Consider the following 72,089-nt stretch of genomic DNA (forward strand, 5'->3'; position numbering starts at 1 on the left):
CTCTCTTGCCACATTCTATCACAAACTTGTCCATACAGGGGCTGGTCACAAAGTATAGGACAGTGTAGTATTGACAAGCCACCTGATCACAATATAACATGACCACCACCAGGTGACAGCAGTGGTTGAAGGATGGCTCTCCCCTTGACATCACTTACATCATCATTTCTGCTCAGCATGAATTGGCTCTGATCATTGAACATCACTGAGGCCCACTGGTCCCTGGTAGAAGGTCCCTGGCCCATGCTAGAAGGTGACACCTGTGTCAGGCATTGTGGTCAGGACCCTCACAGGTCCTCTGGCACGCAGACCACAATGATGTAAACAGTTACGATTGGTCTGATGTGATACTTGGTTCCTCTCCCCTTCCATAAAGAGAACGTGTCTCAGCAATTTGGGACACTGAATAAACTACAGATCCTTGTGGACCTGTGGGTTAGTATCTCAAGTCGCCTACTTGCAACTTGTTCCGTGGCCACTATGAAAGAAATAAATGTTTATCCTTACCTAAAGATGAGTCCGATAAGGCACATTGGTGCTCCTGTGCCGTGATTTAGTTAAGTCTGTAGTCTGTGTGGTGAACTTGGGGTGTTCTACAGCAGCTTCAGTGCACAGGGATGAGAGCTCTAGAACAAGGGAAGTATAAAAGTTAGAATTTTTTGTTTAGGGCACAGAGGGATAAACTAAAGGTGATCTGGGACATTTAACCATCTCCCCATAAGAACCCGTGGGTGGTTTATTTTCCCAAATTACCTCCTGACAGGTTTCGTTTAATGTTCTTTGTGTCTTCAAGGGGTCTTCAAGGTCACAGGGTGTGGTGTACCGACCGCGGTCGCCATTGAGACCGGGCCCATCGGATGGGGGGGGGGGGCGGTCCAGGGCTATCACTAATGCCTCTCTCTGTCGGGTGATATTATACTGTCAGTGACTGTGATGTTTTTTAAGAGCCAGCCCTTTAGTGCAGTCATTTTTTGGGGCTGTATAGTAATGTGCAGTTTTTTCGAAGTTGGTATACATTTATGTATATGTGATATATTAATTACTGCAATATTATTAGTATTGTACAGGTGTGTATATATATAACTGAATTTCAATGTTCCTATGGTGTGTGTATTTATATGTGTAGCGTAATTATAGCGTGTGTAGAGTATATATGGGGCAGTGTTAATATGTGTTTATGTGTATTATGCATTTATAGTGTACGTGTGCAAGTATAATGTGCGGGATAGGGCAGGCAGGGAGTGTTTACGTATCTGGGGGCCCTGATTCTGAGTTCGCACCGGGGCCCACTGGGGTCTTGTTCCGCCACTGGTCACAGGGTGTTCACTTCTATGCCTTTCTGTGGCTCTTCCTGTCTCCCTGCATCTCTATGGGGTTGTAACAGAGATGGCGAAGTTATGTTGATCAGTTTTTAGTCGTCATGTCAAGATATCAAAATGTGAACAGCATGATGAGGAGGACTGTGTAACCCCTTATCTCCTCACTTACTTTCCAAGTTAATAGCCGGACTATTTTTAAATTATTTTTTTTCAATGCTTCCTATATGCTTCCAGTCACCGTAGCTGCGTGGCATCTTGTTTGCTTGGGGTGTAATGCAGTTTATTATAGCACAATTTTAATTTTAGGAATTGTTTATTTTAATCAACATTTTCGGCATTTATTGTGGGACCTAAATAATCTTTTCTACCACATTTATAGGTTTTTTTTAAAATGACTTTTAGCATATTGAATTTTTTTCGGGGAAAATAAAAAGCATTTTCCATCAATGCTAGTATGGGTGTGGAAGTACAAAATATGTGTGATTTTATGTTGTTGTTTTTTTTGTTTTTTTTAAAGGAACAGATTTTTTTCTGTTTTTTTTGATTCATAAACTTTTTTTATAACTTTTTTTTAATACTTTGCTCCACAAGGGGGCACTGACAGGAGGTCCCTTGTTCTTTATCATAATGCAGTGCACAACTTATGCAGTTACTGACAGGCCATACATCTGGCATTGCCTAGTAACAAGCAACTACAGGCAGCCCATCAGGTCCTTCAGAAGAGCCCCGTGATCGCTGCTGCTATATGTCTTAATTGGTTAAACACCTGGATTAGAGGTTTTCAGTTCCTGGATTTTGGTGCCAGGACTGGGCTGTGCTCTTATCTTTTTCTGATGCGGCGCCAGTGAAAGGCGTTTCATCAGAGGAGGTAGCCTTAAAGGAAATCAACCATTTCAAATTAACTAATTTATACTAAACATAGATACCTGTGGGCGTCTTCTCAACGATTCCGGCATGTATCTTCAATGCTTAACTGCTGGTGAGGTCCATCAGACCCATCGACGTTGCTCTCAACGCCAGATCAAAGTTTCATTGGAAGCCGTCGTAGTACAACATCTTCATTGCGCGTGAGTTGTGTCTGCAGTACATGCGCAGTAATGTACCACACAAGCGCCAAACGCTCTGGACATTGGTAAGTATAAACATTTTTTATTGTGGGCACAGATAGAAATAATAGAGGGTTATTTAGGACATTAAAGAGAATCTATCATTTGATTTGATGCATTATGAAGCAAACATACCTTGAGAATGCTGTAGCTACACTGATGCAGAAACATATCTTGTTTAATCCCTGATCCGAGTGGTTTTGCTCAAAAAACAATAATAAAATACAGGACCTTGGGAAAGCTGAGTGCAAACTGTCTTCCGTGCATAAAAGAGCCTGGCAGGACTAATCCACCTGAGCCGGGTGACTGCAGCAGATGAGGGATGGTGCAACAATTGAATACTTCTACCTGTCAGGGACAACAAATTGATGGCATATTATCGGCTTATGCTGGACGGGACAAGGCTGGAGCAGTGCATAATTAGGGTAAGAGGAGAAGCGCCGGGGCAGCCACAGGAGCGAGAGAGCCTCATTATCATAATTTTATAATTGTTTTTTCATCAAAACCACTCAATTCCCGGATTAAGCAAGATATGTTTCTGCATCAGTGTCACTACAGCATTCTCAAGGTATGTTTGCTTCATAATGCAAAAAAGCAAGCTATAGATTTTCTTTAAACCAATGGTCTATAAGAAATCTATGGGTAGTTTGGTTTTCCAAATCAACCTGCTCAGGTTCCCTTTAAATGGCTTGGCCACTGTTCAATGAATCCCTTCCATTAGTCATTTTTCTGTATATATATCTACCTGTGTCTGTCTCCTTTGAGATCTTCAGCCTTTCCCTATTCTCCCCATTCTCCCCATGCTGCTCTCTGCACATATACACAACTTCCTCTCTCTCACTGTTCTAGAGCATCCTGTGTCTCTTTTTCACTGTTTGTTCTCACTGACAGAGAAATGTAGAGGGGAGGGAGCAGGATGAGTCATAATCTCCTGCTACAGCTCCTCCTATTCAGCAGAGCTCAATCATTTTCAGTACTTACTTTACTGTTACGATATATATGTTACTTCTCATTCGAGACTGTTCAACCTGAAGGATTCTACCTACTTTTGTCTATGTCTTACCCTGAAAACTTTGTACGAAGGTCTGAAGGTTCTAGAAAGAATTCATTGCATGAAAATACATTCTATAAATTGAATTGCTGTACTTATTCAGAAATGATATGTTCTCCGAGTCCGGCACATGTCTCTTGTGTCTAGGGCTGAATATTTCTGAGTGCATTTCCACTTCTATAATGGAGCAATTTGAAATTTTATTACATCTGTAATAATAATAATTTAAAAAAAATTGACAATAAAAGTTTTCACTATTGAAACGCACGAGTTGTCGATAGTTCAGGAACAGCAGCTTTCTCTCAGGATGCGAGTATACAGGGATGTGAAGAAAAAATCTCTGTGCACTTTCAAAAACACTTAAAGTTCTGCAACTGTTAAAATGATTTTCAGGAAAAGTAAAAGCCAAAAAAGCAATTTTTCGTATTAATTTACAGCAGTGTACACAGAAAACTCAGTTTGAATAAATCACCAAAATTCAAATGTAGGTTTTGCGTAAAACAAGTCTTTGTGAGGGCAGAGAGGAATTATGTTCTCAGCGAAACTATTCCAGATGAGGGTCCCGAGCCAAGAGGGATACGATTCTGCATTTTAATGGAAATGTGCACTTTGCACTCGGTTACAAGAGCCGAAAGAGAGGTTATATTTTTCACCAAAAAATAAAAAATATATATATATAATGTAAATATGGAAAAAGTAAACATAAAATAGTGGGGGTTTTGTTTGGGATTCTAGCCGGTTTAGAAAAAATGGAGAACTACAATGTAATCTCACTGCAGCAGAGAAGTGCTCCTGCAAAGAGGGGCTCTGGTAACATCCCCATTCTCATTTGCATAATGTAAAAAGTTGATTTAATTTTGATGGTAGATTCCCTTTAAAGGAAATCTACCATTTGTTCTTATGTATTGTGAACCAAGCATACCTTGAGAATGCTGTAGCTACACTGATGCAGAAACATATCTTGTTTAATCCCTGATCTCAGTGGTTTTGCTCAAAAAACTATTATAAGATTCAGGACCTTGGGAAAGCTGGGTGCATAGCTGCGTCCATACTGGCTAACACATTACACAGAGCTTCCTGAACTGTCCAGACAGACTGAGCTGGATAACTCATACACAGCAACTGGGGATGGTGCAGCGATTGATTACTTTTGCCTGTCAGGGACAACATAGTGATTACATCATTCTCTGGAGCAGTGCATAATTAGGGTAAGAGGAGAAGGGCTAAGCAGCCACAGGAGCAACAGAGCCTCATTAGCATAATTTTATGATTGTTTTTTCAGCAAAACCACTTGGAGCAGGGATTAAACAAGATATGTTTCTTGCTGATCGGTGGGTGTCCCAGTGGTGGTCCCCATGGATCATGAGATCCCTGTTGCACTCCTAAAGAATGGAGCAGAAAGTTGAAATGTCTATGGAGCTGATGGAGCCAATTACAGTGCTCAACTATCTCCATCCGTGCCATAGAGATGAATAGAGCAGCAGGACCGCATGTGGGACTGGGTGATCTGTTCATTCGGGGGTACAATGGACCCTTCTCACCAATAAGAAACCTGCCGATCAGCAGGTCAGCCATTATCCTGTGGATAGGTGCCAACTTTGTTGTGACTTGACAACCCCTTTAGGTCGAGCCCCTCTCTGTATTGAGCCATCCATATAAATTTGAATAAAAAGTGCTAAAAAGCCTTCCGAAATGCCATCGATAAAAAGCTGCGTCAGAATATTTGGAGAAATTTTATTTAATTCTTTTTTTTAAGCTAAATTTCAAAACTTTATGAAAACATCATAAAAACGATATAAATTGGATATGTCCATGACTGTACTGACCCAAAGAATGAGGGTGGTGTCACACTTTAGCGTTTTGAACCCGTTTTTAGTACGTTTTTAAGCATGAGTTTTTAATTAAGATAATTGAGAAAAATGGACAAAAACGGATGCATGCTAAAAAAAAACAGGCCAAAAACTGGGTTCAAAACGCTAACGTGTGACACCACCCTAAAGTGTATGTATACGTTGGGACTGCACAGTGAAAGGCATAAAATTCAAGCCCTTGGTTTTTTTGTCAATTTTAGTGATTTTTTTTTTTCGGTTCCCGCTACATTGCATGTAATATGAAATGCTGCCCCTGGAAAGTACAATATGTCCTACAGATAACAAGCCCTGGTACAGCTCTGGAGAAGCAGGACCCCCTCCTCGCGACCCCATCATTACATTTCCCATTGGAAGTCGTCTCCGTATGAAGGAACGTGACTTCCTATGTTAGTGCTGGAGGAGCCGGGGGCTATTGACATAGCTGAGAGCACTTGGTGTCCACTATTATTATACGCGGAGTGTCTGTACAGATCATGTTATGTGCCTCCTCAATCTCCTGGAAAGAAAACAAATCGAGCTGCTAATATCCATTTATTAGAAATTCTGACGAGGAAAGGTGTCATTATTGTAATGTACAATGTGTAATACAGCGAGAGGGGAAGATCCGGCTGTTTATATTAGGAAATGTCTGTAATGGGGAATTTACAGAGGTCACGAGCAGCTCTGAACCACACGGCCCGTAGCCCTAAGGGTGATTGTGTCAATTGTAACATCAAACTTTCATAGACAAATTGTTATACTTAAAGGGAATCTCCACTTTGAAAAAAACCTGTGTGTTTTTCTTCTTTCCCAAGTAGGATTCCCCTCATAGTCGTTTGTATGAGGATAGGTTCTTAAAGGGAGCCTACCACCACGATTCTACCTATAAAGGTAGATCGGGTGGTAGGTGGATGTAAGGGACGTGAGAATAGCCCTTTTTAGAGCTAATCCTCACGTCCCCGCTAACTTTTACTAAACTTTATTCCATTAATATGTAAATTTACTTATGCGGCTACTGGGGTGTGGAGTAGCCAGGCACGAGGCTATACGGCGCGGCTACTCCACGCCCCAGTAGCCACGTTACTCCTCCTACCCTGTGTGTGGGTGCCGCGCAGCATCCGACAAGCCGGAGTTCTGCGCATGCGCAGTAGCTCCGGCCTCGGAGCTGTGGCTGCCCTCGCCTCACGCCAGCATGTCGGGCGAGGGCGCGCAGCTACAAGGAGCTGCGTGCCAAACACACAGGGTAGGAGGAGTAACGTGGCTACTAGGGCGTGGAGTAGCCGCGCTGTGTAGCCTCGTGCCCGGCTACTCCACGCCCCAGTAGCCGCATAAGTAAATTTACATATTAAGGGAATAAAGTTTATTAAAAGTTAGCGGGGACATGAGGATTAGCTCTAAAAAGAGCTATCCTCACATCCCTTACATCCACCTACCACCCGATCTACCTTTATAGGTAGAATCGTGGTGGTAGGTGCCCTTTAAGTTGAATTTGTATGGAAGTCGGAACTGTATATTTTATAATTATAACCCCAGACACATTTTTGTTGGTCTCTATGACAATTGGATTTTAAAAATGTTGGATTGTCATAAGAACAACCCCACTGATCAGCAAGTTAGTGCTATCCTGTGGGTAGGCCCGATATACATTCACATAGATGCCTATGGCGACCCTATGGCACCATACCGTACTGTAGACAGGAAAAATTTATACAAGTGTTTGCGGCCGTGCAACGCTATTTCCTATGGAGAGGGGAGGGGTGAGCAGCGTTCATCCCTCCTCCTATCCAGGGCGCCGACGTGTGCATCGCCGGGCGAACTCAAGTTAATGTGAATGTAGCCTAAGTTGTAGAGTACGACGTAGCAATAAAATACAGAATCATTATAAACTTACAGGAACAATATACAATATAAAGTCTACGGGGGAGATTTATCAGAAGTCTCTTAGAGCACAACTATTCTAGTTGCCCATGGTAACCAATCAGAGCGCAGCTTTCATTTCCCCACAGCTGTTTATAAAATGAAAGCTGAGGCCTGATTGGTTTCCATGGGCAACTAGAACAGTTTTACCTCAGAAACTTGATGATAAATCTCCCCCCTATATATATTTGTTAAATTTTAGAGAGGTTTCGGCCTTCCCGCCAGTGAGTGGCTTAGAACTAATTTGTCATCGTCTTATATCTGATCTCCTGTGGTTTTCCTGGGAGGTGATTGGGCCTCTCACTATACCACACGATGCAATGACAGATTGAGTCTTGGGAGACGGTGACCTCCACCAAGGGCTGGATTTTCACAGGCTTTTCCTGGGGTGTTAAGGAGATTTTCACCTACAAGTGCTCTCCTCTTCTGATGGGCCTGAACAAGCCTCTCCATTTTCCATAAAGATTAATTTAGACTTTCTATTTTCAGGAATCCGTCTTTGCATCGTGTGATCCAACGCTCCTTTTGAAAAACCTTGGTAAAACCAGCAAAGAGGCATCTGTGTCCTCCGCAGTTGTGAACAGAGGCTTTTCAGATGAGACGAGAATGACTAATCTGTCCGGCAAACACTGTTAGTGGAGACGGGTAATCAGTCTGCGGGTCCGTCCGCTGAATGAATGTGTCAATTTACCTCAGGCCGGCCATTCATTTCGGGGGAAAAAAAAAATGTGAAAAAAAAAACTGGCAAAGGTGACATTTCTCACAACCCGCTCACACATGCCCTTTGCCTTCCTGATGTTTTCACATTTAAATTTGCTTTATATGGAATATCCCAGCGAGAAAACAACAAACCGGTGTGGAAAGCAATGTGATACATAGAGTGATGTCATCGAACGTGACACCAGTACTAGGCCAAAAACATTCCTAACAAGTAATAATAATAATAATTCTTTATTTATATAGCGCACACAGATTATGCAGCGCTGCACAAAGCATGTCAAATCGGTCCCTGTCCCAAAAGGGGCTCATTATCTAAACAACCTACCAGTATGCTTTGGAGTGTGGGAGGAAACCGGTGGACCCGGAGGAAACCCACGCAAACACTGAGAGAACATATAAACTCTTTGCAGATGTTGACCTGGGCGGGATTTGAATCCAGGACTACAGCGCTGCTAGGTTGTAGTGCTAACCACTGAGCCACAGTGCTGCCCAAAACCTTACTTAGAGGCCACCATGTCATATGCCCCCTTCCTGTGGCACACTACCATTGTTTAATTGACTTAGGACCCTTACAAACGATCGTATGCTACGGCTCCATAGGGAGCTGTGCCGTACGTACGGAGAGCATGCTCTCTGTCTGTCGGCGACGCCATGGTATGGAGACACACATGTATCTGCTCACCGCGCCAAGCACAATGCACTGCTATGGCGGCCGTATGCTAACTGCCGATTGTACGGCCATAAACGGTCATTTGTATGGTGCCTTACAAAAAACATCGGAGATGCCCTGTAAAATACAGCTCATTAACAAGACCCCAAATAATATAATCCTGCTTTGGGCCCACATACAGTGTAATGTGCCCTTCCTGTTAATTGCCTCTTTTTGGTTAGTCCTCCACCTCCATGTTTTATGCTCTCTTGTGTCCTACCAAGAAAACAGACACAACTTTCCCTTTAAGAGTGATTTCTCACAAACACAGATCTAACCCCAACCAACCCAACCAAGCGAATATCCTTCATTCTACTAAATAGCCAGACTCTTAATCTTCTGGAAAAATCGGCCGGGGCCGGAACAATCTCTAACAATTTCACAATCAAATGTATATAAATAATATAATTCATAAGACAGAGAGAATGAGTTGGAAACACAAAGGCATTCAAACATTTGCTACATTATAACTTTACTTCCATTTCTTCGTCTCCATTTGCCCCAAAACAATAATGAACCCGGGCTGGAGGCGGCACTTCTGGGACCTTCTACCATCCCCGGGGGCTCAGCCCACCAGGCTTCAAAAACCCCCTGGGGGATTGTCCCATGGAAACACTTTCCCGGAGTGCCCCTCCGTCCCCTGCCACAACAGCCTGTGCGATGACCTCACACCCGGCCATTCCTCCGGACCCCTATTGCCATTTTAATGCCCTTCCTTATGTCCAACAGCCGCAACATCCCGAAGCATTGTCTTAAATCTAGAAATCTGGAGCCACCACTTCAAAATCCAGGTGCCTGCTGTTCCTCCATTACGATTCACAAATTTGCCAATACTCTTGTTGACCTTTGCCCTGACCTTATTGTCACCATCAACAGACTGGGCACGCCTCCAGCATGTCTGAGCCATGACATCAGACCACCCCTCAATACTGTCAGGGTAAAGGAACCACAAATGCAGGATATCCGTTTTGATGTCCCTCATAAGCGACAAGGATGCCCGAATCGCAAGGCCCTTACCCCTGGTGTGGATAACCACTACGTCCGGAGTGCGGTCCAGTTCCCTATAGTATTTAAAATCTGGAAGGAAATGTGGCCATGTTAAACCCCAAGCAATGTCCTTGCGCATGCGTGACAAGAAAACTGAGCCGCCGTCCTGATGTTCTAGGCCTAGTGGACGTAATAATAGCCAATTACAGGCAGTCCCCGGGTTACATACCAGATGGGGTCTGTAGGTTTGTTCTTAAGTTGAGTTTGTATGTAAGTCGGAACCGTATACTTTATTATTGTAACCCCAGCCAAATTTTTTTGTCTCTGTGACAATTGGATTTAAAAAATGTTGGATTGTCATAAGAACCAAGATTAACAATGAAGCTTTATTACAGACACCTGTGATAACTGTTATAGCTGATTATTGTAGCCTAAGACTAAAGTACAGTAAATTACCAATATCCAGAGGTCCGTCTGTAACTAGGGGTCGTCTGTAAGTCAGGTGTTCTTAAGTAGGGGACCGCCTGTATCCAAATGAGACACAGAGTGGAACCTAACATAAACCTGGTGCTCCAGTCTCGCTAGGTTTATAAGTGATGAGCCGACCATTAGCTGTCCCCGTTCTGCTAAAATACTGCCCCTATTGGCAAAAATGTGGAACTATTCTAAATTTGAAAAACATCTTTCAGTTTTCAATTTTTTTTCATTTCATTCTTCTAATATGTTTCCCAATAGAGTAAATGCGACCATGTTACAGAATGTAGACGCGTAGATTAATGTGGAATCGGTGTGTAATATAATATTTGGAATATATTTTTAATTGAATGAATATAAAGGAGGGGATAATCTCTTATCATTGAAGCTTTTGGCCGCGCTTCAGTATTTCTTACCCTCCAGCAATATTTGCATTGCTGAGTCAGCAACAAAATAAATCTTAATGGACATTTAATGCCTTTTGTATAAGTTATCCCGTCAAACAATGAGACTCTGAGGAACCTCCTCCCTGTCTCCCAGTGGATTGTAAAGCGTCGTCTCCTCAGCCTCTCCCAATATTCCCATAGAAGATGGTGTCCTGCTCAGACATGACAGATGCGGCCTGAATAGTACGGCTACTGGGTGCCAGCTTCTCCCTATGTATATACATTGGGTGACTAACAACAAATGCAAGGGGTCTTCCAGCTCAATGATGGAGAAGAATTATCCATAGCATAGGAAAATATCAGGTTAGTGGGGGTCCTACACCCAGCACCCCCACAGATCAGTAACTGATAATCAGGAGAAAGGGTTAGGAAGCAGACAGCGCCAGTATCTGTGTAGTGGCTAAACCATGTCACTGCAGCTTAGATTTCATTCAAATGAATGGGAGACGATCTTCAGTAACCTGGTCTGACCACTACCCAGAGAATGGCACTGACTGATTCACCTTTTGAGAACAGCTAATCTTTGATGTCTTTGATAATGAGGACCTAAGGTATTTTTTTAAATGTAATATTATTAAAGGGGTTGCCCTTGTGCCTTTACTGCCTTAAAAATAATCTCTGAATGTTCATCAAGTGATTCAGCCGTCCTTCTACTTACTTTAGTGCTGTCTGCAAACTCTCTGTGGATCTTTGTTTACATGTCTGAGCTGTGATGAATAGGAGGAGCTCATCCTGCTCCCTCCCCCTTCCCTCTCCCCGTGTCTGTCAGTGAGACAGACTGTGAGGGAAAAACATACAGTAGGCGACGCCATTAGAACGGCCTAAAGGAGTTAAAAGGTTTTAATTATCCACAAGATTGGCGGCAACTGTCCTATTGGTGGGGGTCTGCCCATGGGGTTCCTACAAGCATGGAGACCCATTGTATTGTTCCAAAAATAGATTGACAGGTCACACAGGCACAACCACTCCATCTACTTCTGTGTGCAACTCTCAGCTATGTCTTACAATCCCTGTATAAAGGACATCTACCACCAGGATGAAGGATTGTAAACCAAGCACACTGGCATACTGGTGTGTGTCACCTCTGTCAGATTCGCTTCTTTTAGCTTCTTATTCCATGTTTTTTTTTTACAAAAAATGAGCCTAAGGGGCTCCTAGCTCCATAGGATGTAATGGAGTCTGGAGCCTCTCAGAATCATTGGCATCATTTTGAAAGCCTTTAATTCTTAAATAAGTGAAAGTACCTTTACCAGATATCCCTGGTTACTAGGAGATAACTTACAATTACTGGAATACCGTAGACTCCTATTTGCTATTCTTCATCTACCAAAACCAACAAATACTTGAGTTTGTCTTTATATAAATCCTACTGATGACATGTCTATGGGGCTGGTTTAATTTAAAGAACTCATCTCTAGAATCCACACTCTGCTGTCATCGTGGATTTACAGCTACACTGAAAGCCTGGGGACAGGCCGGTTACCGAAAAAAAGCTGCTTGTTTTCACGTTTCTAAACTTACTGAGAATATGGAAGTTTAAGTGTTTGCTATAGTATACTGCAGCGGAGGTGGTGGTGTGCTATACTTTTCTGCAGCAGAGGTGGATGTGTACTTTAATATTCTGCAGCAGAGGTGGAGGTGTGTTATAGTATTCTGCAGCAGAGGTGGAGGTGTGCTATGGTATTCTGCAGTGTAGTTGGAGGTGTGCTATAGTATTCTGCAGCAGAGGTGGAGATGTGCTATAGTATTCTGCAGCAGAGGTGGAGATGTGCTATAGTATTCTGCAGCAGAGGTGGAGATGTGCTATAGTATTCTGTAGCAGAGTTGGAGGTTTGTTATTGTTTTCTGCAGTAAAGGTGGAGGTGTGCTTCAGTATTCTGCAGTAAAGGTGGAGGTGTGCTACAGTATTCTGCAGTAAAGGTGGAGGTGTGCTTCAGTATTCTGCAGTAAAGGTGGAGGTGTGATTCAGTATTCTGCAGCAGAGTCGGAGGTTTTCTACAGTATTCTGCAGTAAAGGTGGAGGTGTGCTTCAGTATTCTGCAGTAAAGGTGGAGGTGTGCTTCAGTATTCTGCAGTAAAGGTGGAGGTGTGCTTCAGTATTCTGCAGTAAAGGTGGAGGTGTGCTATAGTATTCTGCAGTAAAGGTGGAGGTGTGCTACAGTATTCTGCAGTAAAGGTGGAGGTGTGCTTCAGTATTCTGCAGTAAAGGTGGAGGTGTGCTTCAGTATTCTGCAGTAAAGGTGGAGGTGTGCTATAGTATTCTGCAGTAAAGGTGGAGGTGTGCTATAGTATTCTGCAGTAAAGGTGGAGGTGTGCTTCAGTATTCTGCAGTAAAGGTGGAGGTGTGCTACAGTATTCTGCAGTAAAGGTGGAGGTGTGCTATAGTATTCTGCAGTAAAGGTGGAGGTGTGCTACAGTATTCTGCAGTAAAGGTGGAGGTGTGCTACAGTATTCTGCAGTAAAGGTGGAGGTGTGCTTCAGTATTCTGCAGTAAAGGTGGAGGTGTGCTTCAGTATTCTGCAGTAAAGGTGGAGGTGTGCTATAGTATTCTGCAGTAAAGGTGGAGGTGTGCTTCAGTATTCTGCAGTAAAGGTGGAGGTGTGCTTCAGTATTCTGCAGTAAAGGTGGAGGTGTGCTATAGTATTCTGCAGTAAAGGTGGAGGTGTGCTACAGTATTCTGCAGTAAAGGTGGAGGTGTGCTTCAGTATTCTGCAGTAAAGGTGGAGGTGTGCTTCAGTATTCTGCAGTAAAGGTGGAGGTGTGCTTCAGTATTCTGCAGTAAAGGTGGAGGTGTGCTTCAGTATTCTGCAGTAAAGGTGGAGGTGTGCTTCAGTATTCTGCAGTAAAGGTGGAGGTGTGCTTCAGTACTCTGCAGTAAAGGTGGAGGTGTGCTATAGTATTCTGCAGTAAAGGTGGAGGTGTGCTATAGTATTCTGCAGTAAAGGTGGAGGTGTGCTTCAGTATTCTGCAGTAAAGGTGGAGGTGTGCTTCAGTATTCTGCAGTAATGGTGGAGATGTGCTTCAGTATTCTGCAGTAAAGGTGGAGGTGTGCTATAGTATTCTGCAGTAAAGGTGGAGGTGTGCTACAGTATTCTGCAGTAAAGGTGGAGGTGTGCTACAGTATTCTGCAGTAAAGGTGGAGGTGTGCTATAGTATTCTGCAGTAAAGGTGGAGGTGTGCTATAGTATTCTGCAGTAAAGGTGGAGGTGTGCTATAGTATTCTGCAGTAAAGACCTTTACTGCAGAATACTGTAGCACACCTCCACCTTTACTGCAGAATACTGTAGCACACCTCCACCTTTACTTGCAGCAGAGGTGGAGGTGTGCTATAATATTCTGCTGCGTAGGTGGTGGTTTGCAATGCTTTAGTATTCTGCAGTGGAGGTGTGCTATTCTAAAAAGTGATTTTAAAACCACCCCCTCAGGTCTGGAATAAAATTTCCTTTCTAAAATTCCTTCATTTATGTCATTTATTTAAATCTTACCCGCTTACCTATTAAAAAAAATATCTTGAAGTTAGGCAAATATGACTCATTTCCACATGAGATGAGTCAAGTTTAGTCAAGCCCCTATCTTCTGTTCTATAGTTTTTAGATTAGTGGGGTAAACCCTGGTGATAGATTACCTATAAATACCCCGTCCACATGGGATACATATTCTGTGTAAAGGATTTTGTTACCCAGTAATCCAGACACAGCAGTTTTTGGAGCTGCAGTACATAAAACAGCCTGAGGACAGGGGTGGCGCTATTTCTCTTTAATATAAAAACTTGAAGCCTTTTTATATAAAATAAAACTTGAGAACACACACAGAAGGGGTTAAATAAACGTCTCTAATAGGAAGTTACAGAAGAAAAGGCAAAAATAAACTCGTATTAAACACTTTTATGGCAAATACAAAAACGCCATTTCCAAGGTAACATTGTGCGGGGGTTTCCACCGATACGAGGAATGAAATCATGTTTTATATTGAAATTCCCTTCATACCCGGTTGGCTTTTAGTAGATCTCTGTGTATTGCGCTGCGGCTGTGCACATCTGCGGTGAACTGATTTCCTTTTTGGCTGCAGACATCAATACGACCAGGCACCCCAGAGACAGGTCCCTACACTTTCCTTAGAAGCCCCCCCACCCCCCATTCGTTGACTTTATGGTCTCTTCTTGGCCCAAATTTGCAAAACTGCCCGGAGACTGAACAATTGGCGACCTGCCTTCTGGCAGAAACATAATGGGAGGCAAAGCCTTTGAGAAATGGCGGACGGGTGGATGGAATGACTGCGTTGAGCCGCTCAGTTTCTGTGTGTGTTACTACTGGTGTGAAAATAAATAAGATGAATATAGCAACAGTGGCGAATTATTGGGGGCGCTCGGGCCAGGATAGACCTGGGGTTGTTAGCGCTTCCAATCATAGTTCCCCTTTTATATGGCCGCCAGCCCCGGACCGGTAGAAACTGCTCAACGAGATACAATCACCCACATTCAGCCAAATAAACACCTCCGGAACATGAGACCCAATTAACTTTCTGATGCGGAGATAATTTGTAAAAATTAAAAAGAACATACATTTTTTTTTTATTGACTTGGAATTTACAATAAGGACACATGTATTTCTACATAGAGAGAACATGAAATTTCCCATGCGCTAGATCTTAATGAATAAAATATTCCAGGTGCAATTCTTTATTTGTTACTTAGTAAAATGAACAATTAAATTTAAAAATGATCAATGAAAATCACTCTTAATATCCCATGGAGGCTTGGATTTGGAAAAATACTCAAAATCAAACTGAAAAAAACAAATTTTGGACTGAACCAACTTTAGTGGAAGTGCCTCAAAACAAGGAAATGAGGCTCAGTAGTGTGTTTGGGCTTCCTGTGCCTGTATGACCTCCCTACAATGCCTGGGTGTGCTCCTGATGAGGCTCAGTAGTGTATGCGGCCTCCACGTGCCTGTATGACCTCCCTACAATGCCTGGGTGTGCTCCTGATGAGGCTCAGTAGTGTATGCGGACTCCACGTCCCTGTATGACCTCCCTACAATGCCTGGGTGTTCTCCTGATGAGGCTCAGTATTGTGTGTGGCCTCCATATACTCGAGTATAAGCCGACTTGAGTATAAGCCAAGACCCCTAATTTTAACACAAAAAACTGGAAAAACCTATTGACTCAAGTATTAGCCGAGGGTGGAAAATGCATTGGTCACAGCCCCCCTAGTATATAGCCAGCAGCCCCCAGTATATAGGCAGCCAGCCCCTGTAGTATATAGCCAGCAAGCCCAGTGTGGTATGTAGCCAGCAAGCCCCCTGTGGTATATAGCCAGCAAGCCCCCTGTAGTATATAGCCAGCAAGCCCCCTGTAGTATATAGCCTGCCAGCCCCTGTAGTATATAGCCTGCAGCCCCTGTAGTATATAGCCTGCCAGCCCCTGTAGTATATAGCCTGCCAGCCCCTGTAGTATATAGCCTGCCAGCCCCTGTAGTATATAGCCTGCAGCCGCTGTAGTATATAGACTGCCACACCCTGTAGTATATAGCCAGCCCCTTGTAGTATATAGCCTGCCATCCCCCCTGTAGTATATAGCCTGCCAGCCCCCTACAGTATATAGCCTGCCAGCCCCCTACATATATATCCTGCCAGCCCCCTGTAGTATATAGCCTGCAAGCCCAGTGTGGTATGTAGCCAGCAAGCCCCCTGTGGTATATAGCCAGCAAGCCCCCTGTAGTATATAGCCAGCAAGCCCCCTGTAGTATATAGCCTGCCAGCCCCTGTAGTATATAGCCTGCAGCCCCTGTAGTATATAGCCTGCCAGCCCCTGTAGTATATAGCCTGCCAGCCCCTGTAGTATATAGCCTGCCAGCCCCTGTAGTATATAGCCTGCAGCCGCTGTAGTATATAGACTGCCACACCCTGTAGTATATAGCCAGCCCCTTGTAGTATATAGCCTGCCATCCCCCCTGTAGTATATAGCCTGCCAGCCCCCTACAGTATATAGCCTGCCAGCCCCCTACAGTATATAGCCTGCCAGCCCCCTACATATATATCCTGCCAGCCCCCTGTAGTATATAGCCTGCCAACGCCCTGTAGTATATAGCCTGCCAGTCCCCCTGTAGTATATAGCCTGCCAACGCCCTGTAGTATATAGCCTGCCAGTCCCCCTGTAGTATATAGCCTGCCAGCCCCTGTAGTATATAGCCTCCCAGCCCCTGTAGTATATAGCCTGCAGCCGCTGTAGTATATAGACTGCCACACCCTGTAGTATATAGCCAGCCCCTTGTAGTATATAGCCTGCCATCCCCCCTGTAGTATATAGCCTGCCAGCCCCCTACAGTATATAGCCTGCCAGCCCCCTACAGTATATAGCCTGCCAGCCCCCTACAGTATATAGCCTGCCAGCCCCCTACATATATATCCTGCCAGCCCCCTGTAGTATATAGCCTGCCAGTCCCCCTGTAGTATATAGCCTGCCAACGCCCTGTAGTATATAGCCTGCCAGTCCCCCTGTAGTATATAGCCTGCCAGTCCCCCTGTAGTATATAGCCTGCCAACCCCTGCCCCTAGTATTTAGCCTGCAGCCCCCCCCCCCCCCCCAGTATATAGCCTGCCAGCCCCTGCCCATAATATAATGCCTGTAGGAAAAAAACAAACAGTGTACTCACCTTCCGACGACCCCCGGCAGGTACTCTTCTATCCATTGCGGCTCCGGTTTCCGCTACGTGTCCCCGTGTGGTCTGTCGCAGGCACCATGACGTCAGCCTCTTGCTGACATCATAGTGTGTGCCGATGCCTGGGCACATAGTAGTATGTCAGTGAGCGGCTGACGTCACGATGCCTGCGGCGTACCACGTGGGGACACGGAGCGGATGCCGGAGGGGGTCATGTCGGAAGGTGAGTACACTGTTTGTTTTTCTTGACTCAAGTATAAGCCGAGGTGAGGGTTTTCAGCACATCTTTTGTGCTGAAAAACTCGGCTTATAGTTGAGTATATATGGTACCTGTTTGACCCCTCTACAATACCTACAAGTAGTGTATGCGGCCTCCACGTGCCTGTATGACCTCCCTACAATGCCTGGGTGTGCTCCTGATGAGGCTCAGTAGTGTATGCGGCCTCCACGTGCCTGTATGACCTCCCTACAATGCCTGGGTGTGCTCCTGATGAGGCTCAGTATTGTGTGTGGCCTTCACGTGCCTGTTTGGCCTCCCTACAACCCCTGGGCATGCACCTGATGAGGGGGTGGATGTTCTATTGCAGGATCTCCTCTCAGATCTGGAATAAAGCACCTGCCATCTCCTAAACCAGTGATGGCGAACCTTTAAGAGACCGAGTGCCCAAACTGCACACCAAAGGCGACGTTTCTAGTGCAAGGTGCCAACACAGCAATTTAGCCCAATAGCGCCACAATACCACTATACATGAGACACATAACACTTTGACATCATGAGGCCACCATTACAACCACATAAATAGCATAATTCTGGTTATAAAGACCACTATAGAAAGGCCAACATTACCAATAATAACACTATACTAGAAGCTAATATAGTGATGACTACAGTATTACTGCCATCAGTGTGGAATATTACCGCCATATACTGATTATCATTACCCTCATACAGTGACAGCAGTCCTGAGTAGAGGCAGGGACTGGGGGACTATAAGTTAGTCTGCTTATGGACCAAATATTGCCATCTTTACCTCTTTTTTGTTTTTGCATTTTCATTTTTCACTCCCCACATTCAAAAATGTAACTTTATTTTTTCCATGTAAAGAGCTTTGTGAGGGTCTGTATTCTGCATAATGCAGTGAAATTGGTGCCATTTTCTTGTGGGCTTGGATTTTACTGCTTTCACTGTGCGCCACAAATGAAATGTCTCATATATTCTTTAGGTGGGTGCGATCAAGGGGATACTAAATTTATAAAGTTTTATAATATTTTCATACATTTACAAAAATGAAACCACCTGCACAAAAAAAAAATTATTTATTTTGCCATTTTTGGCGCTAACTTTTTCATACTTCAGTGTACGGTGCTGTGTGTAGTGTAATTATTTCCGAGGTGACCTGATGTTTTTAATGCTACCATTTTGAGGACCGTACAGACTTTTGATCAGTTTTTATTACATGCTGCAAAATGGCTAAAAAGTGGCATTTTGATCCAATTTGGCAGGGAGGTGGTGAAAGGTGTGGGCACATGTGGATTTGGGATCACACGTATGACAGCTGTCTGTGGCCACATACATACTTGCCTCATCACATGCACCGTGCAGCCAGTGATGCAGCATAGCCCCCCGGCCACATTGTGCATGCGCTGCCTGCAGTGGAGCTATGCTGGCTTCATTGGCCGCCTGATGCAAGTGATGAGCGCTTCAGACACAGACCAGTATATATGTGGCAACAGACAGCTGTCATACAGGGGGATTTGGGACACTAAATCACAGTTACCTATAGTTGGTTTAGTGTCCCAAAGCCACCTGACAGAACCTTTGAAGGCATTTGCAGCTCTAACACTGAACTGCTGATGTGCAAACCACACACAGCAGCCCCAGCAGCTCCTGACCTCTTATCATCTTCTGATGCTGCAGGCTTCCTTCTGTGGACTCTCACTCCTCGTACTGCCGGGGCTGAAGAGGAGGAGGGGCGGGCACTGATCGGCTGCTACTGTCTCACTAAGGCATCACTAGTGAGAGCAGAGCCGATCAGCTTCAGGATGCAGTGGCAGCCGGAGCTCCGACTTTGATAAGAATGGGGAGATGGTACGCGTGCCTGCAGAGAGGGCTCTGCGTGCCCTCTCTGGCACGCGTGCCATAGGTTCGCCACCACTGTCCTAAACAGTGGGGTTGGTGGAAGGAACAAGCGATGAAGTCCTAGGCGTGGATTCAGGTCTGGGGCATGGACAGTCCAAAGCATCAATGCTTTAATCACTGCTGACACACTACAGCCACATGAGGTCCAGGGCCCACTGCACCTGTATATGGTCTCACAGTGAGTCTGAGGATCTCATCCGGTACCTAATGAGGGCTATGCGGCCCCCACACCATTACTGACCAACTACTGAACCGGTCATGCTGAAGGACGTTGCAAGCAGCAGATCGCTCTCCGTCTGTCACATGGCCTCAGTGAGAACCTGCTCTCTTCATGAAGAGCACGGGGCACCAATGTTGAATCTTTCAATCTTGTAGTTATCTGGAAAATGTTCGGTGTTGAACTGTAAGCTCAACACTGACAATTGGGCATTGGGCCCACTTCCTCCCCATCCTCATGGGGTCTTTTTCTGCTGGGGTAATGGAGAGGTAGGGCCCCAAAACAGATTTCTCCATGGGGCCCTATATCCCCTAAACCCCTTAAAGGACACCTGTCATCAGGTCTGTGTCACTTGTCCTGTCACTACTACCTGTTGGAGCAGCTCACAAGGATCCCATCCCAGCCTTTATCTAGTTATTTCATACATTATTCATTGTAAAATCATCTATTCTTTATTATGTAAATGAGGCTGGTCACATGGTCAGAGGCAGTGATGTCACCCCTGTTACCCCTCCCCTCTCCTCCCCCTGCTCATGTCTGTGTGTAATGTATAGTAAAGCATGGCTAGTGTGTGTGCTGCATCTGCTGACATGCTGCATCCTCCTAATACACAGGTGAGAGACACAGACATCAGCTACACATGAATCTGACATGTTCTGCTGTAACATGGCTGCCTGGAGCTGCTGTATCTCTCCTAAACACACAGGCTGCAGGGGGCGCCAGCACCAGGAAGCACATCATTATACAGCCTCACATCATTATACAGGCTGTCAGTCATGCACTGGGGGTGTGGCTGTGCCTCCCACTCATGAATAGAGTGGACAGCTTGAATATGCTAATGCTTCATTGGACATTTCACAGGTCATTTGCATACAGCTTCAGGACCTCATTGCTTAGGTTTACAGGCATGTAGAGGGACAATGAAGGGATAGAGGCAATGCTCTCTAATGGCAGAATATGAAAATATATTTAGTTTAGGGGGTTATTTTGCATGACGGTAATTTCGCTCATTTCTGACTCTCCATCTTCAAAAGTCCATAACTTTTTCATTTTTCCGAGTATTTTGTGCGTAACAAATTTTTCTTTCCTGTGATGTTATTTATTATTCCCTGCCATGTAGCGGGAAGCCGGAAAAAAATTCCAAATGTGGAAAAATTGAGAAAAAACCATCACATTCTTGTGGGCTCAGTTTTTACGACTTTCACTCTGCGCTCCAAATAACACGTCTGCTTTATTCTTTGGTTCGGTGCGATGGCGGTGATACCAAATTTATATAGGTTTTATTGTGTTTTAATAAATTTTCAAAAATTAAACAAATGTGTACAAAAAAGGAAAAATAAATAATTTTTCATACTTTGGTGCACGGAGCTGGGGGTGGAGTCATTTTTTGCGAAATGAGCCGACGTTTTCATTGCTACCATTTTGAGGACTGTGCGACATTTTGATCATTTTTGATTACATTTTTTATGTCATGTAAAAAGGTGTAAAAGTCGCGTTTCGGACATTTGGGCGCCATTTCCCGTCTCAAAGGTCACTGCGGGCCGTAACCATTTTTATAATTTGATAGATCGGGCATTTTGGGACGCGGCGATACCTAATATTTTTGTGATTTTTACTGTTTATTATGTTTTATATCAGTTCTAGGGAAAGGGGGGTGATTTGAACTTTTAATATTTTATTAATTTTTTACATTTTTTAAACTTTTTTTTTTTTTTTTCACTATTTCTTAGACCATCGAGGGTACATTAACCCTAGATGGTCTGATCGTTCCTTATACATTACAATGAGCCACTGCTGCTACATATTGACAACTTCCAAAAATTAAATTCAACAGAACATGGGGAGAATATCCATCACTCGAATCCCCATCCATTATATCAGGGGTCCCCATTCCATCATTTCCTTCTGGCTGATTAAGAAGAATACAATGTGATGTCCCAGGACAATACTTTTCTCTTGTTGTAGATACATTAGTCCGGACAACTTATTTTCCATGGACGCTGTGTGACGCGCCATTTATTTCTAATTTCACACTTTGTTTTCTGTTGCCCAGGACATTCAGGCCAATAGTTATTTTTTTGGCCAAATTCGATTTTTTTAAAAAGTAGCTTGTGGTGCCCGTGCAGCCATTCTTCTAACAAAGATATTTTAGCGAGCAACTACCTCTAAAGGGAACCTGTCAGCAGATATTGACCTAATAAACCACTACCAGTAGATTTACACCTACTAGATGTGGTGGCATCATTCAGAAATCTACTTTGAAGTAAGATGTAAACCGGTTGTATAAAGTCTTGGAGGCGGAGAGAACAGCACTGAAGTCAAGCTCTCTCCGCCTCAGAATGTTCTCTATGCTGTAAGTGACATAATTCACTCAGGCTATTGGTGAGCTGGTTAGGATGTCCCCTGCCCATTACATCAGAAGGGTCGTTCTAAGGAGAACTTGACTTCAGGTGAAGGGTCGTTCTGAGGAGAACTTGACTTCAGATAAAAACTCTCTGCCTTCATGATTTAATACAACTATTTTACGGCTCACTTCAGAGTTGATTTCCTGGATGATGCCGCCACACTGGACCAGAAAAAGAGACATGAACTGGTAGTTATTGAAACCATCACAAGGAATATCCGATGGAAAGTCCTATATAGCTAAACCTGAATTAAAATGTATGATTTATGGAAATTACTGGGACAGGCTACAGGGGTGTCCCTGTCCGGGCTGTGGGAGGCTACTTCACGCCCCAGTAGTCTCTGCTGTCCAACCTCCTTCCGTGTCCTAGTTGCATATCAGGGATCGTGACGGGACCAGGTAAGTAAATGTGCCCCTATGTACAATCAGCTCAGCTCCTTCTGCTCTATAACATGCTGCCTGCAGATAGGACACTATGTACAATCTGCTCAGCTCCTCCTGCTCTATAACATTCCACCTGCAGATAGGACCCTATGTACAATCTGCTCAGCTCCTCCTGCTCTATAACATGCTGCCTGCAGATAGGACCCTATGTACAATCTGCTCAGCTCCTCCTGCTCTATAACATGCTGCCTGCAGATAGGACACTATGTACAATCTGCTCAGCTCCTCCTGCTCTATAACATGCTGCCTGCAGATAGGACCCTATGTACAATCTGCTCAGCTCCTCCTGCTCTATAACATGCTGCCTGCAGATAGGACACTATGTACAATCTGCTCAGCTCCTCCTGCTCTATAACATGCTGCCTGCACATACAAGAATTTTAAAGGTTGTTTTGCGGAATCTTTGGACAGAGATGTTACTTTAGGATCCAAGTCTCGAATGCAAAGTCGGTAAATGGCTCCTCCCACTACTATGCGACATTTTCTTGCTATAACTACAGTCATTTTCCTGGATTCTTAAATAGGGATTAACTTTTATTGTTTTTTTTCCTTACTTGTTTTCTACTTTACTGATCCTTTAGTAAAACAAAGATGCACAACTAATACTGACATGAGGTAAGTCCTGGTGTGCTGGAGGTAAAGTGCAGGTAGGTAGAGAACATACAGTGTGTAGTCATAGTTAGTAATGATTTGGAAGACAAGGGTGGGGCTGGAGGGATTTGGGTCTAATACCTCACCTGAAGTGAACTGGGTGGGATGTCGGCATGTACCACGAACATTCAATTCTATGGAGGTTCTACTATAAACACATAAACTGGCAGAAAGTGCAGGAGAGAAATGTCAGGTATTTAGGACCACTTTATATCCAAGTCCTGGTGACCCAAAAGTCCTTCTACCACCAGAGATGTTTCCTCAGTATAAGTGAAAGCTGCAACACGAATCCACATCATCTGCTCCAATATAGAATAACATACAGATATAACTAAAGCCACATAAAGCACATGACGGGAAGCAATATAATATATAATAATTTACTTGTGCAACATAAACCATATGGAGGAGATAAGCCGATAAAATCAGATAAGAAGAAGAGGAAATTACTGATGGAGCAGATAACACAAGCTCCACGTCCCTGAGCAAAGAGAAGCCGCTCACACAAACCTGACACGTTATCTCCATCGTACCCCAAAATCTGTAATCAAGTAATCCTTACTAATATGCAGCAACCTGTGGCCCTGCAGGACTGGGGGGCCCCCCGCTACCTCACAGGACTGGGAGCCCCCTGCTACCTCACAGGACTGGGGGGCCCCCCGCTATCTCACAGGACTGGGAGCCCCCTGCTACCTCACAGGACTGGCAGCCCACCACTCCCTCAACGGACTGGGAGCCCACCGCTACCTCACAGGACTGGAAGTCCACCACTCCCTCAACGGACTGGGAGTCCACCGCTACCTCACAGGACTGGGAGCCCACCGCTACCTCACAGGACTGGGAGCCCCCTGCTACCTCACAGGACTGGGAGCCCACCGCTACCTCACAGGACTGGGAGCCCATCACTCCCTCAACGGACTGGGAGTCCACCGCTACCTCACAGGACTGGGAGCCCACCGCTCTATCATTTGGATGGGAACCCAACACTATCTTACTGGACTGGGATCCCACTGTGACCTGACAGGACTATGCGGCCACCATGACCGCACAGGACTGGGCGCCCACCATGACCTACCTCACAGGACTGGGAGTCCACCGCTACCTCACAGGACTTGGAGCCCTCCCTACCGCACAGAACTGGAAGCCCACCGCTACCTCACAGGACTGAAAGCCCCCCGCTACCTCACAGGGCTGGGATCCCACTGCTACATCATATGGATGGGAGCCCAACAATACCTTACTTGACTGGAAGGCCCAACCGCTACCTCACAGGACTGGGAGCACACTGCTAACTTACAGGACTGCTTATGTGATAACCCACCGCTATTTCATAAGACTGGGAGCCCCCCTGTATCTCACAGGACTGGGAGCCCACAAATATCTCACAGCAGTAGGAGCCCAGTAACATCTCATAGGACTGGGAGACCACTAATACCCCAGAGCAGCGGGATTATTCCAACCTCACAGAAATGGGAGCACATCCTAGGAGTCCAGGAGGCCCATAAATGTATCTTTGCCTTATGAAAAAGGCATAAATAGTACATCGTGATTGGGAACCTGGCACTGATTTTGCACTGGTGCCCAAATACTTCAAGTTACATCACTGATACTCAGCTTTACCAAAAGAGACTTACTTTAGCTCCTCAACCAGAATGGCAGATTAGGGTGAGGGAAAGTCCTCTTCCCCTTCTCTAGATGGATAGGTACAGAGATATAGTTATAAAATTATATACAGTATAATATCAGCTTTATTAAGTTGCATCCAAGTTTTTCAAAAAGTTTCCACCTAATGGTGACTTCTGATTGTAGGTGAACGTGCCCTTTAAGGATTAGCCCCTGTCAGACACTGTCCATGCTGTGTTATTTAATGGTCTTGTCCACATGGAGACGTCTGAGCTCTTTATCCCAGGAGTTGTCTTACAAGCTTCCAAATTAATTAGTAGCATTGTCTCCTTTCCAAGGTCTCCAGTGATGTTTACCCCTTCACAAGGTGCAACCAAACCATCTTCTGGGATGTGCGGGACATATGTCTACAGGTATTGATCCTGATGTCAAGAGCACTCGGCATTATAAATAAAGCTGCTGTTTCCTGCTCCAGACAAGGGATGAAGGAAAAGATGGAATGTTTGAGCAGAGTAATCTCCATCTCATCTGCTTATCAGGACAGGACGTGATCCACAAGGACGGCAAATAGGAACAATGCCGAGAACCATGGTAACCCCATGGGCCCCGACATTTGAATTAAATTGCCAGTTTCCATTGACATCTTCATGTGGATGCATATAATGACCTCGGCCCGTGCAGAAGGAGGACATGCAAGTTTATGATGGAAAAGTTAAGTGTCCAAGGAAGAACAATTTCTGGTTCTACATCAGTTTCATCTTCCACATCTCATCAGACTTCTGGTTCTTGGATCTACTGAACCGGAGATACCGGCAATAGACGGGAGCTGGATCTTTATCTGCAGCTCACATTTCTTACCTGTGTCCCTGGTCCTGTGGTTCCTAGAACTATAAATCTTTGCAGTTTGAAAGAGAAGATATTGAGGGAGATGTTTCAATTTGTCGGCGCCAGAATTCTGGTGTAATTTGTACTCGAAATGCTGCACGCCACATTCACTCATTGGGGCACATTTACTTACCCGGTCCAGTTTTTTCCGAATCCGTCAGGTTGCACCGAAATCCGATCGCGTGCACCAAAATCCTGCCGGAATTCGTCGCAAAACGGAAAAATTCGGAAAACCCGACGGAAATGCGCGATTCGTATCCTTAGTAAATTAGCCCCATTGTTTCAGACCATTTTTTGGCAGCTTTCCGACTGTTCTGAAAAGGAAGTGTATTCTTGGGAAAGTGGGCAGAAAATTTAGTCCTTTAAATGGAACCTGTCACCAGGGACCTCGTTTTCACTAAAGACAGGGTGCAGAAGCCCATCACAGCTGCAGTGCAAATATGTCTTTCTGCTTTCTCTAAGCATTTGCATTACAATATAATTGTGTGTTATAACTTATCTTAACTCACCCTGACAGAATCCTCTGTGTAGTCCCAGGGGTTGGGATTTGGTTTGGATGGATTGCAAAAAACAACACATGACTTGTCTGTACTGCAGACTCCTCAGCTCTCAGTCCCCACCTTTGTGCTCCTCTATAGCTCCTCCCTCCCCCATTGTATTTAATTTTGATTTTACCAATTGTCTGCAATGAAACAAAGAGTGAAATATTTTAAGGGTCTGAATACTTTCCATATCCACTGGTAGGATCAAACAGACAACCTAGGATTAAAGTACCCTAGGGGTTCTGAAAAATAGTAAAACAATATCAAATATAATAGCAGTTATTTCTGGCATTTAACCCAGTAACGGAAAATGGCGCCCAAATGCCCAAAATGCTACTTTTTCGCCATTTCGCAACATGCAAATTTTTTTTAAAAAGTGATAAAAAGGTCGTACAGTCCTCAAACTGGTAGCATTGAAAACATCATCACATCTCAAATCTTCGGCCGTGTACACCGAAGTATGAAAAAGTTATTAGCGCCAGATGGCGAAATTAAGATTTTTGTACAGAAGGTTTTAATGTTTTGAAATTTATTAAAACACATTAAAACCTATATAAATGTAGTATCCCTGTAATCACTGATCCAAGAATAAAGCAGACATTTAATTTGGGGTGTGCAGTGAAAGAGGTAAAATCCAAGCCCACAAGAAAAAGGCGCAAATGTATTTTTTTTCACCAATTTTACTGTATTTGGAATTTTTTTTCCACTTCCCAGTACATGGCATAGAATTGTAAATACTTCACTGCAAAGTGAAATTTTCTATGTAGAAAACAAGCCCTCACACAGCTCTGTAGATGGAAAAATAAAAAAATTATAGATTTTTGGATTTGGGGAGTAAAAAATGAAAACACAAAATCGAAAAAGGCCCTCGGTGGGAAAAGGTAAACATAATAGAGGAAATTCTAGAAAGGACATTTCATGCCCTACCTGAGGGGGGAGTTTAGCGGGGTAAAAGTCTGTTAAGGATATCAGTTGTTACCTAAACTTACTGGAAAAGCTCCATGGGAAAAAGATGGGTAGGAAGTGGATAGATAGAACGTTCCGAGCAGTATCGGGTCTTCGGAACGTTGGGTTTTGAGCAAAACATCATAATAAAGGTCTACCACTGTACATCACTATATTATTGGATGGTTTCTTCTCTGTTTTGATAGAGATAGATTAGATAGGTAGATAGATAGGAGATAGATAGATAGGAGATAGATAGATAGATAGATAGATAGATAGATAGATAGATAGATATATGATAGATAGATAGATAGATATGAGATAGATATGAGATAGATAGATAGATAGATAGATAGATATGAGATAGATAGATAGATAGATAGATAGATAGATAGGGAGATAGATAGATAGATATGAGATAGATAGATATTTGATTGATAGATATTGGTGGGATCACAGCATTACAGGGGGTCTCTGGTTACAATGGTTATTGCGATACACAATGTTCCTGTTGATGTTGGGTGGGTTTCTGTTTCGTTACCTTGGATGGATCGGGTTGGGTTCCTCTGGGGAGCTGGCTAAGCTCTTCTTAGTAGCTGTTATTAGCAGCAATGACAGATTAATTGACCTTCAGTACTTCCAGGTGTGCGCCACACTCTGAGGTCAGGGAGCGCGCTCGGCCGCCATGTGTAGTCAATCACCGCTACAAAGTCCTGCAGTAAAACCTGTTTGTTTTCATTTTTTTTCAACCAATTATCCATATTTTACATCAACAAATTCATAGGTAATTAAAAACTCCAGCGACGCTTTCCATGTCTGAATTGTGGCCTCTCATAAAACCAGGGCTTATAATACGCCTCATTATATTTAACCCCATAATGACCCATGCCCTATAGTATGATGCATGAAGGAGACTACAGCCAACATGCTCCATACTATTACAAAGTATATAAGTAATAAGTAACATGCAAATGAGTTTTCCAGGATGGGAAAGGGACTAAAGGACATAACACAATCTTCTGCCATTTCTATTTCCTATAGGAATAGACACCCAACTGTAGACAGAGCTGTTTGTACACTCTTTCATCTCTTCAGCACAGTGTAGGAAACTGATTTGGCTAGGTGAGTGGCTATCAGTGTAAGGCAGGAAGGAATATTTTCTCATTGTAGGAACCTCCTTTAAGTCTTGATTATGTATACTTCACTGGAGACCCTGGTTAAGGAATATGCAAATTATTTTTTTTTCCAGGATGTGGAACTCAAGTCAGCGGCAGGTTCCTGCACACTGGCAGCGCACACACTACGATGTCAGCAGGCAGGGACCTGCAAGAGGCATCCTAAAGGTGAGTAATGAGCTTATATTTTATGTGCTGGATGTACAGGGAGGGGGGGAATGGCTGACTATATTATTTTGACAGGGGGCTGGCTACATACTATGGGCTGAATAGCTATATACTTTTGGCTGGCTGGCTATATACTGGATGCAGGGGCTGACTATATACTGCGAACTGGCAGATCATATACTAGGGGCTGGCTGGCTATATACTAGGGGCTGGCTGGCTATATACTGGGGCATGGGCTGGCTGTATACTGGAGGCAGGGGCTGTCTATATAATGTGGGCTGGCTGGGTATATACTGGGGCATGGACTGGATATATATTGGGGGCTGGCTGACTGTATACTGGGGGATGTCTGGCTATATACTGGGGCAAGGGCTGACTATATACTGGGGGCATGGGCTGTCTAAATACTGGGGGCTGACTGGCTATATATGGGGGCATGGGCTGGCTATATACTGGAGGCTGGCAATATATGGGGGCATGGGCTGGCTATATACTGGGGACTGGCTACGTATATACAGGGGCATCGGCTGGCTATGTATGTAGTGATGTTGGTTCTGGTCCTGTATCTAAGCCATAATCTGGGTTCTGGGCCTATATCTAAGCCGTAATTTTGGTTCTGGTCCTGAACCTATTTAGTAATCTTGGTTTTGGTCCTATATCTAGGTAGTAAGCTTGGTTCTGGCATTGTATCTATGTAGTAAACTTGATTCTATGAAGCATTATTGGTTCTGGTGCTGCATTTAAGTAGTAATTTTGGTTCCGGAGATGTTTTGATACAGTAGGTTTTATTCTGGTAATGTACCTATGCAGTAATCTTCCATTACCAGTGCTGTATCTGTTTAACATAAATTGGTTCTGGTACTGACCCCATGTAATACACTTAGTTATGTTACTGTTTCTTTGCAACAAGTTTTGTTATAAAACTGTTTTTATGCACTATAAAATGGCGGCACTACGCACTAAACATGCGGCACAAGGGCCGGATTAAGGTAGGTGGAGGCATCTGGCCACAAAATCTAATCTTTCTCCTACTTACATATTAGCCTACCTGGCACAGTGGCAGTAGTACCGACTACTGGTCCTAGTCGCAACACCAGTCCCATGTGCCACTGCTTCCCTGAAAGTTCTCCCTCCCCAGATTGGGCCGAGTGATCTATGAGGAAATAAACCTAACACTGATTATCTAGAACTTGGCTGGCAACCAGTTTGGCCAACCAGTGTTAGGTACTGAGGATGGGGGATAAGTAGCCACCCCAGATGCGGCGCACCTTCTGAATGAGGTTGAGTACGGCTGGACAAAGCCAGTGAATCACTTTCACAGCTTGGAGCACTTTGCAGTAAAGTGGTGGGGGCCCTGGGGCACACGCCTGTGGATCCCTCCCTATAATCCTGGCCTGTGTGGCACCCAGCATAGCTTTAAACATATGTATGTGATGTAGTATAGTAATATAAAATGAGAAACTAATGTACGGGGAGGAGGGGTTGTGGTGTGACACAGTCAGGGGCCCCGAAATTTCTTTATGCCTTCAGGACAAGAGATGAGGGAAATGTTGAACATTTGACACCTCTGAGGACAGCTTTGGCCTGTGTTACATGGTTACATGGAGCTCCTGGGCTATGACTCAGCTTGTTGGGTGCACCCACGGCACTAAATTCAGCATTTTCCTTTTATTACAAAGTTTATCTTAGTAATTCCGCGCTATGCACTACTTGCCAGTTTTGGCACAAAATCTCTTCTTCTTATTGGTCCATTTCCAAGGCCCATTCATCTGCCTGGAGGATTTCATGCTGGGATTGGGATGAATTAGGAATACATTTTATCATCCCGGCTGTCAGATCATGACATAACACGTGTGCGCTGCCACCGTCTCCATACACCAGATAATAGGAATACAAGGGTGTAAATATATACTGCTCGCCTTTGATTTCCTGTGAAATTCATTCTTTTTGGTTGACTTGTAATCAAAGCATTTTTGATGTGTTATGTAACAAGATGTCGGATTATTCTTTTATATCAATGATGAATGAGGAGCAGAGAGGAGACAGTTGTTCAGTTCGCCTTTCTGTAAAGTACTGCATAATAAATGGTATAAAATAATTAATAAAGGGGGTTTCCGATTTCAATATTAGCTGTAAACAAGCTTATCACTTGGACTCCTACTACATGGACCACCAACAGTTAACTATAGTACAGGATAGGGGGATAACAAGATGATCAGTGAGGGTCCGTCTGATTTCCCACATAACGAACTTGGCAAGTAACACCAGGATTACAATGATTTCCATGATATCTATTTTCTTTGATGAATTACTTGATACATAAAATACTTATTATGCTTTGTTACCTTTGTGTATATATTAGGATATATATATTAAGATGTCATCATGTTATCACCTTTTATGCATGAAACCTGCCAAGAATGTAGCAAACACATAAATATATTCCAGCAATGAATATACCAAACACATAAATACCAATGACGAGGCCGCACAAATACATTTTTAACAGCTATACATAAACAGCACATAATAATATACTTCACTTATAACTATAGGCCTAAAATTAATTTACTACACACATCAATATATTATATGTAATACACATCAATATATACCAGCATTACCTGTACTGCACATCTGGGCTGCACTTTGGCACAGGCATCACTTACTGTTAGGCTTTCGCTGTCTCCTTCTGTGTTGGCCTGGTCCATCCCACTCTTCTTCCTGTTGTCTCCTCTTTGTTGCCAATCTTTCTCCATCAGATAGGCATATACAGATAATACACTGCTACCCATCAATATAGTATAATATATACTTACATATAATTTCCCCCTCATTAATGCGGTAGATCCAGCACAGTTCCCAACTATATAGGTAGCCCATGCCAGCCAGTATATAGCCAGCCTACCCCATAGTATATAGCCAGCCAGTCGCCTGCCCCCTAGTATATAGCCAGCCACATAATATATAGCCAGCCAGCCCCAAGTAGAATATAGCTAGTCAGTCAGCCCCCAGTAGTATATAGCCAGCCACATAGTATATAGCTAGTCCCCAGTAATATATAGCCAGCCAGTTCCTGTAGTATATAGCCAGTTCCCCTATGGTATACAGCCAGCCCCATGAAGTATATAGCCAGCCTGCCCCCCTGTAGTATATAGCCTGCCTGCCACCCTGTAGTATATAGCCTGCCTGCCACCCTGTAGTATATAGCCAGCCCCACTGTAGTATAAAGCCAGCTCCCTGTAGTATGTAGCCACCCTGCCCCTTGTCCACACTATTAATCCAGCTCCTGCTAAAAAAATTTATAAAATAATAATACTTACCTACCTGTCCTCACTGCAACTGCATGCTCTCCTCCATGTCACGGGCATCCTCTGATTCTATGACCCGGGTGGTGCCTAAGCACCCTTCTGTAGTATGTAGCCAGCCTGCCCCCCTGTAGTATATAGCCAGCCTGCCCCCCTGTAGTATATAGCCAGCACTCTTGTATATAGCCAACCAACCCCCCCCCCCCCGTCGTATATAGCCAGCCCCCTGTATAGAATATAGCCAGTCGGCCCTCAGTGTAGTATATAGCTAGCCAGCCCCCTGTAGTATTAAGCCAGCCTGCCCCCCTGTAAAAAATAGCCACCATGCTTTCCCAGTAGAATATAGCCATCCAACCCCCCTGTAGTAAATAGCCAGCCAGCCACCCCTGTAGTATATATCCAGTCCATAGCCCTGTAGTATATAGCCAGCCTGCCCCCTGTAGTATATAGCCACCCTTCCCCCCTGTATATAGCCAGCCTGCTCTGCCTGTAGAATATAGCCAGCATGCCCTCCCTGTAGTATAAAGCCGGCCTGCTCCTCCTTTGGTATATAGCCAGCCTGCCCTCCCTCTAATATATAGGCATCCAGCTTCCCCTCTAGTATATACCCACCAGCCACCTGTGTAGTATTAAGCCAGCCAGCCCCCTGTAGTATAAAGCCAGCCTGCCCCCCTATAATATATAGCCATCTTGCCCTCCCCCAGTAGAATATAGCCATCCAGCCCCCCCCTTTAGTATATAGCCAGGCTGCACCCCTGTAGCATATAGCCAGCCTGCCCCCCTGTAGCATATAGCCAGCCTGGAACCCACTGTAGTATATAGCCAGCCTTCCTCCACTGTAGTATATAGCCAGCCTGCCCCCCATTAGTATATAGCCAGCCTTCCCCCTGTAATATATAGCCAGCCTGCCCCTCCTGTAGTATATAGCCAGCCTTCACCCCTGTAATATATAGTCAGTCAGCCCCCCTGTAGTATATAGCCAGCCAACTCTCCTGTAGTATATAGCCAGCGCCCATGTAGTATATTGCCAGCCAGCCCCCCCTATTGTATATAGCCATTCTTCCCCCTGTAGTATATATCCTGCCAGCCCCCTGTAGATTATAGCTAGTCAGCCCCCATGTAGTATATTGCCAGCCAGCCCCCCCCCTGTGGTATATAGCCAGCCTTCCCCCACTGTAGTAAATAGCCAGCCTTCCCCCACTGTAGTAAATAGCCAGTCGCCTGTAGTATATAGCCAGCAAGCCCCTGTAGTTTATAGCCAGCCTACCGCCCTGTAGTATATAGCCAGCCTGCCCCCCTGTAGCATATAGCCACCCTTTCCCCCGTATATAGCCAGCCTGCTCCCCCTGTAGAATATAGCCAGCATGCCCCCCTGTAATATATAGCCGGCCTGCCCCTCTTGTAGTATATAGCCAGCCTGCCCTCCCTGTAGTATATAGGCATCCAGTCTCCGCTGTAGTATATACCCACCAGCCACCCGTGTAGTATATAGCCAGCCTGCCCCCCCTGTAATATATAGTCATTCAGCCCCCCTGTAGTATATAGCCAGCCAGCCCTCCTGTATTATATAGCCAGCGCCCATGTAGTATATTGCCAGCCCCCCCCCATGGTATATAGCCAGCCTTCCTTCACTAGTATATAGCCAGCCCCCTGTAGTTTACGGCCATTCTGCCCACCTGTAGTATATAGCCAGTCTGCCCCCCTGTAGTATATAGCCAGTCTGCCCTTCTGTAGTATGTAGCCAGCCTTCCCCCTGTAGAATATAGTAACCCTGCCCCCCTGTAGTATATAGCCAGCCCTCTTGTATATAGCCAACCAACCCCCCCCCCTTCGTATATAGACAGCCTCCTCTATAGAATATAGCCAGGCTGCCCTCAGTGTAGTATATAGCTAGGCAGCCCCCTATAGTGTAAAGCCAGCCTGCCCCCTTATAGTCTATAGCCACCCAGCCCCCTGTAATATATAGGCACCTTGCTTTCCCAGTAGAATATAGCCATCCAGCCCCCCTGTAGTACATAGCCAGCCCCCCTGTAGTATATAGCCAGCAAGCCCCTGTAGTATATAGCCAGCCTACCGCTCTGTAGTATATAGCCAGCCTGATCCCTGTAGTATATAGCCACCCTTCCCCCGTATATAGCCAGCCTGCTCCCCCTGTAGAATATAGCCAGCATGCCCCCCTGTAATATATAGCCGGCCTGCCCCTCTTGTAGTATATAGCCAGCCTGCCCTCCCTGTAGTATATAGGCATCCAGTCTCCGCTGTAGTATATACCCACCAGCCACCCGTGTAGTATATAGCCAGCCTGCCCCCCCTGTAATATATAGTCATTCAGCCCCCCTGTAGTATATAGCCAGCCAGCCCTCCTGTATTATATAGCCAGCGCCCATGTAGTATATTGCCAGCCCCCCCCATGGTATATAGCCAGCCTTCCTTCACTAGTATATAGCCAGCCCCCTGTAGTTTACGGCCATTCTGCCCACCTGTAGTATATAGCCAGTCTGCCCCCCTGTAGTATATAGCCAGTCTGCCCTTCTGTAGTATGTAGCCAGCCTTCCCCCTGTAGAATATAGTAACCCTGCCCCCCTGTAGTATATAGCCAGCCCTCTTGTATATAGCCAACCAACCCCCCCCCTTCGTATATAGACAGCCTCCTCTATAGAATATAGCCAGGCTGCCCTCAGTGTAGTATATAGCTAGGCAGCCCCCTATAGTGTAAAGCCAGCCTGCCCCCTTATAGTCTATAGCCACCCAGCCCCCTGTAATATATAGGCACCTTGCTTTCCCAGTAGAATATAGCCATCCAGCCCCCCTGTAGTACATAGCCAGCCCCCCTGTAGTATATAGCCAGCAAGCCCCTGTAGTATATAGCCAGCCTACCGCTCTGTAGTATATAGCCAGCCTGCCCCCTGTAGTATATAGCCACCCTTCCCCCGTATATAGCCAGCCTGCTCCCCCTGTAAAATATAGCCAGCATGCCCCCCCCCTGTAATATATAGTCGGCCTGCCCCTCCTGTAGTATATAGCCAGCCTGCCCTCCATGTAGTTTATAGGCATCCAGCCTCCGCTGTAATATATACCCACCAGCCATTCGTGTAGTATTTAGCCAGCCCCCCCATAATATATAGGCAGCCTTTCCCCCTGTACTATATAGGCAGCCACCCTGTAGTATAAAGCCAGCCCCCCCCCTGTAGTATATAGCTAGTCTGCCCTTCTGTAGTATATAGCCAACCTTCTCCCTGTAGTATATAGTTAGCCTGCCCCCCAGTAGTATATAGCCAGCCACCCCCCTTTAGTATATAGCCATCCAGCCCCCTTGTAGTATAATGCCAGCCCCCCTGTTGTATATAGCCAGTCCCCTCTATAGTATATTGCCAGCCTTCCCTCCGTTTGGTGTATATAGTTAGCCAAGCCCCCCCCCCCATAGTACATAGCCAGCCTGCCCCCTGTATATAGCCAGTCTGCTCCCCCTGTAGTAAATAAAAAGCAGGTCCCCCCTGTAGTATATAACCAGCCTGCCCCTCTGTAGTATATAGCCAGCCTGCCCCCCCCCCGTAGTATATAGGCATCCAGACCTCCCTGTGGTATATAGCCAACCCCCATCCTTATAGTATATAACCAGCCAGCCCCCTGTAGTATATAGCCAGCCTGCACCCTGTAGTATATAGCCAGCCTTCCCCCCTGTAGTATATAGTCATTCTGCCCCATCCCTTGACAAAGACGTGCTGTTGTTGAAACGTGCATCGGGGGGGGGGGGGGGGCACAGGTAATAGTTTGTTTTGTCTCAGCCCCACATTCTATTTTTTGCCGGTTCTCTGCGTTTATTTCCTTATTACTGCTGTCTTTATTCTCAAGACCAGTGGGCTATATCATTATTCTCTATGCCATTCACATTTTATATATTATTGCCACTATAGCATTTATTTATACTTTTTTGTGTGTTATTGGCTTTATTACATTTATCACAATTACAGCTTTCATATTGCGATCTATTATCTGGCGTGCATGTATTTACTTCTCCTGAGATGTCTTCATTTTATGATTGTGGTGACTACTTATATGTTTAATAAAGATTCTTTTTCATATTTCCTTGATTTCCTTTCCTCTTGTTTTTCTTTTTCGATTCTTATTTGCTATATTGAGAGGCTGTCTCTGGCCATCCCGGTATATGTCACCTATTGGGTATATATATATATATATATATCTAGATAGTGACTTTTTCTATATATGTGTATGCCCCCACTGTAGTATATAGCCAGCCTGCCCCCCTGTAGTATATAGCCAGCCTGCCCTCCTGTAGTATATTGCCAGCCTGACCCCTATAGTATATAGCCAGCCCCTGTACTATATAGCCAGCCCCCCTGTAGTTTATAGTCAGCCTGCCCCCTCTGTAGAATATAGCCAGCCTGCCCCCCCTGTAGTATATAGGCATCCTGCCCCCCTGTAGTATAAAGCCAGCCTGCCCCCTGTAGTATATAGCCTGCCCCTCCTGTAGTATATAGCCAGCTTGCCCCCCCTGTAGTATAGCCAGCCCCCCCCTGTAGTATATAGCCAGCCTTCCCGCCTGTTGTAAATAGCCAGCCCCCTGTATATAGCCATCTGGCCCCTATGCAGTATATATCCAGCCAGCCCCTCTGTATTAAATAGCCAGCTGGCCCCCCCTGCGGTATATAGCCAGCCCCAGTAGTATATAGCCAACCTGCCTCCCCCCGTCGTGTATAGCCAACCCCTATGTAGTATATAGCCAGCCCCCTGTAGTATATAGCCAGCCAGCCCCTGTAGTATATAGCCAGCCAGCCCCTGTAGTATATAGCCAGCCAGCCCCCCTGTAGTATGTAGCCAGCCTGCTCCCCCTGTAGTAAATAGCAAGCCTGCCCCCCTGTAGTATATAACCAGCCTGCCCCTCTGTAGTATACATCCAGCCTGCCCCCTTTAGTATATAGCCAGCCAGCCCCCTGTAGTATATAGCCAGTCTGCCCCCCGTAGTATATAGCCAGCCTGCCCCCTGTAGTATATAGCCAGCCAGCCCCATGTAGTATATAGCCAGCCTGCCCCCTGTAGTATATAGCCAGCCAGCCCCTTTTGTAGTATATAGCCTGCCAGCCCCTGTAGTATATAGCCAGCCTGCCTCCCTGTACTATATAGCCAGCCTCAATGTAGTATATAGCCACCCTGCCCCCCCTGTAGTATATAGTCAGCCTTCCCCCTGTTTTATATAGCCAGCCCCCTGTAGTAAATAGCCAGCCTGCCCCCTTGAGGCATATAGCCAGCCAGCCCCTGTAGAATATATAGCTAGCCTGCCCCCCCCTGTAGTATATGGCCAGCCAGCCAACTGTAGTGTATAGCCAGCCTGCCCCCCTGTAGAAACTAGCCATCCTGCCCCCCTGTAGAAACTAGCCATCCTGCCCCCCTATAGTATGTAGCCAGCCAGCCCCTGTAGTACAAAGTCAGCCTGCCCCCCTGTAGTATATAGCCAGCCTGCCCCCCTGTAGTATATAGCCATCCTTCCCCCCTGTAGTATATAGCCAGCCTGTTTCTGTTAGTATATAGACAGCCTGCCTCCCTGTAGTATATAGCCAGCCCCTATGTAGTATATCGCCAGCCTGCCCCCCCCATGTAGTATATAGTCAGCCAGCCATCCGCTCCTGTAGTATATAGCCAGCCTTCCCCTGTTTTATATAGCCAGCCCCCTGTAGTAAATAGCCAGCCTGCCGCCTGTAGTATATAGCAAGCCTGCCCCCCGTAGTATATAGCCAGCCAACTGTAGTATATAGCCAGCCTGCCCCCCCTGTAGTATACAGCCAGCCTTCCCCCTGTAGTATATAGCCAGCCTTCCCCTGTAGTATATAGCCAGCCTTCCCCTGTAGTATATAGCCAGCCTTCCCCCCTGTAGTATACAGCCAGCCAGCCCCCTGTATAGCCAGCTTGCCGCTTGACCAGTGTATATCAAGCCTTTGCAATAATTAAAAAATAATACTTACCTACCTACGCTCGCTGCAACTGCATCCTCTCTGCTGCGTCGCCGGCGTCCTCTCTTTCTATGACCCAGGTGGCGTCTGAGGCACCTGCGTACAGCAACCTGTGATCTTATAGATACACATATCACTAATCGCTAGTGAGTGCCGGGATGGCCCCTCCTAGTTCTACTTACATGCTCCTTAGGATTTTTTTCTGTTAGAATCCAGTACGGCACAATATTGTCAGAATTTTCAAAATTGTGCAGATTAGCCTGAGGCGCTCCAGCTTAGGACCCGCAAAAGTGTGGGAAACCAATATCCTGCCACACAGTTAGCAGCTGAATATTGGCCCCCATGGACACATAAGATGCCCTCTCACAGTGCTGTGAGCACACGTTGTTGCATATCCAATATTTCTTGTGCTACGGCGGGGGCTCCTGCAAGGGTGGCTTCACACATGGCGTTTTGGATGCATCAGAACTTGTGCGTTTTTAAATGAATGCGTTTGGCTATTCTGGAAGTGTTTTTCTTCATTGCTGTAAGTGTAAGCAGCTGTGTAAACATTGTCACAGCTGCTTACACTTAAAGCAATGAACAAAAACTCTTCCAGAGTAGCCAAGCGCATTGGAACATTTAAAAAAGCATGCGTTCTGACGCACACGTACTGATGCATGCGTTTCGATGCACTCGTTTTGACATATCCAAAACTCCATGTGTGAACCCACTCCCCCTCATTCATCCAGTCTCACCTGATACCTCCTGCTCCTGCCCGTTGAGATTGCATTGAGCCAGTGACGTGAGGGACCAGGCAGGACTGGGCGAGTGAGGGAGAGTGAATAAATTATAAGCCAAGGGGACGTAAGCCACAGCAACCCCCGACTAATTTGCATAGTTTTTATCTCTCTTTTTTTGGAAAAAGAAAGAAGTTTATGTCAGAACTGTCTGCTACCCCTGTAGTTACGCCCCTATTTCCAACAATTACTTCTGAAGGACTCTTGTTACGTGTATGTACGGTAACACTTTGGAGAAGTCTTGGTTTCCTGTACTTACCACCGCTGGGGGTCTATAACAGCACAACCACCTTAAGTTTCAACCTCCAACTTCGATGGAGAGAGCCAAAAAAATGGCCAAGTTTCAGGATGTACCAGAACCTGTGCCAGCCCTGGAATTGGATCTTTGCCCCTCATCACGGACCAGGAAACGTTCCCAATACTCATCATGTATGTGCAGAGAAGCCTCATCCATAGATAGAATCAATACTCAAGAGGCGTAAAGCCGCGTTCCCTGCCTCGTACCTCGTACCTCGCTCCTTAATGTCTTTCCAGGCATAAGAGAAAGTCTACTACTTGTATTTTCTCACATCTCTGCATTATCCTCACTGTACATAACACCCCCCGGGCAGCCCTGGTTTTCCAATTATAAGCGAGGATAAAACCGGGATCTGCAAAACCGCTCAATCACTGCGCCAAATCACCCGGACCGCCCTGGGTCGTGAATGTGCGACCTGATAGAAATCGCATGGCGAGTCCGATACTTGCTGCTCCGCTATATGGAAGTATAAAAATGACATTAGCAAATCATGGGCGCAGAAAGGGAAAGGAAAAATCTGTACAACAGAACAGATGGGTTCGTGTAGCAGAGTTAAGCCGCGCGGATTGTACGGAGTTAATGGGCCATTAAGTGTTTTTCCGCATCCATTTCACATTAATGGGAACATGAACAGGGATTAGGGAGAGGTCGGTGCAAAGTGTTATTGTGGAGATATAATGACATGAGGCCGCTGCCCACAGCGTATATCTCCTATATAATCCACGCTGACAGCCCCATATCCATAGGCACCTGCAAAACAGGGAACAGCGGAGGGAGCCCTCACTGCATCGCCTGCAACTGAAATACATCACCGTAATGGCTTCATAAGGAAAAATATGTGTTACATCTACAATGATATTTAATATACATGAGACATGAGATATACAGGTATCTGAGGGGTCAGTTCTAGATTCCACCCCGTTGTGACCCTGCTAACACCCCACACTCTGATGCCAGGGATTTCACCTCTTTGTAGATCCAGCCAAAAATCACAGAAAGGCAGCATGTTATAGAGCAGGAGGAGCTGAGCAGATTATACATAGTGTCCTATCTGCAGGCAGCATGTTATAGAGCAGGAGGAGCTGAGTAGATTGCACGCAGTGTCCTATCTGCAGGCAGCATGTTATAGAGCAGGAGGAGCTGAGCATATTGTACATAGTGTCCTATCTGCAGACAGCATGTTATAGAGCAGGAGGAGCTGAACAGATTGTACATAGTGTCCTATCTGCAGGCAGCCTGGTATAGAGCAGGAGGAGCTGAGCAGATTGTACATAGTCTCCTATCTGCAGGCAGCATGTTATAGAGCAGGAGGAGCTGAGTAGATTGTACATAGTGTCCTATCTGCAGGCAGCATGTTATAGAGCAAGAGGAGCTGAGAAGATTATACATAGTATCCTATCTGCAGGCAGCATGTTATAGAGCAGGGGGAGCTGAGAAGATTATACATAGTGTCCTATCTGCAGGCAGCATGCTATAGAGCAAGAGGAGCTGAGAAGATTGTACATTGCGTTCTATCTGCAGGTAGCATGTTATAGAGCAAGAGGAGCTGAGAAGATTGTACATAGTGTCCTATCCGCAGGAAGCATGTTATAGAGCAAGAGGAGCTGAGAATATTATACATAGTATCCTATCTGCAGGCAGCATGTTATAGAGCAGGGGGAGCTGAGAAGATTATACATAGTGTCCTATCTGCAGGCAGCATGTTATAGAGCAGGAGGAGCTGAGCAGATTGTACATAGTGTCCTATCTGCAGGCAGCATGTTATAGAGCAGGAGGAGCTGAGCAGATTGTACATAGCGTTCTATCTGCAAGCAGCATGTTATAGAGCAAGAGGAGCTGAGAAGATTATGCATAGTATCCTATCTACAGGCAGCATGTTATAGAGCAAGAGGAGCTGAGAAGATTGTACATAGTGTCCTATCTGCAGGCAGCATGTTATGGAGCAGGGGGAGCCTAGCAGATTGTACATAGTGCCCTATCTGCATGGAGCATGTTATAGAGCAGGAGGACCAGAGCAGATTGTACATAGTGTCCTATCTGCAGGCAGCATGTTATAAAGCAAGAGGAGCTGAGAAGATTGTACATAGTGTCTTATCTGCATGGAGCATGTTATAAAGCAAGAGGAGCCTAGCAGATTGTACATAGTGTCCTATCTGCATGGAGCATGTTATAGAGCAGGAGGAGCAGGGCACATTGTACATAGTGTCCTATCTTCAGGCAGCATGTTATAGAGCAGGAGGAGCAGGGCAGATTGTACATAGTGTCCTATCTTCAGGCAGCATGTTATAGAGCAGGGGGAGCTGAGAAGAGTATACATAGTGTCCTATCTGCAGGCAGCATGTTATAGAGCAGGATGAGCTAAGAAGATTGTACATAGTGTCCTATCTGCAGGCAGAATGTTATAGAGCAAGAGGAGCTGAGAAGAGTATACATAGTGTCCTATCTGCAGGCAGCATGTTATATAGCAGGAGGAGCAGGGCAGATTTTACATAGTGTCCTATCTGCAGGCAGCATGTTATAGAGCAGGGGGAGCTGAGAAGAGTATACATAGTGTCCTATCTGCAGGCAGCATGTTATAGAGCAGGAGGAGCTAAGAAGATTGTACATAGTGTCCTATCTGCAGGCAGAATGTTATAGAGCAGGAGGAGCTGAGAAGATTATACATAGTGTTCTATCTGCAGGCAGCATGTTATAGAGCAGGAGGAGCTGAGCAGATTGTACATAGGGTCCTATCTGCAGGCAGCATGTTATAGAGCAGGAGGAGCTGAGCAGATTGTACATAGTGTCCTATCTGCAGGCAGCATGTTATAGAGCAGGAGGAGCAGGGCAGATTGTACATATTGTCCTATCTGCAGGCAGAATGTTATAGAGCAGGAGGAGCTGAGAAGATTATACATAGTGTTCTATCTGCAGGCAGCATGTTATAGAGCAGGAGGAGCTAAGAAGATTGTACATAGTGTCCTATCTGCAGGCAGAATGTTATAGAGCAGGAGGAGCTGAGAAGATTATACATAGTGTCCTATCTGTCTTGCTCACAGTTACCCTGTCTCTCCCCTACCTCTGTGCTCCCTCAGCATTTCCCCCCTGCCTCTGCCTGATGTAATCTCCTTGCAGCCCAGGAAGTTTCAGCACCCAGTGGGAGGGGGGAAGTGCTCCTGCACAGGGTAACCCTGGGAATCTGCATCATGTAGGGGTTATTGTAACACCATGAGGAGCCCTTCCAGCTCATTAGCATAAATTTAAAAATAGATTTTAGAAGTTAGGAGGCCATGGATAACACATATAAGAAGATACCACAGTCCTGGTGGCTGGATCTATGAGTAATGTCCCTGGTTTATCAGGATGGATTGTGATGTTGGATTTCCTCTAAGAGTATGATTATTATTTGTCTTTAAAAATAATATTTTCCATATGATATTATTTAAGGGATAAGTTCCTGTGTGCATTCTCCCTGCACCTCGCTGTGATATAATGCGACATATCAGCTCCGGGGTATTGAAGGGAATAAATCTTGCGCATCTCCTGGAGGCTGCAGTATATCGCACGCTGTGTATAAGTGATACTGATCTACCGTGCACCGGAGGAAGCCATCAATAAGTCTGGGGCTGATACATGACCAGACCTGAATATATAGAACTGATGTGTAACCACGGAAACACAGAATTATCAACATTCTAATCATACAAATCTGGATATAAATATCTTGATCCTGGATTTCTCACTTTCAGGCTGTGCAAAAACTTTGTCTGTCACTTACCTATGAAAAACAGAGAATGTTGTGATAGTATCTGAAAATTCTGGAAAATCGGACACTATGCTGTGCATAGGAGCTGTATACACAAAACGGTATGAGACTTTTCAGCATTATAAGGATTAGTTCACACTGCGCTTTCGACCTCCATCGTAAGGAAACGTTTGGTAGATTCCTGACCTGTCCATACAATGGAGGGCAAAGGCGTATCCCACACTTATGTATCATACAGTGTATCATACACTTAGATGTGTTGCTCTGCTCCTTCCCCGCCCCCCTGATAGTGGGAGGAGTGAATATCAGCAGCAGCCAATGATGTTTCCCTCAGTGATGTCACTGTCCTTATATGGACCACTCAGAGTGTACACTCAGCAGAGGCTGGGGAAGGATGCAATACTTTGCATCCGTCCCCCATAGGCTCCAATGGCCTCCGCTGTGTTTATAGGACTGAGCTGGATAGATAGAATGTACTGAGAGCGTATACATAAAATATGATGTGGATGACGTTTAATGCAAAATTTTTCACCTTTTTCTTAAAAGTTGGACTCGTAACAACCAATCCGGTCGCCATTAGCTCGTCCCCAGAAGTTGATACTTTGCTTCTGGAATGGAATTTGTGCTTTAATGATGAAGCGATACACGAGATGCACATATATCGGCCTCTCCATGTATCCCGCAATGTTTGTATACATAAATAATACGCGCTGTGTTGACACACAGGAGAAGGTGTTTAAGAGCTCGCACCTAGAAGCGGGCGAAAAAAAAAAACCTCAGTGTAAGTATTTTTGGCTCGCGCTCAAGATTGTTCTTAGCTGCGATTGTGCAGACAGACTTGTAACATAACATATTCATGGCTCAGTAGTGGATTTATTTTGGCAGATCTGTGTTTTTGCATCAATACGGCTCTCGTCCTGCTCCTCGTAACCCCAGAGCTGATGATTCAGTTGGATCAAAGTATTTTTTAATTTCACCCAGAATGTCAACATATCGAGTGTTCCCGGATGGTAATCTTCTAGCGCTGCCTCCATTGCTCCTGTAAGTTACAGAACAGATAAACACCAGGGGTAATTAATCAAATATGGAAGGGTCTCCACACTGCCCCCCTAAATATACATTCCTCTAACATACACACAGTGTCCAAATAAAAAAAATATTCTGCTTTATATCGATCGTTACTTCCATTTATACGGAGCTGTAATATGGCATCTAGGTGACCCGTAGCCTTCGGATTTTTTTAGGACATGTTCCATCCGATGTTTTATTATGGAGATATTCTCCCCATACATCGTATAACATGGCGCCATATTACAAAGTTCATATAGTAAAATCTCGAAAATGCAGGGACTCCTAGCATCATAAATATCTATGTTGAATGGAGTCAGGTACCCAAGGTTGTCCCCAAGCATTTTGTAAACTTGTATCCAACTTGGCTGAAGTGAGTCCAATGATGGAGTCCTGCACACAAAATTTTACTCGCATTGCCCCGCCTTCTTGTTCCTGATTGACAGGTCTCACTGCTAGGACATGCTGCTGTATGGAACTAGTACTTAGGGACTATGCCAATTTCCAACTACAGACATATACTCTGTTTACTTATTATTGGGGGTAGAAATTTTTTTAAACAATGCCTTGTTGGAACATTGAGAGAGATCTTTGTTACATCATTGAGCATTTCTTGTCATGTGCTCAGGGTGATGTCATCTAAGGTCCTTTACCCAGTAACATTAACATCTACCCCATGTATGTATCTGATCACATAAAATCACAGCAACCTCCATGTAGGATGGGAATGAGTAGAAGTCCACGGAGGCTGCTGTGATTTCATGTGATCAGATATATACATGGGGTGAATGCTAATGTTACTGGGTAAAGGACCTTAGATGAAATCACACTGGTCACATGGCATGAAGTGCTGAATGGTGTGGAAACATCTGCCATGGGGAGGAGTCGAATGGAGTGATGGGAATTACAGCTCTTCTTAGTGAGCTGGCTCATTAGACTACGCTCACTAAGAATAGCCGGCTCTTCTGGCTCTTGGACGGCTCTCCATTACATGTATAATAGGGAGCCACAGTCCAGACAGTCACCCTATCCCACACCACGTTTAACCCTATGGTATCGAGTTAAAGGGGGCATGGTCAGCCAATGACCAAGGGAGCCGACTCTCTTCATTCATGTAAAAGAGCTGGCTCTTAGAGCTGGCTCGTTTGCGAACGACACATCATTAGAGGGACCAGCAAAGCAGGACATGCCCCTCTAATGCCAGGTAAGATATCATGAAGCTGATTTTATGAGGATGTGAAGGAACCATTTTTTAGCTAAAAAAGGGTGGAAGTTAATTAATAGGGCGCTATGGGAAATTGTCTCTAGATGCAGTTGTGAAAAATGTGGTGACACTTTTCCAGTAAATACTGAGTAGTATTGAGGGGGGTCACAGAAAATTCATTATTATATATGGGGGCAATGTTTTCAGTTTTATGGAGTAAGTGTTATTTAGCAGCACTGTGTGGTACATTGTTGTTATCCCGGAAACACTATAGTGTGAGAAACTGTGATATTTTTAGTGGCGCAGTGTGGAGATGTGCAGCATGTACCTGATGGCCAGGAGAAGTCAATGTAAGTTTCTGTACCTGATGGAGAATTGTAACCAGTGACAGCCCACCAGAGTACAAACTAGAATAGACCACGCCAGTGCCAAGGGAAAAAGCAGCAACTGCGACTGATCTAATCAGTAAATGAGGTCTATTTCTGATATATGGATGTGCAGTAGATTTACTGCCGCTATATTTATGTATGCAACATATTTCATTCTGGTATATATTTATGTGTGCTGTAAATTGCTGCTATATTTGCATTATATTCCCTACAGGTGCATATTTATGTGTATGTGTGTGTAGCATTTATATAGTATATACCGACATTGGTGAGGGGTTTGGTATAAGGGGCTTGTACAAATACAAGGTTTGCACCAGGGCCTATTATAGTCTTGTTACCCCACTGGCCATATAGTATCAGGGAACTTTTTGAGATCTGTTCACATGGTGCGGTACTGCATGGTGGTTTCCATTGCTGTGTCTGTGGGGTGCTGAGGTCCCGTGCTGAGGGTGCTGAGGTCCCGTGCTGAGGGTGCTGAGGTCCCGTGCTGAGGGTGCTGAGGTCCAGTGCTGAGGGTGCTGAGGTCCAGTCTTTTTCTTCTGAGATGGGGGTAATAACGCAGAGCTGCACCCACTAGTAAGAAAGAGTAAGTGGGTTTCTACGATTTTATCAGATCTATATTTGTGAAAAATTTCTTAGAAGCCGCCATGATGTAGAACACTTGTATCTCCGCTCCACGTCTCGTCCTGATCTACGATACTTCAGCGACACAATGTAACGGCCATCTGTGGCATTCCACTCCCAGGAATCTGGAATATTTTTTGGCACACTTTTTTATTTCACATGAAAGACATTTCTTTGCCCTTTGATTTATTGGACCACAAGGACTTTGTAGGAAGCAACTTGGAAAATCTTGGAAAATCTTCTGCAGCAGCCAGACAGGGCGGCCTATTGTGTGGAGGAGATGATATACAGTATGGAGGAATGGCCGATAGATTAACCCCGAGGATCAAAGGACGGGATAATGAAGTAGGGTCTTACCTGCAATCATCTGGGCTCTGCTGCGGACCCCCAGTCCTGAGAACACTCTGCAGGGAGGTTTGTCTTGGCACAGGTGCAGGAATGAGTTAATTGTACAAATCTATTGGTTTATATACATAAAGTGAGTGGAGTCAGCAGAGCCCCGCACATAGCGAAACGGTATTAACCCCTGCACATAGCAAAACGGGATTAAACCCCACCCCACCCCCGCACATAGTGAAACGGGATTAACCCCTGCAGCACACACACTCCGGAAATGTACAAAGATGGATCTACAGTATTATTATTGTACAGATTCTAACTTGAAAATTGTTATCTCTCAACCTAACTCTCATCTTGTTTCCCCTTCTCTGCCCTGTGTCCCCCCTTCTTCCCACTTTCTCCATAGTGGTTCCTTTTATGCATCTTATCTCTTTGACCTTTGTATACCAGTTGTTAGGCTTCTATATTGTGCCTCTCTGATGATAGACTGTGCCTCATGTTATGGTGGCTGCGGTTTTTGTGTTTTTCTTAAGCAGAAAATTAAAATTCAGACCTTAGGCTCCGCCTCTTACCTCCTGTATTCAAAGGGTCACATTTCAGCCCCATTTATTCTCAAGGCCATGTGGGATTTGGTAACCCAAAATAGGCTTGTTCTTTTCTTCTTACCATGTCTCATCCCCTTTCCTAATCTTCTTTTTACTATGAAATCTCTGCTGAATTCCACCGTGCTAGCAAGATAGATAGAAAGTCACTGAAGTGTCGCATTACATAGAGGTCTATGGAGAGGGGAGGAAGAACAGCAAGTCACAGCAGAGACATAGGGGGAGATTTATCAGGGCTTGTACGTCAGCCCTGAAAAAATCTTGATTCCTTGTGAACAGGCCGGAAAAGAGATCTATTTCCTGTTAGGTTACCTCCACGCCCACTTGAGCGTGCATGGGCCAGCCAAGGGGGCATGGCCAGCCAAGTGGGTCAATTCGGGTCGTTTTTACCCTGCGTATGGGTATTTGATACAGCCTGTGAATGTTCAGGTCTGAACAGTCGCTGGTAATAGTGCAATAGAACTGTGTGCCGAAACCTCCTGAGGGGCGGGGCTTTCATTGTACACCGACAAACGATGTGCTGGCATACGATAAATGTTCTCCGAAGAATGCAGAAGCAATTCAAACCCTGAACACTTAAAGGAATAAACACTCATTTTTTTCCCCAAAAAATGATCAGATTATTGTTAATGATGGCTATGTAATATACTTAATATAGATCGAGTTTACTCTAGAGAAGTCCATTTCCAAAAACTACAGACAAGAACTCACACTTTTTGTCATCTCAACCAAACTGTCAGGATAGTTACCATCGAGCTCGAGTTGAGTCCTTACCGTCTGCCTTCTTGGCACAACGGTCCTAACCATAAGTGATCTCGATGAACCTTCTTCAAACTTGGCAACCGTGTGATTACTGCAGGTATCGTTCAAAGAAATGTCACTCCCCGGTGGGCCTGGGAATTTTCACGGTGCCAAACAAAGGAAGTAACATTGACAGAAGTGATTGGATGATTTACCCAAATCCCGAGGTTTTATTTCAGCTCGGAGTCAATAGGGAGGTCGGCCGGTGTCAGGAATAATAAACTTGTATGAGGAGAAATAATGCAGAAGACTCTTATTTACACTAAATTAGATTGAGCCAAGAAAAAACCCACCTGGAAGATGTAAACACACGTTATTATAATTTCCTGACGTCTTTGGGGGAATCTTCTCGTAGCCTGCGCCGGGAAGGAGGTAGAAGTAAGGGAAGGGTTCTAGACAAGAACTTGTGGAGTTCAGGAATGACAAGTCATGAATCCTACTCAGTATTGGACTTCTCTTGTCTTAAAGGGACAAAACTGATCCAGAGGCACATATGCTGTTTATGAGCAAATACTGTAGGAAATGAAGAGTTCTGGACATTTTTACATCCACAATCGAACAACAATGAACATGATCTAAAATATGGGTGTGGCTTTGCGGTGTGTGCCAACAATTATGCAAATTTCCCCAAATATTGGGACTTTTCTCTGGTGGAAACTAAGTAAAAGATAGGAGGTGAAAAGTTGCATTAAGGTTAATAAATCTACACCAATGGGGGTCATTTACTAAGGGGCCGATTTGCGTTTTCCCGACGTGTTACCCGAATATTTCCTTTTTACGCCGATTTCCCCTGAATTGCCCCGGGATTTTGGCGCATCGCCGCTGGCATGCACGCGACGGAAATCGGGGGGAGTGGCCGAACGAAAACCCGACAGATTCGGAAGAACTGCCGCATTTAAAAAACAAAAAGTGTTACGGAGCTTGCACTTACCTTCACCAAGTATAGGCCGGTGTACTTGAGTGCATTTCAGCGGACTTCAGCGCAGCAGCGCCACCTGGTGGACGTCGGAGGAACTACCTTAGCAAATCCCGTCCGGACCCGAATCCACCACAGAGAACGTGCCGCTGGATCGCGAATGGACCGGGTAAGTAAATCTGCCCCAATGTGTTGCATCTAGTGCAGGGTCTAATCTAGTCCAGGGGCAAATCATGGACATCCCCATTAACTCTTAATTCTACTTTCTTTTTTTAGCGCGATCCGGACCACCCACTGACATCAGCAGGCGTCGGGTTTTGAGTTTGCAGTGATGTCTCTCGGGATAATTGCGGGAGCAGGACCGGGTCTCCAGCTGTCACAGACCCTATGGTGAAGACAGAAGTGGTAATAAACTGCTCTTCTCATTTCTTCAATGCATAGTGGTGAAGTAGTCCTGTGCAGTGAATGCAGGAGCCTTGCTGGGTTTGATCAGACATTTCCCCCCACAGGGGGTCGATTTCAGCTACAGTTACAGGTGAAAACTAGTAGGAAAAAAAAATAAAAAAGTGGAGATGTTACATATTTTTTATCAGTGACCATCACACTATAGGAAAATAATTTCCAATGTTCATTTTGAATTTACCGTATATACTTGAGTATAAGCCATCCCAAGTATAGGCCAAGGTCCCTAAGTTTACCACCAAAAACTGGGAAAACCTATTCACTCGAGTATAAACCAAGGGTGGGAAATGCATTGGTCACAGCCTCCCAGTATATAGCCAGCTCCTGTATATAGCAAGCCAGCCCCCTGTAGTATAAAGCCAGCCATCCCCCTGTAGTTTATAGCCAGCCACTCTCCTGTAGTGTATAGCCAGCCCCCAGTAGTATATAGCCAGCCATCCCCCAGTACTATATAGCTAGCCAGCCCCCAGTAGTATTTAGCCTGCCTGCCCCCAGTAGTGTATAGCCAGCCATCCCCCAGTAGTATATAGCTAGCCAGCCCCCAGTAGTATTTAGCCTGCCTGCCCCCAGTAGTGTATAGCCAGCCATCCCCCAGTACTATATAGCTAGCCAGCCCCCAGTAGTATTTAGCCTGCCTGCCCCCAGTAGTGTATAGCCAGCCATCCCCCTTTGGTATTTATCCAGACCCCTTTATAATATAGCCAGCCAGACCCCTTTAGTGTACAGCCAGCCCTCTTTAGTATACATCCATCTCCCAGTAGTATACAGCCATCCCCCTTTAGTATATAGTCAGCCCCCTTTAGTATACAGCCATCCCCCAGTAGCATATAGCCAGCCAGCCCCCTGTAGTATACAGCCAGCCTTCTGTAGTATACAGCCAGCCAACCCCCTTTAGTATACAGCTATCCCCCGGAAGTATACAGCCAGCACCCTTTATTAGCCAGCCTGCCCCCTTTAGTAGCCAGACCCCTTTAGTATACAGCCAGCTCCCTTTAGTAGCCAGCCAGCCCCCAGTTTACCCAGCACTTAAAAAAAATAAACTTACATATTCACCTTCTTGTGGTCCCTGATGCTTGGCCTGCCTCTTCTTCTGTCTTCTCCGCAATGCTCCGCTCCACGCGACTCCTCTTCTGTATTCTGTCTGCTGTAACAGCCAGCAGAGCACATAGCAGCAGACAGAAGAAAGAAGAGGACTAGAGCTTCGCGGAGAAGACAGAAGAGGAGTTGCACCTACATCGGGAAACCGCGCCGAGCATCGGGGGCGCCAGAAGGTGAGTATGTAAGTTTATTTTTATTTATTGACTTGTGTTTAAGCCTAGATGAGGTTTTTAAGCACATTTTTGTGCTGAAAAACTCAGCTTATACACAAGTATATACAACATTTAAAAACTGAATAAAAAATGCCGTGTATAGCTGAGTTTTTCAGCCATTTTTGTGCTAAAAAAGCCACAAAACCACTCGGCTTATACTCGAGTAAATCTAAAATAGTAATGTGTAAATGATGCCCTTTAAAATACTGTGGGGGAAAAATGTAACATGACTTGTCAGTTTTGTCGATTTTCCGCCCACATGCCGATTTGAAAACCCCAGAACATTGGGGGTCATTTACTAAGGGCCCGATTCGCATTTTCACGTCATGTTACCCGAATATTTCCGATTTGCTCCGATTTTAGCGCACGCGATCGGATTGTGGCGCATCGGCACTGGCATGCACGCGACGGAAATCGGGGGCGTGGCCAAACGAAAACCCGACGAATTCGGAAAAACCGACGCATTTAAAAAAAAAAAAAAGTGTCGCGAGACTTGTACTTACCTTCACTAGGTATAGGCCGGTGAACTTGAGTGCATTTCGGGGAACTTCAGTGCATTTCGGAGGAACTGCCTTAGTGAATCCCGGCCGGACCCGAATCCTCCGCAGAGAACGTGCCGCTGGATCTCGAATGGACCGGGTAAGTAAATCTGCCCCATTGTGTTTACTATCGTCTCTCGTTTTCCACTGTAACTTGTTGATTTAATTCTGGCAGACGAACGGGAAGTCTAATATAAATGCCAGTTTAATATATCCCCCCTATGAGTCCGTTAAGGGGTTATGAACCCTATGAATGTTTTTGGTAGCGGCTTTCCTATAGGTGTGTATTGTCTATGCTCCACCAGACATCGCACCTTTTCCTACCTGGTTTCTGATGAGATGGTGACAAGAATGTGGCAGCTGCCTTTTTTCTAATAGACTCTTCCCCCGCTCTTCTCGATAAACCCTTAAGGGCGTTACGGAGAGCAGTTTTTTGTTTGTTTTTTATTTTGTTTTTGCTGTTCTGAATTCCGAAAGTCATAACTTTATTTTCCGTTAGCATAGCTCTCTCTCTGCGGGACAAGTTGTAGTTTTTGTTGGCATCCATTTGGATTACCTTATATACTCGAGTATAAGCCTAGTTTTTCAGCACAAAAAATTTGCTGAAAAACCCAAACTCGGCTTATACTCGAGTCAAAAAAATAAATATATCTATATCTTTTGTGCGATCTGTCCGGCAGCAGGCTATATACACTGGGGCAGGGGCTGGCAGGCTATATACACTGGGGCAGGGTCTGGCAGGCTATATACACTGGGGCAGGGACTGGCAGGCTATATACACTGGGGGAGGGGCTGGCAGGCTATATACACTGGGTCAAGGGCTGGCAGGCTATATACTGGGGAGGCTGTGACCAATGCATTTCCCACCCTCGGCTTATACTTGAGTCAATAGGTTTTCCCAGTATTTTGTGGTAAAATTATGGGCCTCGGCTTATACTCGGGTCGGCTTATACTCGAGTATATACGGTAACTTGTAGTTAGGAGTTTTGGAGGGTTTTTAACTCCTTAGTGCACCATTATGTAACTACATGATAGAATACCTTTAGTTTAAGGGGTTGTTCCATGTTTAACCCACAATGACCTACACTGATGACAAGAATGGGGTCCTGCTCCCTGATGGAGTAGCAGGTGGGACGTGCATCCCACTCCGTCTCCCAATATGAGTGGTAGAGTTGGCCGTGTGCTGTCCCATAGACAATGAATGGAGGGGAGTGGCACATGCTTGACCTGACATGGAGATTGGGACCTCTGTTCTCATGATCCCAATGGTCAGCCCCGTGATAGGAATGCTATTTCTTATCCTGCGAATTGGGGTGACAATTAAACATGGGACAAACCAGGGGCCTAAACTGGACATCCTTATGAGGCAGTAACACTTTTGCAATTACTTTTCTACAATACATGTATTGCCCCATTCCATATTTGTGTTTTGGCTTTCTAGTCGTAGAGTACTGTTTTGTCTAAGTTCTGAGGCAGCAAAAAGATCTAATTTTATCTTTTTACTTTCTACTTTTTTGGTTTGGGAGTGGTTAAGGTAATGACACCTTTTATTGCTCCACCCCCCATACCCTGTTTCTTTTCAGTGATCACAGATTTTGCCAAATCAGTCCCTGTCCCCAATGGGGCTCAAAATCTAATCAACCTACCAGTATGTTTTGGAGGACCCAGAGGAAACCCACGCAAACACAGAGAGAACTTACAAACTCTTTGCAGATGTTGTCCTGGATGGGACTTGAACCCAGGTCCCCAGCGCTGCAATGCTGTAGTGCTAACCACTGAGCCACTGTGCTATCCTAGTTGAGAACCAGCATTAATATTTAATTTTTTTATTTTTTTTTGCAGACGTTAAAAAAACACGCAATGGAAGTAAAACCAACGTTAACAAAAAAAACTGCTTAGCGGATGTGAAAAATAAACAGAAACGGAAAAAAATGGAAACAAAACTGGTTAGTTTAGTACTTACAAAAAATGTATAAAACTAAAATGTTTATGTAATGTACTTGACCTAATTATGGGCAGATTTAGGTTAGTTTAATGCAGATTTTTTTTAGGAGCGTTTGGAGTTTTGCACCTGTTTCCAGATGTTTGATTTACTATCGATTTGTGCCTAAAACAGTTGCAAAAAAGTGTGAAAAGAAACGCATACAGATGATGCATCTGACGGACAATCTCAAACCAGTTGTACTATGTAATAATAATCTCATATTTCCTGTGGAATATCAATCTCAATTATCCAAATTTTTTTTTGGACAATTTTTTGCAATTTTAGTTGATAGGCTGCTTGATATGACTGGTGATTTGATGTAGTAATGTTACTGTGTGGTTTCTTTACTTGATTGTGTCAAAAAGTTATTTATACGATAAATCAGCCCAGGCCGTATATATCCTGTATAATTTGCACCTTGCACTTTATTATACCTGTGGGTATAGCAGAGCTAAGACTCTAGGACTCATCACCACCATTGTATTGTTGTATTGTGTACATTACTATCATGATTTGATTATGCCCAAGAATTGTCCCAGATGATATCACACTGTCCAGGTTATTTTTTGTTGTATTTTTAATGGGGTATTTTTTATGCTGTCTGGTGTCTTCTATTCAATAAAAATTGTGACTTTGTGTGATAACTAAGCACTCAGTAGTTATTTCAATGTACAGGCGGTCCCCTTCTTAACGACACCCAACTTAAAGACGACCCCTAGTTAAAGTCGGACCCGTCTTCCCACTGTGACCTCTGGTGACCTCTCTGGATGTTACTATAGTCCCAGACTGCAATGATCATCTGTAAGGTGTCTGTAATGAAGATTTATAGATAATCCTTGGTCAATCACAGCAAATAATTTTGTAAATTTAATTGTCAACGGGATAAAAAAATGTTTTGTCTGGAACTACAATGATAAAATATACAGTTTCGACTTACATACAAATTCAACTTAAGAACCTATCTTGTATGTAACTGTACTCTGTACTCTTATGGTAGGTTTTTGATTTATAGGTTATATATTTGCTGCACAATGAGATATCTACCCCGTAGGGTGAACAACACAACATTTATAATGGATAACAATGTCAAAATACCCCCCCACCCCTCCCACCAAGAAAAAATTCTAGAAGTTAAATAATATTTCTAACCCCCAAAAATAGTGTGATTAAAAACAAGTCCCAAAAAAGAAAAAAATTAAAAGAGAGATGATGAATTTTGGAATTTTTATTCTCGATTAGAGGCTCGACCATTAAGGAGTTAATTATCACACTTCACTTCGTGGTATGAATTGTATGTTATGTTTTTCTAGGGATTGTTATGTTTTCGGGATTCCGGAATGACCACAATATGGAGACAACTTTATTTTCGGTAACATTCCCCCTCTCTGTTCCCTAGCAACCGCTAGAACATTATAGATTCCTAGTCCCCCTTACACTCAAAATAATTCCCCCCGCACGTTTGATGTAGGCCTCAAAAATTTGGGAAAGTTTTCAAATCAATAACGTTTTAATAAATTCCGCGATTCAAGCGTTATTTATTCGTCTCCTCGCAATTTTAGATCTGATTTCAGGAAACGCCAGAGTTGGATCTTAATCTTGCGCCTTGTAGAATTCTATTAGGTGTTTGGGGATCTTTCTGGTTCACTTGGTTCTTTGTGTCGTGGACGGCGGCGTGTACCCATCGCAGGACACGATGATGGATCACAGGATACTATTCAGTGTCTTTCTTGTGTGTTCTATCCTTATTACTTGGCACGGACGACCCCTGGCCAAACGTTAGCTTGGCGCAAATTAAATAAACGGGAAAAGAATAAACAACATTCGGCCCCTTTTCCGATACACAAAAATAAACAAATGCTAAAATAGAAGATATATATATAAAATATATAGGAGGCTGTTTATCAAAGCTCGAAAAGCTTCCAACCCTAGAACTGAGAGTGAAACTATTCGGCTCCGACTAAGACGTTGTTTATATAGAAGTAAAATAACATTACAGAAAAACTAACCCTTGATTTTTAGATTTCTAAATAATTTATTTCAATATTTAGATTTATATATTTGTATATTTTTAGATTTCTAATTAATTGTTTTCAATATTTATATATTTTTATATTTGTAGATTATTAATTAATTTTTTTTCAATGTTTGTATATTTTTATTTTTGTAGATTATTAATTAATTTTTTTCAATATTTATATTTATATATTTTCATGTTTGTAGATTTCTAATTAATTCTTTTTCAATGTTTATACTTATTTATTTTTATGTTTGTAGATTTTTAATCATTTTTTAAAAATATTTATATTTATATGTTTTTATATTTGTAGATTTTTAACCATTTTTTTTTAAATATTAATATTTATATATTTTTAGAATTTTAATTAATTCTAATAAATTTTTATGTATATACCGGTATATATTTTATATTTATATGTTTTTATATTTTTATATTTCTTATTATTTTTTTAATATATATATTTTATATTTATATATTTTAGATTTTCATATTTTCTGGAAGTGGTCAACACTTCACATACTTTGATTTATATTTGTGTATTTATCACCCAGGGGGAGAGAGAGATTTTGTAACCTTTTTATTTTTGTGTAGAGGTCTTGTTTTCTTTGGGGGGTTTTTTGGACCAATTTGTACATTTTGGTGTTACTTAATATTACATTTTTGTAAAATTGTAAAATGCAAAAAAAAAATAACTAATGGTTGTTTTTAAGCCACGGCATCAATATTTTGTTATTTGTTTAGATGGATAAGGTTTTATAGAAGAACATTTTTGCATTTTTTTTTTGTTTGTTTTGTTTTGTTATTTCACTTTTTAGCTCATTTTTAGACATTTTTAAGTTGAACTTAACAGAAAATGCGATAAATTCGGCCATATACATAGAAATCTATGTAGACACTTTTTGACGTTACTTGCCATTTATAAGAGACAACCCTGGGGCCCCTGTTTTAGGTCCCAAGCTGCTCCCATTGTGTCACCCTAACCAGTGATCACTACCGTTACCTCTCTGGACTCTTTATTGACGCTACTTATAATAGTAAGAAAAATATTGATTTCTCACAGTACAAGTGGTAAAAAATATATTTATTTTATTATTATTACATTATTATTTATTTATTGCATTATGATTTATTATATATCATTATTGCTATCGTGTGACTGTACATTTCTGAAATCCGGGGAGCCTATTATGTTATTTTTAGTGTATTTCTTGTCCATTAACAACTTATCGACATGTGACGTACCTGTGCATCACATGTCAGTTGAGGATGTATGGAGCGGCTTCATGGGCTAAGCCCGCTCCATAAACAGCGGGTGTTAGCTGCATTATGCAGCATTTAAGTGACGATGCCACCATATTGACTCCGGAAGGTGTCCCCAGTGATGTCAGCAGAGGTCGCAGGCCGGTTTCCTTTGACAGCCAGGACCCTACCCAAGGTATCCATGTCTGCCACAGCAGGATCTATAAAGGAGCCTAAAATCAGCAGGTCACCGTAGTATTGCAGTATATTGTGTAAGTGATCAGACTCCCTAGGGCTCAAGTACCCTAGGGGGTAAAAAAAAAACCCAAAACATCAAAGTCCTTTCCCTAGAACTAACATAAAAATAAACAAACATAAAAGTGTTAAGTATCACTGTGTCCCAAAATGCCCACTCTATCAAAATATAAAAACAAATATTTCCGTCTGTAAACCTCAGAAAGGAAAATAGCAGCCAAATGTCTAAATCCACACTTTTTCACCATTTTGCAACATATAAAAAATGTACTAAACAGTGATCAATACCACAAACAGATCGATACACCAAAGTATAATAAAGTGATTGTTGATATAATAGTGGGTGGCACGGAGGCTGAGTGAGTAGCACTTCTGCCTTGCAGCACTGGGGTCCTGGGTTCGAATCCCACGCAGGTAAACATCTGCAAAGAGTTTGTATGTTCTCTCCGTGTTTGCGTGGATTTTCTCCAGGTCCTCCAGTTTCCTCCCACACTCCAAAACATACTGGTAGGTTGTTTAGATTGTGAGCTGCATTGGGGACAGGGACTGATTTGACAGCTCTGTGCAGTGCTGCGGAATCTGTGTGCGCTATATAAATAAAGAATAATTATCAATAGTGTAAAACAAATACTTTTTTTTGTACCAAAGGTTTTAATTTAATCTCATAGAACCTTATAAAACCTATGTAAGCTTGTGAAAGGTGTATAAACAGAGCCCACAAAAAAATGCAGCAAACATGTTTATTTATCAATTGCACAGAATTTGGAATTTTTTCCCAGTGATTCCCAGTGCATGGCATGGAATATAAAATGCCAACACTAGGAAGTAAAAAAATGTATGCATAAAATAAGCCCAACTACATCTCTGTACACTGAAAAATGTAATAGTTACAAATTTTTCAAGGTTAGGAGCCAAAAACTGAAACATATACAGGAAGTCCCCGGGTTACGTACAAGATAAGGTCCAGAGGTTTGTTCTTAAGTTGAATTTGTATGTAAGTCAAAACTGTATATTTTATAATTGTAGATCCAGACAAAAAAAATTTGGGCCCCAGTGACAATCGGAGTTTAAACATTTTTTGCTGTAATGGGACCAAGGATTATCAATAAAGCTTCATTACAGACACCTTACAAGGGTGTCCTTAAAAGTAAGTAGGGGACCGCCTGTAATGGAAAAAGTCCATTGGGGCAAGGGGTTAATATATGTTTTAGAGTCTAGAGTAAAATTTAGACTGTAGCCTGTTCTAGACCCAACCGGATACAAATGTATTTTTTGTGACTATGATTTTTATTTTGTTCTCTATATAGTTTTTTTTTAATGATTTTAATTATATAAAATTTTTATTTTATTTTATATTTTTAAAAGGAACTGTGTGTGCTTACATTTTTATATCAGAAATGAATGATCGTATTTTATTACTTTTATATAGCGCACACAGATTACACAGCGCTGCACACAGCTTGCCAAATCAGTCTTTTATCATTAAAATTATGATTTTTACATTTGATTTATTTTTACTGAACACATTGTACGCTCTGACCACATACAGCTACAAACACTTTTAAAAATTCTAATTTATTGCTGATTTCCCCCATAACTGGGACCTACATATTTGCACAATTTGCTGCTATACACATTGCTTATCTGGGGCATCTAGGACCCAGCAGTCACCTGGCACCTGGTGATCACATGATCACAAGGTTGGAAATCAGAGAAACTACTGAAGAGTACTGTACATTGTGCCCCCAGCACCACCATTGAACACTCCGGAAAGGATTTACAATATGCTGTCGCTTGCTGTGCCAGCGTGGGCTGTAAGCCGTGTCCCATACATGCGCTGGATATTTTTGGAGCTCCCTGAGATACCCCACAGGTGGTTCCACTGCTGAGCAATTCTACACCAAGTCCTGCCTGCTATAAAATTGTAGACTATAACTTGCGCCAGTTGGTGTGGAGGGTGGAAAAAGTTGCAATTCCTAGCCATGCACCAGGAACTGTGACTATTTCAGGCTTGTTTGCCAGAAAACTGATGTACAAGTTCTGGTAAACCCCCCTCTGTGAATACAGGGGTCAGGAAAGCGGGGATGTAATAAACCATCCCACTCTGCACTGTGGGGTGTCTGGCTGTCACTGATAGCTCCCTCATCATGCAACGACATGACCTACATGCAGTTACTGATTTTTGGGGGAATTTATTTAAGAGAAGAGGCAAACAAGCTCCCTTCAATATTCTTCTTGGTGCAACGCTATATACTGATCCATTTACATGTTTTAAAAAATCCAACGCAGGTTTCCAAAAGTCTATGGAGAGGGGGTGGGACAACAGCCATGTGCGAGACACACATCTAACAACATTTTAGGCCTTTAGAGCCTTACTAATAGGATTGATGTGAACAATACTCTGTGGTGAGAAGGCATGGGAGTCTCTGTACCTAATGGTGATCATTTTCCTCTAACAAGGTTTCTCTTCCCTCTCCATCAACTACTTTGACAGACAGATTTGAGCAGTAAAATAAGCAATTTAGGTTGGAAGGGACAGAGGTGTAATAAATAGAGAATGTTTTTATGCAAATACAATATATTACAAAGTTAATTTTGTGTATTCTCTTTTTACATACCATTTTAGTGAATGTTCAGTTGATATAACAGAGTTCCTGATTCAGACAGTTTATCAGCCACATCTTCAGTGATGTATGGAGGACTACCGGTATCGTATGGAGGACTACCGGCATCGTATGGAGCACTACCGGCATCGTATGGAGGACTACCGGCATCGTATGGAGCACTACCGGCATCGTATGGAGGACTACCAGCATCTATAACAAGGTCAAGTACATGGATCCTGTATGTAGTCCCCGGGGATCCATATGGTACAGCATTTGGACATGCGTGTGCCCCATATGATATAATAATAGCAAAGAAGACCGCAGGACAGCTGACGGACTACTGGCACCATACTATTTCTGTATGAATATTGGTGCCCCATACGATATAGTGTGAGCAATAAAACTACTTCACACAGCCCAGATGTTATTAGTATAATACACCCATGTCCACGAGTCTTAGTATCTAATGAGCATTTTTTATCCTTGTGATCCTTGTAATGTCATTATTGGATTGGGTCAAGTCCTGGAAGTGACACCCTTTGCCATTATCATGGGTACAAAGGAACCACATTTTGAAAACACTGGTAAAAAGAGCACGTAGACGCTAATAATGGTGAAGAGGTGGCCAGTGATCTCAGTATGAAGGAGAATGTATCTGCCCCGAGGGTCTACTGTGCAACCCACTAAATTATGGGTGAGTGATTTGTGGTTGGCAATCACTATTCTTATAAAAGGGAATAAGGATTGTTGGCCATGAGGTGTAATGCTTGTGTTTCAACAACCCTGATAAAAAGGGCAATTATAGTATTCACACCAGTAGCAATTTAGGGAAATCGGACAATGACCAAAGTCGTAGCTAAGCTTTCCTGTCCATGTATGTGAATGCCGTAATGGACACATAGTGAGTTATTGGTTGCCCATACTGGCAACTGGCATCGACAACCCTCATCCTGCTAGTCCTTTTAGCTCGGCCAAGTCATGAACAATTGACATCTACAAGATTTTTAATGTTAGGAACTTTACTCTGAGCAATGCAAGCCAAGAAGACCAATGGTTTCCTAACCATGTGTGATTCTATTCTTGACCCTGTACCTGAAACTCCCCCCGTTGGTAACATTTATTGAGAAAAATGTGCAATTATAATTTAAAAAAAAATAAAATAAATATATATAAATATTTTATTTGATAGGTCAATCTTTTACTGTGAACGATTGTCTTAAGTCATGACCTAAAGGCTGTCCCTTTCTATTGACATGAAGAAGACATTCTCATCGAATAACGTTGAAATGTGGAGTCTTGTTCCCTGTATCGGGATCATCTGTTTACATCAAAGCAGCGAGACCGTGAGCTCCCAGATTCCTCTACAACAGAGATTCTAGAATTTCTATTTAGATTAAACAATTAAAAAAAAAAAGCAAATCGCTGGTGGGATGACAGTATGTGAAAAAGTTGGTTTGAGCAATTTATTTTTACAACTGAGCAAAAGAGAAGAACTCAAAATTTGTTATTTGATAAGAAATTTGGAATTGAATTCTCATTATTGTTTACCGGGGGTTATTATGCCCTTAGATGGACTTGCTTTTAAAAATAGGTCTTCTTAACCAAAAATGGTCTTCAGTAGGACATGGGGAACACACAAATACGGCATCGGATGACATTTGGAAGACCTGATGGGAATATCTGATACCGCTGACCAACTGTTACCATAAACAACCTGCGGATGGAGTGACCGTTACCATGGAACATCATAGATTCATAGTATCACTGCCAAATAACAGCGACTCTTCTAAATGCCACGGTAACCATTTTTTTTAGTATTACATTTTATTCATTTTTCACATGTAATAACAAACAAAAGATTAAGACAAAGGACAAAAACAAACATTCACAATAAATCTCTACTTTTTAGAGACCGGCTCGACCCCGTTAACGATTTTAGGTATTTTACATTACATTTTACATTTACATTCATTATTTCCTCATGGGTTCGCTACTTAAAATCACCCGACTTACAGACGACCCCTAGTTAAAGACGGACCCCTCTGCCCACGGTGACCTCTGGTGAAGCTCTTTGGATGTTACTATAGTCCCAAACTGTAATGATCGGCTGTAAGGTGTCTGTAATGAAGCTTTATTGATAATCTTTGGTCCCATTACAGCAAAAAAAATTTGAAACTCCGATTGTCACTGGGGCAAAAGAAATTTTTTTGTCTAGATCTACAATTATAAAATATCCAGTTCCGACTTACATACAAATTCAACTTAAGAACAAACCTATGGACCCTATCTTGTACGTAACCCGGGGACTGCCTGTAGTTAGGTATTTTAACCTCAGCAATTATTACAGTTCTAACATAATTTTTTTTTTAGCAATTTTGTGCGATGCTTAGGACCGGTAAGTAATATGTACAGGTTGTCAGGAAAATGTAAGAAAGAATGCAAAATTTCCACGGTACTTACTGAGATCTTCATCGGGAGGTGGACGTGTTCCATGATTTTGAGTTCTTCAAATTTTGTAAAAAAAAAAAACAGGTACATATAAAAGAATATATCCAGGTCCCCCAAATTATAAAACATTCCCTTCCATTTTACATCAGTAAGTAATAAAACTATATTCCGAATACTCGACGCTCATCTCTGTCGGACTGAATGTTGGGGTAATGGGTGTATCGTGGATTTTTGGTGTTAGAATAATGGAGATGGTTTAAAAAAAAATGTAAAACTCATTGTCTCGGCCACATCCCATGAAGCTAATGTAATCATAAAATACCCGAAAGCTTTGATGTCAAAAGATTCCGAAAATTACGACGGATTCCCATATCACGACGTGAAAACATAAATTTCTCAGGGGATTTTTGAATCCTTATCGTTATCGGTATTTCGCTATGGCGTTTGCATTTGTCGCACCAACTTCAAATATCAAAAAAATTCCACAGTAAAAAAAAAAAAAAATCCCAACTGCCCGCCCCCCCCTCCATTAAATTTTTATAACAGGAGTTAGGGATAGAAGCAATTGTTTGGCTTCCCGGCAGACGGCAGATCTGGAGTATTACGCCGCATTATCCAAACCTTTTGATGGGACGACCATAAGGTTCACGTAATATTATACTACAGGTCCCTGTCCTGAAAGTCTGGGCTGCAGCTTTGATATGGAAGAATGTGAATTTTCCACCCGGTGTCTTAGTTACAATGATAATAGAAATAACCGGTGGTAATTTGTGTCATTTCATCAATCGTTGGATGATTACTTTCTGTTTTGATTGTAGTTTTTTTATGAGTATGACCTGATATATGTGTATGATGGTCACGTTGTCATTCTATAGGATATTTCTCAATATTGACTTATATTACCTTTGAAATTTTATTCTTTTTTTTTTTATGGGTCCTTCCAGATTTTTTTGAAAAAAAAAAAAAAAAATTATAGACATTTAATAGATAATATTGTGGTGCCTATCGCTCAATAGTTTTTTTTTTTATCATAAATTAATTTGATAATTTGATAATTTCTGGAGACACAACTTATGTATTGATAAAGCTTAGTGACCAAAAAAAGCGTGTAGTATATTCTAAACATTATAATTGAAATTAAATACCAAAACAAAATATTTTGTAAATGAATTAGAAATGGAATTTTTTTAATTTTCATTTTTATTTTAATTTTTTTTTTTTTTAATAAACTGACCTTATGAGATTTCTAGAGTGAATTTACTCAAAAGGACATCATTGATTTATAGTAAATTATAGTAATGAATATTAGTACATTATCTTTATATGATTTATCCAAATCCATCGTAATGGAGCATATGTATCATATTTCCCATAACAACCTCATCCGACACACACTGAAGAACTTTCTCATTATACATAACCCATGCAATACTGTGGGAAGGAACCGACCTCATATGTTACCCATATAGGGCAACAACCTCACGCACCATACATTACCCATATAGGGCAACAACCTCACGCACCATACATTACCCATGTAGGGCAACAACCTCACGCACCATACATTACCCATATAGGGCAACAACCTCACGCACCATACATTACCCATGTAGGGCAACAACCTCACCCACCATACATTACCCATATAGGGCAACAACCTCACCCACCATACATCAACCATATAGGGCAACAACCTCACCCACCATACATTACCCATATAGGGCAACAACCTCACCCACAATACATTACCCATATAGGGCAACAACCTCACCCACCATACATTACCCATATAGGGCAACAACCTCACCCACCATACATTACCCATATAGGGCAACAACCTCACCCACCATACATTACCCATGTAGGGCAACAACCTCACCCACCATACATTACCCATATAGGGCAACAACCTCATGCACCATACATTACCCATATAGGGCAACAACCTCACCCACCATACATTACCCATATAGGGCAACAACCTCACCCACCATACATTACCCATATAGGGCAACAACCTCACCCACCATACATTACCCATATAGGGCAACAACCTCACCCACCATACATTACCCATATAGGGCAACAACCTCACGCACCATACATTACCCATGTAGGGCAACAACCTCACCCACCATACATTACCCATGTAGGGCAACAACCTCACCCACCATACATTACCCATATAGGGCAACAACCTCACGCACCATACATTACCCATATAGGGCAACAACCTCACCCACCATACATTACCCATATAGGGCAACAACCTCACCCACCATACATTACCCATATAGGGCAACAACCTCACCCACCATACATTACCCATATAGGGCAACAACCTCACCCACCATACATTACCCATATAGGGCAACAACCTCACCCACCATACATTACCCATATAGGGCAACAACCTCACCCACCATACATTACCCATATAGGGCAACAACCTCACCCACCATACATTACCCATATAGGGCAACAACCTCACCCACCATACATTACCCATATAGGGCAACAACCTCATGCACCATACATTACCCATATAGGGCAACAACCTCACCCACCATACATTACCCATATAGGGCAACAACCTCACCCACCATACATTACCCATATAGGGCAACAACCTCACCCACCATACATTACCCATATAGGGCAACAACCTCATGCACCATACATTAACCATATAGGGCAACAACCTCACCCACCATACATCAACCATATAGGGCAACAACCTCACCCACCATACATTACCCATATAGGGCAACAACCTCACCCACCATACATTACCCATATAGGGCAACAACCTCACCCACCATACATTACCCATATAGGGCAACAACCTCACCCACCATACATTACCCATGTAGGGCAACAACCTCACCCACCATACATTACCCATGTAGGGCAACAACCTCACCCACCATACATTACCCATATAGGGCAACAACCTCACCCACCATACATTCATAGTATCATAGTTTATACGGTTGAAAAAAGACACATGTCCATCAAGTTCAACCAAGGAAGGGAAAGGATTGGATTGCTCATGTAGAGCAACAACCTCACCCACCATACCTTAGCCTTGTAGGGGAACAATCTTACCCACCATACGTACATTACCCATATAGGGCAACAACCTCACCCATAATACATTATCCTTGTAGGGGAACAATCTCACCAATAATACATTACCCTTGTAGGGGAACAATCTCACCAATAATACATTACCCTTGTAGGGGAACAACCTCACCCATAATACATTACCCTTGTAGGGGAACAACCTCACCCATAATACATTACCCTGGTAGGGGAACAACCTCACCAATAATACATTACTCTTGTAGGGGAATAACCTTACCATGTATCAACCATGTAGAAGAACAATTTCAACCCTTATTCTCTACTGCTCTAAGGAACCAAAGTTATTCATCATATGTTACCCATGTTGGGGAACAACCTCATGACTGATGTAAGGGGACGACCTCAGCCACCATACATTACACATGTAGGGCAACAACCTCACCCACCATACATTACCCATGTAGGGCAATAACCTTACTCACCATGTATCAACCATGTATAAGAACAATGTCAACTATTATCCTTTACTGCTCTAAGGAACCAAAGTTATCCATCATATGTTACCCATGTTGGGGTACAACCTCATGACCAATGTAGGGGGACGACCTCAGTCACCATACATTACACATGTAGGAGAACAATGTCACCCACCATACATAACCTGTATTAGAGAACAACCTCACCCATCACACATTACCCATACAGAAAACAATGTTATCTATCATTCAGAACCCATACAGGGAAGATTTATCATGAAGTTTCTGAGGTAAAACTGTTCTAGTTGCCCATGGAAACCAATCAGAGCTCAGCTGTCATTTTATAAACAGCTGTGAGAAAGTGAAAGCTGAGCTCTGATTGGTTGCCATTGGCAACCAGAACAGTTCTGCTCTAACAGACTTATGATAAATCTGGTTGTATGTGTGAATAGGTGAAAGAAATTTAGGGCCAGGCTTGTAACCCAGACAAGGAGACATCTTCTCTTCTGCCAAACCAACATCAGTACACCGCTATTTCACTACACTACCGGATCCCCTACTGTACTGTAGTACTCCCTACACATTCTGTCTAGTCTGTGTCTATGTGTTATTGGGACTGGTATATTTTCATACCCCAATTGTTTCCCCACATGTAATGTAATGTGTTATGTAGCCTGTATTGTGCTGTATCACATGTCCTGTAACTGTTTGTATGTAACCAAGGAACTAGCAATATGTAAGAACGCGCCTCTCGTAGTGTATGTATGTAACTGTAAGGTTAAGCCTGTGTCTAACGGTGAGATAATCACCAGAACACTAGGCAGAAAATAATTTCTCCCCATGTGATTAACCCCTTACCGCATTTGGACGTTACTGTACGTCCAGTAGCGGAGGGGGCAGTATGATGTGGCTCACGGGCTGAGGCCTCTTTATACTCAGCGGGTGTTTGCTGCACAATGGAGCAAAAACCCATCACTAACACCCGTGATTGGTGCTAGCATCGATTGCGGGTGTTAACCCATCTTGGCTTGGATCACCGCTCCCTTGACGTCATCAAGGCCTTGGGTCACACAAAGACCCATAGCCTTGGGTCACACAAAGACCCGAGACATGTTTTAGGCTATCTATTACAATGTGTGATTTGCACATTGTAATAGATGATGTGCAAAATCCCCATATTCTGCCATACTGTAGTATGCTAGTTTATTGTAGGATCAATCAGACAACCTATAGTCTGAAAAATAGTAAAGAAAAATTTTTTTCTTTTTAATTTAATTAAATTTAAAAAACTAAAATTTTTTCTTTTTAATTCAATTTAAAAAACTAAAAATACAAATCACCCCCCTTTCCCTAGAACTAATATAAATATAAATAAACCGTGAAAATCATAAACACAATAGGTATCACCGCGTCCCAAAATGTCCGATCTATGAAAATACAATAACCTTTTTTTTTTTCCTGGCGTTTAACCCTTTAACAGAAAATAGCACCCAAAGTCGAAAATGCCACTTTTTTTTTTGCCATTTTGCAAAATATAAGAAATTCAACAAAAAGTGATCAAAAGGTTCTACAGTCCTCAAAATAATAGCTTTGGAAATGTCATCAAAAGTCACAAAAAATGACACCACCCACAGCTCCGTACACCGAAGTATGAAAAAGTTATTAGCGCCAGAATTAATTTTTTTGTACAGGAGGTTTTAATTTTTGTTAAACATTATAAAACCGATACAAATTTGGTATCTCCGTGATCATACCGACCCAAAGAATAAAGTTGACCTGTCATTTGGGGCGCTCAGTGAAAGACGTAAAATACAAGCTCACAAGAAAACGGCACAAATGCGTTTTTTTCTTCATTTTCACTGCCTTCAGATTTTTTTTTCCAGCTTCCCAGTACACGGCATGGAATATTAAATCTCTTCAGTATGAAGTGCAATTTATTACCCAGAAAACTCTAACCTCCCAAAAAAAACTACTGTTAATTTTTAACTAGTCCTATCTGTCACAAAATAAGCCCTAAAAATGGTTATTATAGCATGCAAAAACGAAGAAGTAATGGCTCTCAAAAATCCGCTAAAAATACCCCAGTCATTAAAGCCCTTTCAGGCCTTGTCATTAGGGGGTTAAAATCTCTATCAAAAGTAAAAATAATGAACAGAGAAAATGATCCAATCAGAACCCTAAAAAAAAAAAAAAAAAATGTTTGATCCAATAAAAAAACATGTGCATGATAAAAGCTATAAAAACGACCTGTTTGTACTGTGCACCCATGGGTGGTGCTCGGTCGCAGTAAGACAGATCATAATTTTATTAATGAAAATGTATATAACATTAAAGGAAAACTTTTTTTTATTATTAAAGGGAAAATACAATGTGATAAAAACAATTTGCCTTGAAAACTTATTGTTTTAAAGCTCCGCTCGCTGTCTTCTCCTACATTGCAGGCTGCTCAGTTCAGTTCAGAGTGAAATCTGCGACACTAATAAATGCCCCTATCAGCTGACATCTTACAGGCAAACTTGATGCAAAAATAAAAATGACTGGCAGAACTGTGAATGTTCTGTCTGGATGGGACTGCGCAGCCTGCAATGTATGAGAAGACATGGAGGTCGCAGAAGACAAAGGTTTGAGATTTTTTTTTTTTTTTTAAATCAGATAATTTTATTGAAACTTCTCCAATACATTTTCCATTTTCAACATTGAAGACAACCCCCAACAAACATGTCCGCCCTTCATCCCCCCCTACCCTTCAACCCCTCTTCATAACCCTCCCCCCAAATGGCCAGTACAGGCGGTCCCCTACTTAAGAACACTCGACTTACATATGACCCCTAGTTACAAACAGACCTCTGGATATTGGTAATTTATTGTACTTTAGTCCTAGGCTACAATAATCAGCTATAACAGTTATCACAGGTGTCTGTAATGAAGATTTATTGATAATCCTGGTTCTTATGACAACCCAACATTTTTAAAATCCAGTTGTCACAGAGACCAAAAAAGTTCTGGCTGGGATTACAGTGATAAAATATACAGTTCCGACTTACATACAAATTCAACTTAAGAACAAGCCTACAGACCCTATCTTGTATGTAACCCGGGGATACAAATGTATCTATGGTTTTTAGTTTTTTTTACCAACGCTCATCTTTTATTTTTATGGACCATCAAAGAATTTATGGACATTGGAGCCCGGTATGAGGTTCTATTAATGTAAAGCCCAGGAGTCTAAGGGGGAGCTGCCGGGTCACATATTCTTGGGCAGGTCCAGAGCCAGAACAAGATAAACCATGGACTTGTTGATCAGATGCTTGTGCAGATTCCATGGAAAGAAGTAGGTGGGCTCGGAGCAGGGTGGGGGCTTGGAACAGGGTGGGGGCTCGGAGCAGGGTGGGGGCGCGGAGCAAGATGGGAGCGCAGAGCAGGGTGGGGGTTCGGAGCAGGGAGGGGGCTCGGAGAAGCGTGGGGGCTCGGAGCAGGGTGGGGGTACGGAGCAGGGAGGGGGCTCGGAGCATGGTGGGGGCTCGGAGCAACGTGGGGGCTCCGAGCAGGGTGGTGGCGTGGAGCATGGTGGGGGCGCGGAGCAGGGTGGGGGCTCGGAGTAATCCGCTGTGACATGTGTTATTTCCTGTCTATCAGTTTGGGATTTGTCAGTAGATATGTAAATCCCACGGACCTCTCCGCTCTCCGTGTAACAACCTCAGGATGTTCAGTATCTATTCTACAGGTGAATTTTGGGATCTACTCCCACAGGTGTCTAGGCCTAGAGTCTCCATGATAGATCTGATCCGATCTCTTGTGGTCTAATTCCTCCGACCCGTTGACTTCTGGTGGGCCCCTCAGGTTTGTGTCAGATATCTATATAGTATAAAGTGTAATACGAGAATAAATGTGGAATCAATTATAAAATATGTGAAATTGTTTAGATTATTGTCATGTGCAGAGCAGGAAGGGAATTTATAAGTAATGTGCAGCCGGATCGTGTGCCCTATAGCTATGGGTTATATATGAGTGCAAGCTATGAATAAAATGATATGACGTAGATAAATAGATAGATCATATACAAGGTCATTGCAGGGTCACTTTAACCATAGGCCGAAGAGTGCAGCTTCAATGGACCCTAACAAGGACCATCCTCTGGACTGTTGAATGCAGTAGCAATAATAATAAATCTAATAACAAATCTGTCTGTATGTGCGTCTACTACTATCCTTGATGCCGGATTATTGTCAGGAACCAGGTGTAGTGGACCCACTGGACCACCGCGGCCGATGGCGTAAGCCGACACCTGGGACCAGAGTCTAAGTGGTATCCGGTTTTTACCAGAGCCCGCCGCAAAATAGGTTGGACTTGCTGCGGCGTGGTACCACCAGGTCGCTCCACAGGCGCGAGTTTGTCCACGGTGGCAGCCAAGGCCAGGTACAGAGTTGTAAGGCAAAACCATGGTCAGGGATAGCCAGGAGGTCGAGACAGGCAGCACAGGATCGGAGTCGGGGACGTAGCGGAAGGTCAGGTCTGGCAGTACGGGATCGAAGTCAAAAATGGATCTAGGGTGACAACAGGAAATCCCAGTATAAACACATGGCATAAGTAACAAGCTTTCTCAATGGGGTGTACAGGTAGAGGCCGGCTTATGAAGGATTCTGGGAATGACCAGCACCAATCAATGGTGCCCTGGGCCATTAAATCTTTGGCCGGTGTGCGTGCACCCTAGGAGGCGGAGCCGTGCGTATCTGACCGCCGGAGCAGGAACGAGGACAGGTGAGTGGAGCCACCGGAGCACAGAGAGCACATGGGTCGCGGGAGCACCCGTGACAATTATGATACAGGCAATTCGGGCGGCTGCCTGAATCGTCCACCGGAAGTATGGAGCTGATGAGAGCTATGCAGCAGGTCCATACCTCTAATAAGAGAATCAATAGCATCTACGTCTTTAAGACACAAGTGCAATTGTTTCCGCCCCGATACCCCTGCCTGTGCTTTTACTAGGGCTTTTGCTAGCTGTGTCCTCTAGCTGCTGCAGAAACCCAGGCAGAATAGTCGGGGCAAAAAAACAGAAGAGGGATTTTCTTAAGGTAAGAAGTGTCTTTTATTGTTTTATAACTGGCCACATCCTGGGGGCCCTAATAAAGGGGACGTCACATATAAATGAATGGGTATTGCATATAGTTTATTTGAAAGGGGTTGCTACCTATAAAGTATTTATAGGGGAGGGGTATGTAAATTAATTCACAAGGAGAGAACTGTATGTAAATTAATTAAGGGGTATGCATATTAGTTTACACCCCACTCCTACCCCTTCATGTTGAAAGTGGCACGACGGATGGTAAACCCAGGAAACCGGCAGGGATGGGGCTTTATAAATTCCCTCATTGTATTTGAGCAAAGTGTGGGACTGTTTTCTTAGGGGCTCAGTGTGGGGATGTAAATCATGAAGAGGAAGACACCTTGTGGAAAATTCTGCAGAGACAAATAATAGCCAGGAGAAGACCAATGGAATTTCTGGGTCTGATGGAGCAGATCATCATCTGTGAGTTGCTAGATGTCACTTTTAGCTGTTTCTGTTCAGTATTGCAGTCACTGACTAACCTTCTAATGTGTGAGATCTCATCATATGTACGGCCACAGGGTTCCAGTAAACCGGCTGTGCCATGGAAGGGTGTCATTAGTGGTTGGTTATTAGTTGTATTTGTTTAGGCTGCTTTTTTAAAGTTTGCCTGGTAAATTTTTTAAAAATGTAATGTAAACAGAATTCTGAATGGATACATTTATAGAAGTATCAGCTAAAAAAAATATACTTTGCTGTCCACTAGTAAATGTTTTTCATTATTTTATAGCCATCCGTTTTTTTTTATTCCCACTATTCACTTAAATAATGGAAGGTCTAACGGAAGATGTAAAAGTGGATAAAACCGGACACAATTGCAAGTCTATTGAAATCAATGGGGAAAAAATGGATCCGTTATTCATCCGTTTTTAAGTGGAAAGTGCAAAACTGAAACCTGAAATGGGAAGTGGCTCCTAGTAATTCAGGCGCATGAAATCTACCTGAAGGGATCGGCCGGGATTTTGCTTATTCAAAAATTGATACTTTTCTGGATGTCCACATGGATGGATTCTGATAGAATTCCAAAGAAACAAAGGGAGAAATGTATCTTTTCTCAAGTTTTCCGGTCAGTCTGGTTCCGTTTTTGTCTAGTTTCTTAGGGTGTGGCCACATGTTTGCGCTTTGGTTTAGAAACGGAATCAATGCGCACAAGTGCGTACAGAAGCCGATCGCAGATGCGTTTCTACGGACCCGCATGTGATCGGTGACCAGCGACCGATGTCTTGCATTTAGACAATACAACACACCAGGTGCTGGTTGGCAATCTGACTGTATAAGTGCTCTTTCCATTGCGTTGGTGCTCCACATTCATTAAAAAAATTGGATCAGTGAAAATACAAGACAATGTGAAAACAGCCATAGAAATCAATGGCTTTGTGAGGCGTCTGTGGAAATCACTGAGCTGGGTATGTGAAAAACAGCACCAATGTGAAAGAGCCCCAAGGATCATTTCACACTACTGTTCCTTGTCTCTGTTAAAAAAGTAAAGATGGAGGGTTAACAGAGTATAAATTATACATTAAAAATCCTATTGCCATCAATGTAAATATTGGGGAACATTTACTAGGAGCAGTGCAGTGTGTACTATGTGCAGTTACCTGAGTATAATGCAGGGGGCGCCAGATTTAGGATTTCTGGTGCCCGTTCTTCATGAATCTGGCTCCCCCTGCACTGCCCCGACAGAGGGCACCACTTTTTTTTTTTGGTGCACCTTTAACATGGGGTGTACATCACACATCTGTAGGACTTTACATGTCAAATGTGGCGCATGGTCCGACTGAGCACCGGAGCGCCCCCTTCAGTGCAGAACTCATAATTAATGGTGCAGCCGCGCCACAAATGTGTTACGGACACTTCTTAAATACCTGTGCAAGCAGTTTGCACATGAAAGAACATGCAAAGTCTGAGTGTCGCAGGGGGTTTAGTCCATCTGGGCCATTATGTTATATGTTATCTGTGCGTTTTTTTTTTAACGGAATAGAGTTACTACAGCCTCTGTCATTGTATCCATACATGTCCGTATACATGTCTGACCATAACATAACGGATGGAATAACATTTACATTGGTGTCAATGGGATTTTTAGTTGATA

General features: G+C 43.4%; 1 long non-coding RNA gene across 2 annotated transcripts; it reads left to right on the forward strand.

The window, feature by feature from the left end:
* The first annotated feature begins 28,344 nt into the window (after window positions 1–28,344).
* On the forward strand, window positions 28,345–59,983 carry LOC140116798 (uncharacterized). Of its 2 annotated transcripts, none has more exons than XR_011852968.1 (4): window positions 28,345–28,431; window positions 48,747–48,875; window positions 52,624–52,727; window positions 58,903–59,983. It is a non-coding gene; the product is annotated as an uncharacterized lncRNA (long non-coding RNA). The 2 variants fall into 2 exon arrangements; XR_011852967.1 differs by lacking the exon at window positions 28,345–28,431 and adding an exon at window positions 42,475–42,628.
* Window positions 59,984–72,089: the final 12,106 nt, after the last annotated feature.

The sequence above is a fragment of the Engystomops pustulosus genome, chromosome 2 (assembly GCF_040894005.1).
Source record: "Engystomops pustulosus chromosome 2, aEngPut4.maternal, whole genome shotgun sequence".
NCBI lineage: Eukaryota > Metazoa > Chordata > Amphibia > Anura > Leptodactylidae > Engystomops > Engystomops pustulosus.